At 38.0% G+C, this 60,674-nt stretch overlaps 4 protein-coding genes across 10 annotated transcripts; all 4 read left to right on the top strand.

Moving 5' to 3' along the window:
• The first annotated feature begins 11,595 nt into the window (after window positions 1-11,595).
• Window positions 11,596-15,697, top strand: LOC120301671 (olfactory receptor 14C36-like). Of its 3 annotated transcripts, none has more exons than XM_039329195.1 (3): window positions 11,596-11,715; window positions 12,270-12,308; window positions 12,537-15,697. In XM_039329195.1, exon 3 carries the CDS (start codon window positions 12,568-12,570, stop codon window positions 13,480-13,482), a length of 915 nt encoding a protein of 304 aa, XP_039185129.1. In that variant the 5' UTR covers window positions 11,596-11,715; window positions 12,270-12,308; window positions 12,537-12,567; the 3' UTR covers window positions 13,483-15,697. The 3 variants fall into 3 exon arrangements, with proteins under 3 accessions (XP_039185129.1, XP_039185128.1, XP_039185130.1); XM_039329194.1 differs by having other exon boundaries at window positions 11,606-11,708; XM_039329196.1 differs by having other exon boundaries at window positions 11,646-11,670.
• Window positions 15,698-23,998: 8,301 nt separating this feature from the next.
• LOC120301677 (olfactory receptor 14A16-like) lies at window positions 23,999-28,368 on the top strand. 3 transcript variants are annotated; one of them, XM_039329203.1, is made up of 3 exons: window positions 23,999-24,042; window positions 25,686-25,758; window positions 26,642-28,368. In XM_039329203.1, the coding sequence occupies exons 2-3, from the start codon at window positions 25,725-25,727 to the stop codon at window positions 27,577-27,579; spliced, it is 972 nt and encodes a 323-aa protein (XP_039185137.1). In that variant the 5' UTR covers window positions 23,999-24,042; window positions 25,686-25,724; the 3' UTR covers window positions 27,580-28,368. The 3 variants fall into 3 exon arrangements, with proteins under 3 accessions (XP_039185137.1, XP_039185136.1, XP_039185135.1); XM_039329202.1 differs by lacking the exon at window positions 23,999-24,042 and adding an exon at window positions 25,179-25,359; XM_039329201.1 differs by lacking the exon at window positions 23,999-24,042 and adding an exon at window positions 25,179-25,359 and having other exon boundaries at window positions 25,681-25,758.
• Window positions 28,369-40,614: 12,246 nt separating this feature from the next.
• Window positions 40,615-44,591, top strand: LOC120301679 (olfactory receptor 14I1-like). Of its 2 annotated transcripts, none has more exons than XM_039329206.1 (2): window positions 40,615-40,661; window positions 42,118-44,591. In XM_039329206.1, exon 2 carries the CDS (start codon window positions 42,150-42,152, stop codon window positions 43,062-43,064), a length of 915 nt encoding a protein of 304 aa, XP_039185140.1. In that variant the 5' UTR covers window positions 40,615-40,661; window positions 42,118-42,149; the 3' UTR covers window positions 43,065-44,591. The 2 variants fall into 2 exon arrangements, with proteins under 2 accessions (XP_039185140.1, XP_039185139.1); XM_039329205.1 differs by having other exon boundaries at window positions 40,649-40,776.
• Window positions 44,592-47,676: 3,085 nt separating this feature from the next.
• Window positions 47,677-50,989, top strand: LOC120301691 (olfactory receptor 14A16-like). 2 transcript variants are annotated; one of them, XM_039329228.1, is made up of 3 exons: window positions 47,677-48,034; window positions 48,679-48,723; window positions 48,845-50,989. In XM_039329228.1, the coding sequence occupies exons 2-3, from the start codon at window positions 48,699-48,701 to the stop codon at window positions 49,618-49,620; spliced, it is 801 nt and encodes a 266-aa protein (XP_039185162.1). In that variant the 5' UTR covers window positions 47,677-48,034; window positions 48,679-48,698; the 3' UTR covers window positions 49,621-50,989. The 2 variants fall into 2 exon arrangements, with proteins under 2 accessions (XP_039185162.1, XP_039185161.1); XM_039329227.1 differs by having other exon boundaries at window positions 48,679-50,989.
• The last annotated feature ends 9,685 nt before the right edge of the window (window positions 50,990-60,674 follow it).

Here is a 60,674-nt window from a genome sequence, read left to right as displayed (position 1 = left end):
CTGCCAGCTTGGTGTCGTCTGCAAATTTGATGACTTCCCCATTTATCCCTTCATCCAAATCATTGATGAAGATGTTGAAGAGCACTGGGCCCAGAACAGAGCCCTGGGGCACCCAAATACACACTTCCCTCCATATAGATGCAGTTCCATTGAAGACCACTCGCTGAGTACTGCTGGTCAGCCAGCTACGGATCCATCTGGTGGTGATTCTGTCTACCCCACATTTTTCTATCTTATCAAGTAGTAGGTTGTGATCTACTTTATCAAATGCCTTACTGAAGTCCAAGTAAATTATGTCTACAGCATTCCTCTGATCCACTAATTTTGTCACTCAGTCAAAGAATGCAATAAGATTTTTCGGGCATGATCTATTTTTGACAAACCCATGTTGGCTTTTAGTAATGACTTTGTTTGCCTCTAGGTGTTCGTTGATTCGTTGTTTGATTATCTTTTCCAGAATTTTCCCAGGTATTGAGGTCAGGCTGATAGGTTTGTAATTTCCTGGATCCATTTTTTTCCTTTTTTGAGGATGGGAACTACATCAGCTCTTTTCCAGTCCTCTGGTAGTTCCCCTGTGTTCCAGGAGCTTTGAAAAATATAGTTCAGTGGTTCCGATATCTGCCATTTCCTTGAGAACCTTGGGGTGTAATCCATCTGGTCCTGGTGATTTGAACTCATCTAGGCTGGACAGGTGCTCACTTACCATTTTCTTGCCTATCTTAACTTGTGTTTCTATTTTGATTTTTATGGCACTATTTTTGATAGGTTGGTCTGTTTTTTCCCTTTGTGTAAAGACAGATGCAAAAACCGAATTAAATAGTTCTGCTTTCTCCCTGTTGCTTGTCACCTTCTTGCCACTTCCACCCACTAATGGACCAATCATTTCCTTCATTTTTTTCTTGTTTTTTACATGTTGAAAGAAGCTTTTTTTGTTATTTTTGACTTTAGTCGCAATCTTAGTTCATTTTGAGCCTTGGCTTTCCTCAGTTCATCTTTGCAGGCTCAGGCTATTTGCTGATATTCTGACTTAGTTATGTTCCCCTCTTTCCACTTTCTATATTTGTCCTTTTTATCTTTCAATTCTCCAGAGCTTCGGTTCTATGGCTGCGCGAGCTTCAGGGCTTGGTTCCACCTGACCTGCTTCGCGTCCATCAGAACTTGGGCAAGCTAGTTGCCACTTCTCAGTACTTGGCTGACGCCTCATTAAATTCTGCCAGGTACTCTGCACGTGCCATTGCAGCGGATGTTTCAGCCCGCAGACTCCTGTGGCTTAAAAACTGGCGGGCAGACCTCAAAATCAAGTGGCATCTCGCCACTAAGCCTTATGCGGGGGGTCATCTCTTTGGTGCGGCCCTAGAACCATACCTGATTGAAGGTAAGGATAAGCGCAAGTCTCTAGTTAATGCTAATAAGAAGGGAGACAAGCACACAGGGGCCCGTTCGACCCAGGTCTTCCATCGCAGACAGTCCTTTCGGTCCAATCCTAGCTGGGACTGGCCTCAGTCCAATTACTCCTTCTATCAGAGGTCGGAGCAACATCAAGATCGTCCCGCGCCTAGAACCCGACCACAATTCCAGGGCAAGCGGCCATTTCAAGGCCAGGGAGCTTGCCCCCTCAGAAGAGGCAAGTGATCCCACAAGCATACATCCCATAGGAGGCTGGCTGTCCCTTTACTGTAATGCATGGGCAGCCACAACTACAGATTCTTGAGTTCTCAGCACTATATCACAAGGTTTAATGTTAGAGTTTCAGGCACATACTCTGGACCGTTTCTGGAGTTACCCCGCCCCCATTAATAGGAGTAGAGCGGCCCTCAGGTCGAAGCCATTTCCCACCTGTTACAAATACGGGCCATAGAACCAGTCCTGCAAGACCAGGCAGGGCAGGGGTTCTACTCAACACTGTTTGTTGTTCCTAAGCCTTCAGGGGGCTGGAGGGCAATCCTTGATTTAAAGAAATTAAATCATTACTTGATGTACAGGAAGTTCAAAATGCAATCATTACAGTCAATTTTGGCCAGCATCCAGCGGGGAGACTTCCTAACATCAATAGACTTAACTGAAGCCTATCTCCATATTCCTATTCTCCCTGGGCATCGCAAATTCCTCAAATTTTGCTACAATCACCAGCACTACCAGTATAGAACCTTACCATTCGGCCTATCTGCAGCTCCTAGAGTTTTTACAAAGGTACCGGCAGTGCTGGCAGCTCACCTCAGACAGATCCCAGTCCGTGTCCAATGTTATTTAGATGACATTTTAATACAGTCCTCCTCCTTCCAGAGGGCCCAGTCTGACCTCGCCCTCGCTATTAGGACCTTTCAGGAGCACGGGTTTTCTGTAAAATTCCAGAAAAGCCATACTATACCTTCAACCTGGCTCCTTCATTTAGGGGCAGTAATAGATACCACCAACTGCACGGTCTATTTGTCCCAGGACTGACAGGATAGCATCAGGGCCCTTGTGCAGAGAATTCGCCAGGACAAGGTAGTCACCTTAGCCTTATTATCCCAGCTGTTAGGGAAAATGGTATCCTGTGTGCACATTGTACCGTGGGCCCGTCTTCATGCCCGGGAACTGCAGTGGGTCCTTCTTCCCTTTTAGAAACTACGCATCAGCGCTTCCAGGCAGAAAGTTCGAGTTCCGCAGTCGGCGTTGAACTTCCTTCGATGGTGGGCTTCTCTGGCACTAGCACGGGGCAGAGAGTTCAAGGAACCAGCCAGAACTGTCCTCACCACAGACGCCAGCCCATTCGGCTGGGGAGCACACCTCCAGTCGCAATGGGCTCAGGGTCGGTGGTCCCAACAGGACTTATTAAACAATATCAACTGGTTGGAACTCAGGGCCATTCATCTGGCACATTTCAAAAATGTGATAGCGGGTCAGCACATATTAGTGCTTATGGACAACATAGCTGCCAAGGCCCATGTAAACAGACGGGGGGGACAAGGTCCAGACCCCTTATGCAGGAGGCCAGATGATTGGGGTCTTGGGCAGAGCTGAACCTTGCTTCCATCAAGGCAGAGCACATATCCGGGGCCACAAATCACCAGGCAGACTCGCTAAACAGAGCCACGGTGGATCATGGCAAATGGCATCTGGACCTGGGAGCGATCAGGGAGATCGTGGACAGGTTTGGTGCCCCAACCTTAGAACTTTTTGCCTCCCTAACCAACTCACAACTACCAAGGTTCCTTTCCAGGTTCCCGTCTCCATCAGCAGAGGGGACAGATGCCCTCCGCAGTCCCTGGCCCTTTCTGCTCCTTCTAGCCACGAGCGGGTGGAAGTTCTCCTGGTACGATGACAGTGGTTCGCAGACCTGGTGGAGCTATCCGTCTCATCCCCATGGAGGATTCCGGCAGGTTGTATCTCCTTCACTCAAGGGGATATCCAGCACCTGGACCCGCAGTGGCTCATCTAACAGTTTGGCACTTGAGAGGCAGGCCTTGAGTCATGACTCATATTTGTTGAGGGTGATAGCTATGATTCAACCATCCAGGCACGCCTCAACGAATAGAATATATGATGCCACTTGGTGCGCAGGACATAAGGTGGAACTCTCGGGTGTCTCGGTTCCTATTGTGCTGGAATTCCTGATGGATGGGTTAGATAAAGGGCTATCCCCGAGCACAATCCGTAGACAGGTTGCTGCTCTCGCTACTGTCCTCATGTGCGAAAATGCCACCCCTCTGACTCACCATCCCTTGGTTCGTTCCTTCTTGAAGGGAGCTAACAACGCCAAGCCACCACCAGTTCACCGATACCCCTCGTGGGACATACAACAGGTCTTACAAGCTCTGATTGCACCCCCCTTTGAACCTATGGAGACATGCTCACTTGATTTGTTATCAATGAAGGTGGCATTCCTTGTGGCAATCATGTCGGCCAAGCGTATTTCGGAGCTGGCCGCTCTTTCTGTCAGGGAGGACCTATGCATTTTCTTCCCAGACAGGGTAGTCCTCAGGCTTGACCCTTCCTTTGTTCCCAAGGTGAACTCTCTGTACCATAGGTCCCAGGAAGTGGTTTTACCAGATTCTGTCCTGACTCATCCCAGGACACTAAGAGCCAGTGGAGCATACTGGACGTCCGCAGGGCATTGCAGTGTTATATCAAGTGGACTTCGGTTTTCTGAAGATCCGAGGCCTTGTTCATCTCCTTCCACCTTTGGCTAAAGGTCAGAAAGTCTCTTCATCAACTATAGGGAGGTGGATCAGGTCTTGTATTGCCCTGGCATACAAGAACCAGTCATTACCGGTCCCTAGAAATATTACAGCCCATTCCACCAGGGGTGCTGCTACTTTCACAGCTTGGGCGACAAAGGCTTCTATAGGGGAAATTTGCAGGGCAGCCACGTGGTCTTCCCCTTTGTCCTTTATCCGTCATTACAAAATTGACTAATATGCATCTTTGGATGCCTCCTTTGGCTGCAGAGTTTTGAAGAAAATATTGCCATCTAGAATGTCACAGGCCCAAACTGACTCCCTCCCTTAGGGACACAGGGCTTTGGTAAGTCCCACTAGTGGAGTCTCCATCCAATCATGCTGGAGAAGGGGCGTTGTCTTACCTGAACACCTTTTCTCAGCATGATGATGGAGACTCCACCCCCTCCCAGATAAGGTCAATTGGTCCTGATTCCAATAATGGAAACGCAATTGCGTGGGCTATTGTCTGTACATCGACTTAGTCTCAAACTGGAACATGGGGACACAGTAGAGGGGTGACTTTAACTCTGACTTAGTCTTATTGGAGCAGCAAGATTAAGACAACCCACTAGTGGAGTCTCCATCATTATGCTGAGAAAAGGCGTTCAGGTAAGACAACGCCCCTTTTCTTTTTAAAAAATATATTTTATTAGATTTTATATGGGTAGGGAAAAGATGGGGTCGGGGCGGGTACAGGGAAATCGGGATAAAGGGGACAGGGTGTGGATAGCTACAGTAAATATGTGATTCAGCGAACAAGCTGTCGTCCAGGTCTTCATATTGAGTATTATTGTTTATATAATACTAGACATTTATAAGAATAAATCGGTATAGTTACAACTGATTTTTGGTAAAACAATAATATTCCTTTAAATAATTAACATAGTTGATAGGGTGTTGTTTTCTAATCTGCAAACTTCCTGTTCACAATTTTGTGTGGTAAAAATGAAGGAGCCCAGAGGCCTTCAAGACTTCCAGTTTCATCTTAAAAATTAAAAGTGAAATAATATCTCAAGTAATGAAACTGTTTATAACATGTTTCAGGCAGGTTTTCTCATTTTGCTTCACTTCTCACAGTTTAGATTGCTGATATAACTGTAGCCTCAATTCTCCAGCATGATTGGATGGAGAACCCACGGATGGGTTGTCTTAATCTATCTGCTCCAATTAGACTAAGTCTGAAATTTAGTAACGCCCCCCTCTGTGCCAATTGCACCCCAGTTTTAGACTTAGTCTCTTTGCTCTAAGACGCGTTTTTTCTTCGCTCCTGGAGCAGAAGACTGTGTATTTCTATTTTATTCCTTTTAGCTTAGTGCTAACCATTTTTATTAATAGATTTGATAAGATTAAAAAATTTTTTCCAGTGATCATCATCCCAACCTGTAGCCTAGCAGGCTGACAGGCTGACAAACCTCCCCTTGGGGGAAAAACTTTCCCTTTCTCCCTTTGAGAGCTTTTCACCTTCAGAATCAAGCTTGAAAATTGGATTCCCAGAAGCAAGAGAAATCTCCTACCAGGGGCCATTCCTCTGCATCAGAGGCTCCGTTTTTCTAACCACTGCCCCGACGAGCTCCCTGCTGCCAGCTGATCATCGGAAGACGCAAATTTCGCCCGCTGATGGCCTGCGACTCTGGAGGCAGAGGTAAGCTTGCCATTTGACTGGTGGGCTCCGCAAGCGACGACGAGGCTCGTCAGGCCTGGAGGGAGCCTTTTCTAGGTCCCTCGGCCTCAGCAGACCACCCCAGCAGCAGGAGAAAGTTTTTGGCACCGATCCAATTTTCGGAGCCTGGAGGTCTTACTAGTCCTCGGCCTGCCTCAGCATCTCTCAGCTGACCTAATTATCATCCATCCACTGCGTTAGGAGCCCAGGCGATTCCTCAGAACGAGGGCTCATCGCAGCTTAGGCCTCAGGCCTCCAGGCCTTCTTCTAACGGTCGTTTTTTTGGTGCGAATTTGGCGGCCGCCATTTTGAATTGACTCACGGCGACCATTTTGTGACTGGCTGAAGCCTAGACTGCCTGTAGCTGACTACTGAGGGCAGGTTATTACCACCTGAGGCAGAGGCCTCTAAAATTGACTAACATCATCTCCACAGAAAGATTGGATTGGGGAGGGCCAGCTCGCTCTGGAAGGACGCAGTGCCCACCAACCCCCATTGCCCACCCCCCTCACTGGACCGGATCATCCCTGCGGGCTCCCTTAGTAAGTTTACAACGCCGAGGGGGGGCATTTTTCCTAAGGTTGAGCCCAAGCAGATTCAGCATGGCAGAGAAAGAGCCGGCCAAGAGGAAACATCCAACAGAGGCAGGTGGAAAGAATACCACCAAGGGAGCCAGGTCAAGCAGGGAAACCAATAAGCCACAGATGAGGGAGGAGGAGTCCCAAAGACTGAGAGCGGCCTCCCCAGGTCAGACAGACACAACGGGAAGGTCTATTTTTGAACCCCTTTCCTCACATTGTGCCTCAACCCCAGGGGCCTGGTCTCACCCCAGGGGAATTTCCCAATCAGAATCAGCCACAAGAGTTGCTTCAGGGATGGCCACAACTGGCCAGGACACACTTAACTTGGGGCCCCAGGCCACATTCACCCCCACTGCAGCAGGGCTTCACCCTCCTGAGAACCAGGATTTGAACCTGGACTATTTTCAGTCCATGATAGCCCAGGCTGTGGCTCAATTTATGGCCTCCAATACCCCACAGCCACCCCCCCAATCCATGTACCATTCCCAATCTCCAGAGACTATGGATGATCCCTCATCAGATCTGGAATCAACAGGGGCTGAACCATCTGGCCTGATTATGTCAGAGGATGAGGGCATCACTCCATCTGACCCCACCCCTCCTGTCAGTCTCTTTGACCATTCATTCTTTAATTCCCTGCTACTCAAGGCCTGCACCACTGCAAACCTCCCTCAAGAGCAGAAGACCCCACCTACAACACCCAAGGGTCCCCACGCCATATACACTGAGCCCTCAGTCTCGCAGAACCATATTCCCTGCCCTCCCCTTTTTCTGAATATAGTTCAAAAACAATGGGAGAACTTAGGATCCCTCTCAGGTCCTAGTGCAGTAGAGAGAACATTATTCAATGTTGCCCCCTCTCTGGCCTCCCTACTGGAGACTCTGGAGATTGATGAGCCCTTGAACTCATTGTTTCCCAATGCTAACATCCCTGGGGGTATAAATGAGGCACTTAGGGCAGAAGATAAAAAGATTGAGTCAGCACTACGCAGGTCCCACCTGGCATCAGCCTGGGCAACAAAGGCGGCAACATCCATGGCCTTCTTTGCCAGGCCTTCGGTCCTATGGTTATGGGAGCTCCAGGATATGATCCCCCCCGGACCAGCTCAGAGCTCACCAGAATCTGGGTAAGCTAGTGGCCACGTCTCAGTACCTAGCCGACGCTTCCCTGCACACGGCCAGATACACAGCCCGGACCATCACGGCAGACATCTCAGCACGAAGGCTCCTTTGGCTCAGGAACTGGTGAGCAGACACCAAGGCCAAGTGGCGTCTGGCCTTTAAACCTTACACAGGTGGACATCTCTTTGGTAAGGCACTAGAGCCATACCTAACCGAAGGTAAGGACAAATGTAAAACTTTGGTTAACACAACAAAGAAAGGAGACAGGCATTCGGGGAACAGCATGTCACAGAGTAATTACAGAAGGCAGCCCTTTCGGCCAGCTCCATCCTGGGACTGGGCCCAGGCTTCTCGCTTCTCCTTTCTGAGACAGGAATGACAGCAAGATCGTTCAGCATACAGAGGCAGATCACATTTCCAGACCAAGCAGCCCTTTCGAGGCGCAGGGGGCTGTTCCTTTAAACGAGGCAAGTGATCTCGCAGTCTCACCTCCCATAGGAAGTCGGCTGGCCCTTTATTCCAGCACTTGGGCAGCCACCACTACAGATGCATGGGTGTTAGACACCATCACCCAAGGTCTGAGACTAGAATTTTGTTCCCAACCACCTGACAAATTCCGCTCTTGCCCTATTCCTACGAGCAGGACCAGAGCTGATCTTATGTCAGAAGCCATAGCTCATTTATTACAAATACAAGCAATTGAACCAGTACCACAAGACCAAGAAGGACGAGGGTTTTACTCAAACCTCTTCATCATTCCCAAGACTTCGGGGGGCTGGAGGGCAATTTTAGACTTAAAAAGTCTAAACCTTTACTTGAGATATAAGAAATTTAAGATGCAATCACTTCAATCAATCTTGGCTAGCATCAGCCAAGGTGACTTTCTTACCTCGATAGACCTGACTGAGGCATATTTGCACATTCCTATTTTTCCTGACCACCGCAAATTCCTCAGATTCAGTTATGCCCGATGCCACTACCAGTACAGAGCCCTACCATTTGACCTCTCATTTGCACCGAGAGTATTTACAAAGGTACTGGCAGTGCTCGCAGCCCACCTCAGACAAATTCCCATCAGAGTTCAATGCTATTTAGATGACATACTAATTCAGTCATCATCATTCCAAAATCCTCAGTCAGACCTCGCCCTAGCCATCAAGGTTTTTCAGGAGCACGGTTTTTCTGTTAATTTCCAGAAAAGTCATACCGTACCAACAACTCAGCTCCTCCATTTGGGCGCTGTTATAGACACAGACAATTGTACGGTCTACCTATCTCATGACCGACGGAACTCTATTCAGACCCTTGTACGTCGAATCCACAAGGACAGAGTAGTCACATTGGTATCCTTATCACAACTACTGGGGAAGATGGTGTCCTGCGTGCAAATTGTGCCATGGGCACACCTCCATGCCAGAGAATTACAGTGGCTTCTCCTTCCATTTCAGAGACTTCACACCAGCACATCCCACCAGAAGGTCCGAGTTCCACGGTCGGTGTTGAACTCCCTTCGATGGTGGGACTCTCCGGCACTGTCATGGGGAACAGAATTCAAAGAACCAGACAGGATCACCATCACCACAGACGCAAGCCTGTTTGGGTGGGAGGCACACCTCCACACACACTGGGCCCAAGGTCAGTGGTCCAGGCAGGATCTAAAGAACAATATAAACTGGCTGGAACTCAGAGCCATACACATGACCCTAAAGAGATTCAGCAGCTTAGTACAGGGCCAGCATGTCCTGATTTTAACCGACAACATCACAGCCAAGGCCCATGTCAACAGACAGGGGGGAACAAGGTCCAAGCCTCTCATGCAGGAGGCCAAATTGCTGGGCTCTTGGGCAGAACTGAATCTTGCCTCCATCAGGGCGGAGCACATTTCCGGAGTGGCCAACCAGCAGGCGGACTCACTGAGCAGAGCCACCATGGACCATACCGAATGGCAGCTGGACCCGAAGGTCTTCAGAGAGATTGTGGACAGGTTTGGTTCCCCAACCTTAGACCTTTTTGCCTCCCCAGCCAACTCACAGTTTCCCAGATTCCTTTCCAGGTTTCCGTCTCCATCAGCGGAAGGAACAGATGGACTCCGCAGTCCCTGGCCCAGGGAACTGCTCTATGCCTTTCCTCCCCTACCGCTTCTACCTGCCACGATCAGGAAGATTCTTCGCGAACGAGCAGAGGTACTCCTGGTTGCGCCGCATTGGCCGAGACGACCATGGTTCGCCGACCTGATGGAGCTCTCCGCATCCCCTCCATGGAGGATTCCAGCCAACCGGATCTCCCTCATTCAGGGGGAGCTACACCATCCGGACCCTCAATGGTTCCAGTTAACTGTCTGGCACTTGAGAGGCAGGCATTAGGCCGAGACTCATATTCGTCAAGGGTCATAGCCATGATCCAGCAATCCAGGCGACCCTCGACGAATAGAATATACGATGCCACGTGGAAAAGTTTCTGTAATTGGTGTTTAGCTCACAAAATTGACCTATTGGCGGTTTTAGTGCCAGTCATCTTGGAGTTTCTGATGGATGGTCTGGACAAAGGGCTTTCCACAAGCACCATCTGTAGGCAGGTAGCAGCACTTGCCACAATTATTTCCTGCGGCAATGAATCCTTAACGCAGCACCCTATGATATGCTCCTTCCTAAAAGGAGCTAACAACGCCAGACCACCAACTGTACATAGATACCCCTCCTGGGACCTTCATCAGGTTTTACAGGCTCTTGTTTTGCCCCCCTTTGAACCTATTGACACTTGTTTGTTCAAACAGTTATCAATGAAGGTGGCATTTCTAGTTGCTGTAACATCAGCCAGAAGGATCTCTGAGCTGGCTGCTCTTTCAGTGAGGAAGGACCTGTGTATCTTCCATAAGGACAGGGTAACCCTCAGGTTAGACCCCTCCTTCGTGCCCAAGGTTAATTCCTTGTATCATAGATCTCAGGAGATAGTTTTGCCGGCCTTCTGACCTAACCCATCTAATGACATAGAGGTTCAGTGGAACAAATTGGATGTGTGCAGGGCCTTATATTATTATATACAGAGAACCTCATCCTTCCGCAAAACAGAGGCTCTGTTTGTGTCCTTTCACCCTTCGTCACTAGGACAAAAGGTTTCTTCATCCACAATAAGCAGGTGGATTAGAGCTTGTATTTCTCTGGCATACCAGACTCAGTCACTGCAAGCTCCTAGGCATATCACAGCCCATTCCACCCGGGGCGCAGCTACTACAGCTGCCTGGTCTACCCAGGCCTCCATAGAGGAAGTTTGTAGAGCAGCAAAATGGGCATCACCCTCTTCTTTTGTCCGTCACTACAAGATGGATATATTTGCCTCTTCTACGGCTTCATTTTGCCGCAAGGTTCTAGAGCATGCATTAACGTTGGATGGGACCCAGGCCCAATCTAATTCCCCACCCTAGGGACACTGGGCTTTGGTATGTCCCATCCGTGGGTTCTCCATCCAATCATGCTGGAGAAAGGGGCGTTGTCTTACCTGAACGCCTTTTCTCAGCATGATGATGGAGAATCCACTCCCTCCCATTAGGTCAGTTGGCCTGGTTCTCATATTGTTCAGACGCGTCGGACTAAAGTCTGAGTATCGCCTTAGCCTAAAACTGGGGTGCAATTGGCACAGAGGGGGCGGTACTAAATTTCAGACTTAGTCTAATTGGAGCAGATAGATTAAGACAACCCATCTGTGGATTCTCCATCATCATGCTGAGAAAAGGCGTTCAGGTAAGACAACGCCCCTTTCTGTTGTCATTCTGATATATTGTTATACAATATGATAACTAGTACTGGAGCATTCAGAAGTAGCTATAGAGTTGTTAATTGGCAATTATGTTAATAAGCACACAGAAATCAGTTTTACTGTAAAATTGGATTGCTAATTATGTTAAAAAGTACTCAAAATAAATTTTATTTTGGTTTTGTAATTATATTAATCACATGGAAGTCATCTTTATTTTAATGTACAAAATTCTTGAGGGAAACAGGACAGATATTAATAAACATTCAGACAAGGATTTTTTTTCAACTGTAGATAGCTGTTTCATTTCATGAGGAGAGGGATTTAACACTTTACTCAGACAATATATTTAAATGTAATATGAATCAGAATCCAGTTTGGAGAGATGTCTATGTAAATAGTAAATAATCCCTTCTTGTACAATGTGTGTGTGTGTGTATTTGTGTGTCTGTGTTTGTATATATATATGTGTGTGGGGGATGTGTGACAAAAAGAAGGAAAAGTTTTTCTCATTTGCCCCAGCAGCTATTTGGCAATAACAATAACAACAACAACAACAACAATAATATTTTAAACTAATATATACAAACATTATTTCTAAACAGGTACTTAAAGGTAACAGTTTCCCTGTTCAGTTGTGTCCAACTCTAGGGCATGGTGCTCATCTCACTTTTTAGCCCACATACACACACACAAACACACACACACACACACACACACACATACATTGTATAAGGGGGATTATCTACCCTCAAGATTTCCAAGTAAAAGATATTGTTATATTTATTTGTTAGATTTACTTTGCCTTTCTTCCAGAAGAGGAATCACTATACATAGGACATTCTCAATTTTTCAACATTTCCACAATTCTGTAGGAGTTGTAAGATGGGTCCACTATTTGCAGTAATAATCTAAGGATGAAAATGTATCTGAAAAGTTTTTTTCTACTCCTAGGCAGTCCATCAGTATATGAAGTAACAGAACTGGAAAGAGGTAAGAAGGATAAATGTGATGTTAATTCTTTAGTATAGATGGATAGAAAGTGACAAGAATGTGCTTTAATACTGTATATACCCATCCTATATCTATTTCTCCCATGGTTTGATCCTCTGTTCATTCTGCCCATGCTTTATCTTCTTTTAGTTTTCTATTCTTACCCTATATCAAAATGCCACTTCCAACTTTTATCTAACTACATCTTCCTCCTCTGCTTCCTTACAGTTATACCATGCAGTTTTGTCTTAAATGAAATATGGATAATCAAACCACAGTGCTGTATTTTCTGCTCCTGAAGTTCTCAGCAACTTGGCAACTACAGCTGCTATGTTTCTTCTTGTTCTTTGTGTTGTATCTGGCAATTACAATAGCAAATCTACTCATCATCTTTGCAATAGCCTTTGAACAGGAACTGCATAGACCTATGTACTTTTTTCTGATGAATTTAGCACTACAGGATATAGGCTCTGTTTCTGTTATTGTTCCCAAATCTATGGTGAATTCCCTTATAGATACCAGATACATTTCTTACTTTGGTTGTGTTGCTCAAGTCTTTCTCTTTGTCTCTTTTCTGGGTTCTAATGCATCCCTCCTGACAGTCATGGCCTATGATAGGTATGTTGCCATTTGCCATCCACTGCACTATGAGATGGTGATGAATTGGAAAGCCTGCACTGAAATAATGATTCTGGTTTGGGTTGCCAGTCTTCTCTATGGAACTTTACATGCCACTGGAACTTTTTCAGTCTTTTTTTGTTCTAATGTCGTCAATCAATTCTTCTGTGAAATTCCAAAATTGTTAAAACTATCCTGCTCTGGTTTCAATCTAGTTGAAGTTGGAGTTATTGTGGCCAGTGTCATTGCAGGACTAGGCTGTTGTACTTTTATAATTGTATCTTATGCCATGATCTTCAAGACTGTGCAAAGAATTCCTTCTGAACAAGGAAGGCAAAAAGCCTTATCCACTTGTATTCCCCACCTTATAATAGTGTTTATGTTTTTCTTAAATGGATGTTTTGCGTATTTGATACCTCTATCTAACACTCCATCTTATTTAGATTTTTGTTTGACTGTTCTGTATTCACTACTTCCACCCCTGTTCAATCCAATCATTTATAGCATGAGAAATAAGAACATCCAATTTGTTCTTTCAAAACTGTGGAAAGTCTGAAAGTTTCTTTTATTGTTGTCTCTATTCTATTCACCACAATTTTGCATTTTCCTGTCTTTTCTTTTACTTCTCTGAATAAAAGCATAAGTTATACAGGGAGACATAGGTGGGATGAAGGCAAATCCAATCCCAAACCAAAAGTATGATAGACACTAAACATTTCTCAGTGAATATCCTGCATCTCTAATCACCCTCAATGCACTTTACAGATGCTATAAATGGATGTCTGATAGCCTATTTTTTCAGAAATGGATTGCCATTGCCTTCTTCCTAGAGTTTAGAGAGAGTGATTGGTCAGCTAGCTAGCTTTGTGCCTAAAGTGATAGAAGAGCTCACAAACTCCTAGTTTCTATCCTGATGTCTTAATCATTGCACCAAATAGGTTCTCACATACTTTAGCTCAAGAGTAACAATTTCTTTAGAAGTACTTTGGAAGACCAAACACCTGGCAGGTTGGGTGAGCTGGTACTATCTAACATAATGTTTTGATAATCACAATAAATAAAAAAATCAAAAAGTATAATGAGGATGAGTCATGTAGAATAGAATCTTATATTAGCTCTCAGAAACTTGATAAAAACTGGAAGAGATAACAAAAGCTCCCTTGCCCAACACCTTGAGAAGGAAAGATAGATGGGCATACCCAGAATTATACATTATTGAAATGTGACTGAGACATATTGAGTTTCACACAACACTGATAACATATACCAAAAGACATATCCAGATTTTGTGTTATCCCTGTCACCATCTTCCCACTCCTTTTGTAAAAATATGCAAGACAGAAGATTCATTTATGCATGCCACTGCCTGACAACTCTTGATCTTTAGTAAAGTGAGGATCAAGTTGTAATGTGATTATCAAAAACTAATGCAATAGAAAAGAGTTTTAAATGGTGTGGCCTATTTTTCTCACTACTTTCCTGTAGAAAATGGGCTTCCCCTCTAATGCTTGCACATATTATGGCTAGTTAAAGCTTTAGCTTTTCCAAAATCCCACAGGTTGCAATACCTCTTCTGCAGTGGTGGGATTTAGCCAGTTCGTACCATTTCGGCAGAACTGGTAGCTAATTTTTTGTTGCCCAGGCCCAGAATGGACTTCCAGAAGTGGCATCCACACAGAGAACTGGTTGTTCACATATTTGAATCCCACCACTGCTCTTCTGTCCTTAAATGATAATTTGTTCACATACTTTGGTATTTTGTGCCTTTGAGTCAGCCTTAACTCCTGGTGGCTTACTGGAAAAGTCTCTGCTCTTTTCTTGGCAAGGTTTTTTCAAAGGGATTTGCCATTGCCCCCTTCAAGGGCTGAGTGAATGAGTGACTGGTCTAAAGTCACACAGGTTGTTTCATTCCTAAGGTGCATTGGAATGCACGTCAGCCATATGCACTACACCAAACAAGTTCTCATATGCTTTACCTTAAGGATAGCATTTCTTTCCTTTAGAAGTGCTTTGGCAAGACTAGGCATTACCCAGGGCAAGATGGTAAGCTGATACTATGTCACACAAGATTTTAATGAGTATAAGAAATTTAAATGGCAAGAAGTTTAATTAGGATGGGGCATAATTGTAATAGGAGATCATCTAAGTTTTTAAAACTCTTACAACTAGATAGAAATTGATCTAACATCTGGAGAAGGAGGATAGATAATTATGCAACAGTTTATCTTATTGAAATGTGCTTGAGAATTATTGAGTTTCATTCAAACTACTGATAAAATATGCCAAAAGCCATATCCAGGTTTTTCTCTTGCCTATGCCTCTATCCTTCCAATACTTTTTAAAATGCATACAAGATGGAAAATTTCTCAAATGTTTTGAGGCTCAGTATAAGTGTGCTTAGTAAAGCTGCCAAAGCTTATTGGAATCACTTTAGCAACATCAGTATTTTCAATTTTGCCCTCTATTAAAATTTACTTTTTTTCTTGCCTTATCTTTGGATATTTCTTGTCTATATTATACTTTGAAATTGAAGATGTTGTTTTCATCTGTTTTCTCAATAAACTCTTTCAACTTTTAGCTTATTGTGTATTGCATATTGCTTTCTAAAAATCCTGCACTGAAATTGTGATTTTAATTCGGGGATACTAGACTTCCCTATGGAAAGATGCTTACCAGAAGCACCTTCTAATCCTCTTCTGTTCTCACACTGTTAACCAGATTTTTTTGTGAAATTCCACAGTTGTAAAATCATTGCAAGTGTTCTTTGCTTGAATAAAAGATACTGAAATATTAAAAATGCAGAAATTATTTCTTGGTCTTTTACCTAATGGGTTATAATGGGTTTCTCTGGGGAAGTGGCAGTGGTGAGATTCAAATATGTGAACAACCAGTTGTCTGTATGGATGCTGCTTCTGGAAGTCCATTCTGGGCCTGGACAACAAAAACTAGCTACCGGTTCTGCCAAACTGGTGCGAACTGGTTGAATCCCACCACTGAGAAATGGCATAGGCCTTGGGGGGTATATTATATTCTGCAATAATCTTGTGGATAGATCATGTATTGCATAAAATAAAGTCTATTCCTAAATAAAAATGAAAATATCTATACTTAGTCTCTAAAATATGTATTTATATAACTTTCCTTCTAAACCTTATTTTGCTTTTCTTCTACTTCTGTGTCTTTTTAAAGGAACGCTATGGATTTACCGTATTACGTATTATATAATAGGAATTCTATAGATCTCTGTGAGTTTACATTCTATCTTTTTCTTTGGGTCCTGTTTTAGGTATGTATTTGAAATCTTCTCAGGCAGCCCAATACAGAGGGTAGGGCTTGGTATACAACAATGAAATATCATTTGGTTTGTTTGCACTCCCATCACAAAAGCCATTGGTTTCAATGGTTTCATTATGTACCTTATTCTATTAGTGGGTTTCTTGAACTTGTTTTCTGCCTTTTACCTTTCTTTTGCAGAAAAGCTTAAATTATCTACCCCTGTATTAATAGTGTGGCCTTAAGTAGCCCATTTGGAGCTCTTTCCCCAGTTGTGGCAGGTAGAATTTTTTAAAAGCTAGAAGTGAAAGAGAATCTCAAGTGATGCAACATGTTTCAGAGAGGTCTTCTCGCTTCATTTATGTTTCACCTCTCTCAATTTGCACTGCTGGTATGACTCCAGCCCCAATTCTATTAACACAATTCTGAGATATTATTATATGTTATTAATTGGTACTGCAATATTTAGAGAAAATGATACATTTGATAATTGCCAATTTATGTTAATAAAGTCAGTTTTACTTTGGTTTCATAACTTTGTTAATAAGCACATAGGAGTACCGGTAAGTTTTGTTTTGTTTTGCTAATTATGTTATTAAGCCCAAAGAAGCCAGTTTTATTTTGGTGTGGAAGACACTTTAGGGAAACAAAATAAATATTAGTAACATTCAGAATAGGAAAATTTTTCACTTTAGATAGATGTTTCACTACATGAAAATTGGTGGGACAACATTTACTTAATGTTAAGACATTTAATACTCTTAAATCATAGAAGTCGTAATTTATAAAGTCTAATGATTCTAGATTGAAAGTTTAACAGAAAAAAATATTTCTGTCTTTTCTGGAGCAAAGTGGTATTTATGTAAATATGTCTTATATGTCTCAGGGCTGGCTTTATAATTTTTCTACTGGAAGAGAATTTAAGCAAATAATTGCATAAGATAGTTTTCTGATTAACTAGAATAAGAAGTGAGTCTATTTTGAGGAGGAGAACAAAATGATTTTTTTAAAGATAATATTTCAGAAATTGGATCCTACACATTAGTTAAAGATTTTTTAAAAGAGAATATACTTTGGAGAGATTTCAATATAGACAGAAAACAATGAATTAATTACATGTTTAACATGTTGGTAGCTTTTCCACATAATTATAAAAATAAAGACAGTTATAATTTTCAGAAATTTGAACAAAACTTTCATGCATGAACTGATTACTAATAGGTAAATTATATCAGCAAAATCATTTCATAATTTGTTTGGTTATGAGTAAAAGAAATGGATGTTAAGTTTTCTAAAACTCTTTTTATTTCTTATTTTTAAACATTTAAGTAGTATACTTGAAAATGTATTTACATACGCTGGTTTTTCTTGATGCCCAGAAGGCATTTGATAATTTGAATTGGAATTTTATTATAACACAATTGTACTATATGGATTTTGGGATAAAAGATGGTTGAGAAAATATATACTAAACAAACAGCTAGGGTAATTATAAATGAGGAAATGACAGAAACAATTGATATAACCAAAGGAGTAAGACAAGGATGCCCACTTTCTCCTCTTCTATTTATTTTATCATTAGAAATACTTCTGACAAAAATCAGAGAGGACCAAGAAATAAAGGGTTTAAAAATTAAAAAGGAAGAATATAAGGTCCAGGCCTTTGCTGATGACTTAGTATTTATTTTGGAAGATCCATTAGAAACCGGCTTTAAATTGATTCAAAAAATAGAAGGATTTGGCGAGGTAGCCGGACTTAAGATTAATAGGAATAAATCCAAATTAATAAAAAAAAATCTTACAAAGGCACAAGAAAGGGAATTGGAAGATAAAACAAAGATAAGTATAACCAAGAAAATAAAATACTTAGGGATCTGGCTTACAGCAAAATGCTCCTCGATTAAGGAGGACAATTATGATAAAATACTACACCAGATAAAAAAAGATTTAGAAAATTGGGAAAATTTGCAAATTTCATTTTTAGGGAGGACCACTACGGTCAAAATGAATGTATTGCCAAAAATATTATTTCTGTTCCAGGTTATTCCAACAAAATTAGGGAAAACATTCTTTCAAGAATTAAATAAATTGATCACTAAATTTATATGGCAAAGGAAAAAACCCAGGATTAAATTAAAACTTTTGCAAGACACGAAAGATAAAGGGGGATTGGCGTTACCAGAGTGGAAAATATACCATCAAGCATCAAGTTTAACTTGGCTAAAAGATTGGATGGATTTGAAAAATACTAGAGTCTTAACAATAGAAGGACATGATTTGCAAGCAGGGTGGCATGCATTCCTATGGGACAAAAAACATAAAATACACAGATATTTTCAAAGACACATAGTTAGGAATGCATTGCTACAGACTTGGGAAAAAATAAAACAAAAACATTATACAAGAATTCCAACGTGGTTATCCCCAACAGAAGCTCTGAAATACCCAAACCTATTGGATATAAATAAGATAATTAGATACAAGGAATTAGTAAATGAACAGGGAAATTTGAAAACAAAACAAGAATTGGAACAAGACATTGGCAGAGAGATTGATTGGTGGACATTTACACAAATTCAATCTAAATATACAGAGGACAAAAAATTATATGAAATCCAAAAAGAGCTGCAAGAATTGGATAAAATTATACTTGGAACAGAAATAAAATTAATTAGCAATTTATACAAATACATATTGAGATATAAAATGGAAGACGAGGTTGTCAAAGACACAATGATTAGATGGGCAAAAAATTTCGGATATAATATAGAATTGGAGAAATAGGAAAAAATATGGGAAATAAATATAAAATTGACTATGTCGGCGGCATTCAAGGAAAACCAGTTGAAAATGTTTTACAGATGGCATCTTCCACCTGCAAAGCTTGCCAAGATGTTCCAGAATAATTTGCCAAGATGTTGGAAATGTAAAAAGGTACATGGAACATATTATCATCTATGGTGGACATGCCCAGTTGCAAAAAAATACTGGTCTACAATAAGAAAATGGATCCAAGAAATAATAGACCAGCCTGTAGACTGGAAACCAGAGATTTTTTTGTTCGGTATTTTAAATAGAAAATATAGTAAAGAAATATGGTACTTAATTTTACATATAATAACGCCGGCAAGAATAGCATATTCACAGTGCTGGAAAAATGAGAATATACCATCAGAGGAAGAAGTAATAAGAAAAATCCTGGACTGTGCTGAGATGGACAAATTAACAAAAGAGATAAAAGAAAAGAAAGACACAGAGTATTATATAGTATGGAACAAGGTGTATGTCTGGTTGGAGACTAGAAATAATAGAGGAGAATAAATATGGAAAGGTCAAAAATGAAAATATGTGTACAATAATGTATAATAATAATATGAATTATTCTTAGTAAGAAATAGAACATGAAGGAAGAAAAATGTAAATAAGAAATAATGGGGCTATAAGGACAAATATTTAAAGAAGAATAAGGGGGAAATGTAAATATTAGATTACCGTTACGTAATTGCTGTAAAAAAAAAGGAGGAGCATATATTGTGTGTGTATGTGTGTTATGTTTTGCTTTGTTTTGTTTTGTCTTGTTGGTTAAAAATAAAAATTAAAAAAAAAGAAAAAAAAGAAAATGTATTTACATAACTTTGCAGTGTTGAAAAAAATGTTCATAGTTTTAATATGTTGTGTCTCATTTTCTGTCCAAATACTATATGCAATATTGGTTTCTATTTGATAGAAAACTGCTTTTTTTAAAGTAAGATTTCACTTTCCTTCTGATTGATTGACAAGGGGATTTGTTAATTTATAATGTTAAAAATGGAATAATTGTGTATAATACCACAAAGTAAATAACAAAATAAGAGGTATGTTGTAAATAAAGTTCTAGTTTTCTTCATTTAATAATGTATCATTGAATACCTGTTTAGGAATCTAGTATTTATGTATTAGTTAGTCTTTTAATGCTATTTTTAGCCTAACAGTTGCTGGGGAAATTGAGAAAAAATAATATACATAAGATATTCTCCAATTTTTAAAAAATATCACAATAGTGTAGGTGTGTTGAGACATTATAATGGGTCTAATTATTCCCAGTAATCTTTTATTGATGAAAATGAATGTGAACAGAATTTTTCCACTCCTAAGCAATGCTTTTGATCAGTATTTGGACTGAAAAGAGAAAAGAAAGAAGAATGTAAGGTTGGTCTTTTAGAGATTTTTTTTTGTAGATGGTTGTTACTTATCCACAAACCTCCTATTCATATCTTGTGTGGCAAAAAGGATTGAGCCTGTTGTGTCCTGAGCCTGCAAAGGCAGGCTCGGGACATTGCAACGGTCCCGGGCAGTTGCAAGCTGCCCGGGACCAGACTGGCTGGCGCTGGCGCTCGCGCACATGCGCGAGGTGCACAGCGCATCTAAATGTTGCCTTTTGGCCTGGGGATTGTTTTTAAGAGAGGCTGAGAGGCTTGCGTGCCTCAGAGTTGTAACGGGGCTACAGAAGAGGCTCCTGAAACTACAAGATGCTTCATGACTTATTGCCATTAGCTGAGGACTCAACAGAGCCCATATTTCTTTAAGAGTCTTTCTAATTCCAGTTCCATCCGGAGATGTCCATCTGAGCCTTTGGTTTGCTGAAAGACGTCAGTATTTTATCAAAAATAAAGATAAAGTAAATATTAGATTTCCGTAGATCTGCAAATATTTATGAACATTTTCACCATTCCTTCACTAGATTGTTTAAGTCTTGAAAGAGCTAACAGAAAAAACTATCCCACTAAATTATGATGTTGGTTTCCTAATTTTGTTAATAGACATACAGAAGTAAGTTTTCTTTTGCTTTGTTAATTATCTTAATAGAACCAGAGAAGTCAGTTTTATTTTGGTGTCGAAGATTCTTGAAGAAAACAAAACGTATTAGTAATATTTGGAATAGAAAAGTCTTTGCATATGGATGTTTCACTACAGAAAAATTAGTGGAACAGTATTTACTTAGTGCTAAAATATTTAATACTATCAAAAGGATAGAAGACGTAATATATAAAGGCAAATTATAGGTTTTTATAAAATAAACTGGGCAACCATTGGACTGAACAGACATTTGGACTAGAAGACCTCTGAGATCCCATGCAGTTCTATAATTCTATATATTCTAATAAAAGATAAATTATTCATTTATTTGGACAATAGTAGATGGTATATTGGATTATGTACTAGGAAACAAGTCTCCTAATGCCCCCAAAATGATTGTGCTTGTCCTATGATTGACCACTTTTGTCTATATCTATAGCTGAAGAGAGTCTTCTAAGATCTAGACAAAAAGTTTGGAAAGAGCAAAAATGTAAGAAGCCTAAATTTTATCTGATTTTATCTCTCACCTTTCTTTTTACAGATATTAAAATGAAACATGAATAATCACAGGCCTTACTTTCTACTTGTTGGATTTTTAAAATCTTGACAACTCTATTTTTGCACTTCTTCCTGTTTGTCTTATACCCAGCTGTTGGAACAGTGAATCATCTCATTGTTTCTGTAGTAACTTTGGATGATTGTTTGAACAACTCTGTGCATTTCTTTCTCATGAATTTGGGTGTACAGTCCTGTTCCTGTCATAGTCCCCAAAGCTATGGCAAATTTTCATATAGGCTTGTGACATATTTCTTATTTTGTCTGTGCTGCTGAAGTTTTTTACAATTTATCTCTTTCATAGCTCCTGCCAGGGTAGTAATGTGCCCAGGAAGCTGGTTCTTTTGGATCCAGGGACAATAAGCACACCCATGAATAAAGAGATTAATTCAAGGAACAATTTAAAGCTCTAACATTTTATATACACACATACACAGTACATATACACACAGGTTTCTGTGAACTTACATAATATCTTTTTCTATGAATCCAATTTTACATATGCAATGTCCTCTGGCAGTAAAATGTAAAGGGATGTGGCTTGGGATGTGATTTGGAATACAATAATGAACGATCATCTGGCTTGTCACAGATGCCATTGGTATACATATATACATATACTATATATACACATACACACACGCACATACACAAACACACCAAGCATATCCAAAGTCTTTTAAAACTGTCAGAATCTTTTTAATAATGACAGCATTAATGCCCCAATTAATTGAAAATCCTGCATTGAAATTGTGATTCTAGTTCCAGGTCACTAGGCTTCTCAATGGAGAGTGCTTATTAGCAGCCCCTTCTGTTCTGTTGCTTGTTCTAACATTGTTAACCATTTTTTTTGTGTGTGAAATTCTACAGATGTGTTCTTATTTTATTATTGTTGAAAATGTTCTTTTCTTGAGTAAAATATACTACAATATGAAAAATGTTAAAATCTGTTTCTTGGTGTTTTGCCATATGGATTTTAATGGGTTCTTCTAAGGAAGGGTTATAGGACACAGGAAAAAATATTATGTTTTCCAATAATCCTGTTGCATGGATTGTGTACTACACAAAATAAAGATTATTTCCAAGAAAAAATGAGGATATCTACACTTCTCTAAAATATACATTTGTGTAACTTTCTAAATCTTATTTGCTGCTTATCTTCTGTGTTTGTTTTTATCAATTGCTATTGATATATAGTATTACTTATTATATAATAGGTATTCCATAGGTTTTGGTGGGCTTACATTATATCTTTTTCTGGGAATCCTGTTTGAGATATGTATCTGCAATCTCCTCAGGCAGTAAAATACACAGGGGTATGGCTTGGAATATAACAATGAACTATCATCTGACTCGTTCGCATTCCCACCAGAAATGCCATGGATTTCTATGATTTTAGTGTATACCTTATTCTACTGGCCTTCCACTAGGTTTCTCTTTCTTCAACTTCTATTCTGCTTTTCACTTTTGCTTTTACAGAAAGGCTTAAATCTTCCACCCCTGTGTTATAACTGATGTCAAGGTTCTGACTAATGAAACACTTCAAAGAACTTCCAGGCATTGTTTATCCTAAAAAGTCTTTTCATTCATGTGACAAAATGTTGGCACGGCATGAAGAAGGGATGCTGAGATCTGAAATCTCCACCCCCGAGCAGTTGTTTTTGCTAGCATTTTCCTTCCCTAATTTTGCTGTCATGATTTACGTTCTCCAATTAGTTTGAAGGGCAAAGATTCTCTTTCATTTGCAACTCATACTTTCTTCCTTCTCCCCTCCCAGCATCTTCTGAGTTAACTCTAAAAACACCACACAGTTCTGCATATTTTGTCAGAGCAAGAACATCCAATGTTAGCAGCTTTGACATCTAATCCAGTTTGACCTCTTACCCCAGTTGTGGCAGGTAGAAGAGAGCAAGGCTTTTTAATCAAATGGGTACCATCTGTGGTACATTGGCACCTGGCAGGTGGTATGCAACCACCATAGAAAAGTGGTAGCGAGGGAGGGGAGTGAGCTGAACTGGTGGCAGCATTGCACAAGCCTGAGCAAGAGATGGCTGGAGCTGCAGGGCTGTGAGGGCACAGTGGAAGTGCCAGGATCAGTGCTTCTTTGGGGCTGTCAGGGCTCAGTGGAAGCACCAGGATCAGTGCCAGGCTCCAACTGGAGCTCGGCACTGATCCTGGAGCTTCTGTTGAGCCCAGAAGAAGTGCTGATCAGCTGGAATGTTGCAGCATCTCCAGGGTCTTGTGATTTACATTCATTTACATTCTTGGCAACTGATTCATATTTATGATGGTCACAGTGTCCCAGGGTCATGTGATGTGACCAAAACCTGCTGCAACCACCCAGCAGACGGGACAAATAAAAACCAAACACCCCCACCCACCCCCGCTGCCAATCCTCAACAGAAATGTTCACAACAATGAAAACCTCAGACAGGAGGAAGAGCACCACCGGGTGGGCAGGCAGTTGTCTTTCTCGGCTGTGGCTTGGGGGTACTTTTTTCAGTGCCATTGTAACTTTGAACTAAACGAACTGTTATAAGTTGAGGACTACCTGTACTTCATCCCTTTTTTCCTTTGGGGGGGGGGTCATCAAGTTTTTGACACCTTGCTAGGCAACTGGTGGTACTTGTATATTGCCATATCCTAAAAGTGGTAAATGGGTGAAAAGGTTGAAAAGCCCTGGAATAGAGGATGGAATTTCTTAAAAGCTAGTTTTAAAAGAGAATATTAAGTGGTGAAATATGGTTCAGGAAGGTGGTTCTCACTTGATTTATGTTTCATCTCTCACAGTTTGCACTGCTGGTATGATTACACTCCCAATTTTCTTTAGAATATTGTGAGACATTATTATTCTATGTGATAACTGGTCCTGTAGCTATAAAGTTATTAATGGCCAATTATGTTAACAAGCAAGAGAAGTCAGTTTATGTTGTATTGAAAGAAAAATCTTCATCAGGGTCCAGTCCAAGCTGGGAATAAACAAAATGGAGACTGCTTTAGAAAGAAGATTGCAGTTTATTGAAGAGGAGAGCTAGATGGAAAGACTAATCACATGTAGTAGGGAGTGGGTTTTTATACCTTCTTGGGCTTTTGTTTGGAGTTGTTCCTGTGACATAAACTTTGACCTGAGTCTGAGTGTGCCTTTCTAGTATTCTGATGGTGGTGGGCTAATCCTATTATGTCCCAAAGGTCATATCCTGCTTCCATGGAGCTGTGGCTGATGACTATTGGATTTTTTTTTTGTGTGTGAGGGGTTGCTGATTCTAGGGATCTTTGTCTTTCTAATCCCAGCTTCCTGACTCCAATCTTTCTGACAAGATTATCACATCTGCATGTCTGCAGACCTGGTTTCTGTTTGGGGCAGAGAGACTTGGGAGAGGGTTTCTGCCTTTAAAATCCTTTGGAGAAATATATCTTGCCTTTTTAATATTTCCCAAAATATTTATTTTTCTGGATTCTTCCCACAGTTGGTCTCCTAAATATGTTAATAAGCTGACAGACGTAAGTTTTGTTTTGTTTTGCTAATTATATTAATGAACCCACATTAAGCAGTGTTATTTTAGTGTAGAAGATTCCTGAGAGAAACAAAACAGATATTAGTCAATTCAGAATAGGAAGCTCTTGAAGGACAGACAGCTATTCCACTTCATGAAAATTAGTGGGACAGTATTTACTTCGTAAAATATTTAACATTCTTAAAAGCATATAACAGAAGACAAGATCCATGGAGAAAAATAGTCAGTTATAAATTGAAAATTCAACAGAAAAGGTATTTCCCTTTTTTCTGTAGCAGATTTAATGTTTATTCAAATAATGTGTTATATCTCAAAGTTGTTTTGCTAGAAGAGAATTTTGGCAAATAATTGCGTAATATAATCTTCTGATTTAATGAAATAAAGTTAGGCTATTTTGGGGAAGAGGACAAAGGGGAATCTTTTTTAGATAATTTTTTAGAAATTTGATTTCAGACAATAGATTTAAATTTATTTTGAAAGAATATATTTTGGAGATATATATTTTGTAAATAGTAAACAATGAATTAATTACATATCTAACATGTTGGTGCATTTTTTACATGATAATTATAAAGAATAGAAGACAGTTAGAAGTTGCAGAAATTTGGACCAAGCCTTCATGCATGATCTGATTTCTCTGGGTACAAATAATGGTAAGGATTTATAAATCTCTTTTTATTTCTCAATTGTATATGTTTAAGTAATATACCTGGAAATGTGCTTACATAGCATCCCATATTGTTGAAAAAAAAAAACAACAACGCTGGGAAGAGTCAGAATTCATACTTGTAATAGGTTGTGCCTCATTTTCTGTCCAAAAGGTATGGTTTTTACTGGATAGGAGACTGCATTTTCAAATTAAGGTATCACTTTCCTTTTTATTGTTTGACAAGGGGATTTATTAATTTATTCTGCTAAAGTTTTATTTCTTTTGATTAAATATATTTTACAGTGAGATAATTGGGTATAATACCATGAAATGAATATAAAAATAGCAGTTAGGTTATAAGTAAAATCCTATCTTTATTTAACAACATATCATTAAATACATATTTGAGAATCTAGTATTTATGTATTAATATACAGGCTTTTATACTATTTTTTTTAGCCTAACAGCTGATGGGGAAATGGAGAAAAAATCTCTCTCTCTTTCTCTCTCTCTCTTTCTCTCTCTCTCTCTGTGTGTGTGTGTGTGTGTGTGTGTGTGTGTGTTGTGTCTGTCTTGCTAACACACACACACACACACACACACACACGCACACACACACACACACACACACAATTTTGGCTCTCGATATTTCCCTGTAAAAAAAAAATAGCAAATTACAGTATGTGGTTGGTTCTTTAGTACAGACAGATAAAAATTGACAAGTGTGCTCTAATATCCCCATACTTCATCTATGTTTACCATGTTGTGATCATCTATTCATTCTTTTCATGCTTTATGTTTCTTTATGTTTTCTATTCTTATTACATATCAAAATACTACTTCCAAAAATTTATTTAATTTTATCTCCCTCCTCTGTTTCCTTGCAGTTATCCCAGCTTTGACAAAAATGAACATGGAGAATCAAACTACGCCTTATTTTCTGCTCCTGGAATTATCAAAAAATCGGCATCTGCAGCTTTTGTTTTTCTTCTTCTTCTTTGTGTTATATATGGCAACTGTAACAACAAATCTTCTCATCATCTCTGCAATAGCTTTTCATCATCGACTGCACAGCCCCATGTACTTCTTTCTAATGAATTTGGCTCTACAGGATTTGGGCATTGTTTCAGTAATTATCCCCAAATCCATGATAAATTCTCTCATGGACACCAGACACATCTCTTATTTTGGTTGTGTTGCTCAAGTATTTCTCTTTCTATCCTTTGAAGCCTCTGATGTATCCCTCCTGACAATCATGGCATATGATAGGTATGTAGCCATTTGCCACCCACTGCACTATGAGATGGTGATGAATTGGAAAGCCTGCATTGAAATAATCATTCTAGTGTGGGTTTCAGGTCTTATCTGTGGAATCCTACATACAATTGGCACTTTTTCAGTACTTTTTTGTTCTAATGTTGTCAACCAATTTTTTTGTGAAATTCCACAATTGATAAAACTATCCTGTTCTGGCTTCAATCTAGTTGAGGTTGGAATAGTTGTGGTCAACATCATTGCTGCACTAGGCTGTTTTACTTTTATTTTCATATCTTATGCAGTGATCTTCAAGACAGTATTGAGAATCCCTTCTGAGCAAGGAAGACAAAAAGCTTTATCCACCTGTATTCCCCACTTTATAGTAGTGTCTGTGTTAGTATTAAGTGTATGTTTTGCCTATCTAAGACCTCCCTCTAACATTTCATCTGACATAGATTTTTGGTCAACTATTCTCTATTCTCTTTTTCCACCCCTATTCAATCCAATCATCTATAGCATGAGAAATCAGAATATAAAATGTGTTCTTTCTCAGTTGTGGAGGTTCTGAAAAAAAATCTTTTAATGTTTCTATTCTGTCCACCACAGTTTTGCATTTTCCTGGCCTTTCTTTTACTTTTTTGAATAAAAAAAAAAACATCAAATCAGTTTTCAGATCCTTTAACTCAGACTATGTATTTCTTTCCCTTAGAAGTGCTTTGGCAAGACAAGATACCTGGCATGGCAAAAAAGATATGTGAGCTGATACTGTCTCACATAACCTTTTGATAACTACAACGGAAAAAGCAAGAAATTAAATTAGGATAATGCATAATTTTAATAGAACACCAAATAAGCTTTCAAACATATTAGATCTTGATACAAATTGAAAGAGATAAGGTGTGTTTCCTGATCTAATATCTAGAGAAGGGAAGTGAGATAAATCTACACTAAGGATGATATCTCATTGAAATGTGCTGGAGAAATTATGAGTTTCATCCAAATTACTGATAACGTATGGGAAAAAAATCATCTTACTGTTTTGTGATATCTCCACAACCACCCCCACAATACTTTTAAAAGTATACAAATGGAAGATTCACCATGTAATTTGGGGCTCAGTATAATTGTACTTGGGAAAGTGCTATGTACTTCTTGAAGCTCCTAGGCACTTCCTTTGATGAGGGTATGGGGGTTTCAGTTAAAAGGATAGGAAATTTTGTTCTATATTTATAATCCTCTATTGAATTTTGCAGTCTTGTTTTATTGATCTGTGGATATTTCTTGTCTATATTATTCTTTGTTGTTAAAGTGATTATTTTTCTCTGTTTTATGCAATAAACTTTTCAACGTTTTCTAATCCATGAACCTCTTGTTCGTATCTCATGAGGCAAAAAGGAATGAGCCCTTACTTCTTTAAGAGTCTTTCTAATTGCTGAAAAAGCCTTTGACCAAGTGAACTGGCAGTTTATGTTATGTTTAATTAAGGAGATGAATTTTGGACAAAATATATTACAAGTATTATCTAATATATATCAAAAACAGACTGCTCAACTTATTGTAAATGGGGGTTTGTCAGAGGCTTTTGTAATAGAAAAAGGTACAAGACAGGGATGCCCGTTATCCCCGTTATTGTTTGTTTTAACATTGGAAATATTGTTGATTAAAATTCGGGAGTCTCAAGAAATAAAAGGAATAGAAATTAATAAAAAAGAATATAAATTAAGAGCCTTTGCAGATGACTTGGTTGTTACTTTGTCTCAACCTATTTGTTCGGTGGTAAAATTATTACAATTGATCCAACAATATGGACGTGTTTCTGGTTTTAAAATTAATAATAATAAGACCAAAATATTAGCTAAAATATGACTAATGGTGATAAACAGGTTTTAGTTAAGTTAACAGACTTTGAAATTGTTGATAAGGTAAAATATTTGGGGGTTACATTATCTGCTTCCAATGCAAAACTGTATAAAAATAATTATGAAAAGTTGTGGACGGAGATACAGAAGGATTTAAAAAATTGGAACAATTTACAGTTATCCCTTATGGGTAGAATTGCAGTTATTAAAATGAATGTCCTGCCAAAGTTTATTTTTCTGTTTCAAATGTTACCTATTTTAAAGAGTGATCGTAATTTAGATGAATGGCAAAAAGGTATTAATAAATTTGTTTGGGCAGGGAAAAAACCAAGGGTGAAACTTAAAATAATGCAAGATTTTCGTGAGAGAGGTGGACTCAAGGTACCAAATATGAAATTGTATTATGATGCTGTAGTACTAACATTGATTAGCGATTGGGTGAATTTAACAAATATAGAAATACTTCATTTGGAAGGTTGGGATTTACTTTTTGGATGGCATGCCTATTTAATATTTAATAAAAAAGTGGATTGGGTTTTTAAGTCTCATATTATAAGAATCTCTTTGCTTAGAGTGTGGAGGAAGTATTATAAATTTGATTTTAAAATACCATTATGGGCTATACCTCGGCATGCCATAGAAGGTATAAGGAAAGGGGTTAATATGGATATGGTTTCTTATGCACAGTTACTTAGATGGGATGGCCAAGACTGGCAGTTAAAATCTTTGGAAGAACTAATACATGAAAATCTAACTTATTCATGGTTCCAATATAGACAAATAGTGGACAGATGGAAGATGGATTGTAAAATGGGCTGGCTTAGAGAAGATGAAACTCTTTTAAAACAAGTAAGAGATCAAAGGCCAACCCATATTAAGAGAGTTTATGGGGTTTTAGTGGAATTGGATTCAGAATCTGAATTAGTTAAAGATTGTATGATTAAATGGGCACAGAATATTGGTGAATCGATTTCAATGGATACTTGGGAACTTATTTGGACAAGAAATGTTAAATTCACACAAGCGCAAAATTTAAGAGAGAATTTTTATAAGATGTTTTATAGATGGCACCTTGATCCAAAGAAAATGTCCATTATGTACTCTAATTTACAGCCGAAATGCTGGAGATGTGGACACTTGGATGCTACTTATTATCATATCTGGTGGACGTGTAAGCATATAAAAGCTTTTTGGATTAAGATATGGTGGAATATTCAGAGAATTTTTAGAAGGAGGGTAAAATTTACTCCGCAATTATTTTTATTAGGTATTGTTACTGATTGTGATGCTAGGGAGGTTATATTGATGCTAAATTTGATTACAGCCGCTAGGCTGTTAATAGGACAATATTGGAAGAAGGAATCCTTGCCTATTTTACAAGAGTGGTTTTATAAAGTTTCGTATTTGGCAGAAATGGCAAAGATTTCGGCTTTTTTAAAGGAGCAATCTCAAGAGAAATTTTTTGCGGTATGGGAAAAATGGATAAATTTTATACAACATAATTTAGATATGGAAAAATATTATTTAGCCTTTTTATAACTTGTAATGATTGTTTTTTTTTCTTTCTTTCTTTCTTCTTTTGTATTATTATTTATATACTTTTCTATATATGTTTTATTTTTCGCCTACCTCTTTCTTTTTTCTTTCTCTCTCTCTTTTCTTTTTCCCTTTTTTCTTCTTCCTTTTTTTTACGTATATTATTATTATATATATTATTATTATGATTCTTATTATTATTATTAATTATCTTATAAATTGTATACGTTATTTTTTAAAATTTGTTAAATAATCCTATACTCAGTTCTGGGAAGTCGGGGGGGGGAGGGCGGGGTGGTTTGGGAGGGGGGGGTGGATGTTTATTTGTAAAATTTTAGAAAAAAATTCAATAAAAAAAAAAAAGAGTCTTTCTAATTCCAGTTCCATCTGGAGATGTCCATATGAGCCTTTGGTTTGATGAAAGATGTCAACATTCTATGAAGGATAAAGATAAAGCAGGTATTAGATTTATGCAAATCTGTTAATGAACATTTTTTCTCATGCCTTTACTGGATTGTTTAATTCTTGAAAGACTTAAGCAAACAGATTGTCTGTGATATTTTATTAGCACAGACACTGTCATATATCACACTAAATGATGAGTAGTGGTTTTATTGTTGAATAATCCACAATCTGACTGCAATGTCAAAGCAAACTAAGCCATAATCACAATTATAAAAGATATTAACTAGATCAACAATATCATACTAATACTGAAATCATGAAACAATATGATTTAGGAAGTTGTGTATGTAAGTAATAACTTCCAAATTCACTATTTCTCTCTACAGAAGAGGGGCACTAGGCTATTCTATGCATTATATTTATAGGATTCCTGGTTTTGTGTAGCTTTGTTAATTAGGATGTTGATGGCAGACTATTAAGTTATTAGTTGTTGTTTCCTTCTGTCACCTTGCCCTTGTTTCCTCAGCCAGCCATCAAGACCCTAGTTAACAACTTAAAGGTACCCACTACCAGGAACCATATAAATACAATGCCTACAACAGCCAATGCATGTATTCTAGAGAGAGAGTTCCCTTATGTTTGAAAGCTTGGAAGAATAAACTGGTCCTGGTGATTGACTCAGATTGGATAATGCAACATCATCCTGGGATACATATATTTACCTTCATGAAAAAGCATACATACCAAGCAAGATCTCTTATAACTGGGGTCCCCAACCTGTGGGCCATAGCCCACTGGGGGGCCATGACAGGTTTGAAGAAATGACTGGAGTGCATCCTCACTCGTGAGCAGGGGGTAAAAGTGTGTGCACTCCATTTAAGTAAGTGGCAGGAGCACGTGCACACTGCTCATGCAAATAGAACTGCACATGTGCAGTCACGCTTGCCTGTTGCTCATGGAAAACCATCCCCTCTCCTGCCCCCGCTGGTTCGCAAAGCCAGAAACATTGGGGAACTCTTTCTTATAAGCTATCAGGAGTTCCTTAATGACAACAGCAGAAATAAACTAAGTGTGGCCAATTTTTGTATTACCCCATAGAACCCAGCTGGCAGGATGTCTTCAGGTTTTTCTTTCTAGGGTCATGAGACTACAAGACCTACCTTAACCAGGTGGCACATGAATCTGGGATGAGAATTGAAAGTTGGAGAAATTCACAGATGAGAAAAGCTACACAATTATTGCATGATTTACCCCCTACACACAGACACATAGACACCACACACACACACACACACACACACACACACACACACACACACAGAGAGAGAGAGAGAGAGAGAGAGAGAGAAAGAGAGCTTTATTCAGCATGCAAGAGTAAAAAGCTACCAAAAAGCTAGCTCAGATTAGGCTAGAAAGTTTTATACTTTTTTTAAATATGAAGGATAAATCAAAACATGTCACTAAACGCCTCAAAATACAACGGTCTTCTGCATTGCCACTACACTTCCTGACAATCATAGCATATGATTGGTATGTTGTCATTTGAAACCCAGTATAATTTGAAATATTAATCAGTTGGAAATCCAGTACTGAAATCATGATACCAGTTTGGATCACCAGTCCTTGCCATAGAATGTTGTTTACTAGCAACACTTTCTGAATCTCTTTTTGTTCCAATGATTTTAACAGGTTTGTTGGTTTGTTTATGTGAAAATCCAGTTACTAAAAATATCCTGCTTTAGACTCAGCTGGTTGAAACTGGAGTTGTTTCAGCTGGTATTTCAGGATTAGACTGCTTTATATCATATCTTAGGTGATAAATCTCAAAACACTGAGAAGAATCCTTTCTATGTAAGGAAGGCCAAACGTCTTCTCCTTTGTGTTCCCTAACTTACAGTAATTTACATATTTCTGTAAATTGGTTTGTTTGCATATTTGAGTCCTCTCTCTAGTATCTCAACTTATTCAGATTTAGCATTATCTATCCTAAATTCCAGTATTCCATCACTCTTCAATCCAATATAATATGAGAAATATCAGTTATACCCTATCTAAAATGTGGAGTTTTAAAACATTTTTTTCAGTGAGGCTTTTTCTTTATTCTTTCAAAAATGGGCTTTGTTATCTCTTTGCTCCATTCATCTCAAGAATAGTAAATAGCTGCAAAGAGCATCACAGCTAAGATGCAGGTTTAGCACCTCAGTCCACTCTTTTATAAGCCATGCTTCCTGTAGATCAGTGGTTCTCAACCTTTTTAATGCTGCGACCCCCAACCGGTCATAAGTCGAGGACTACTCAACTGGTTGTAAGTCGAAGACTACTCAACTGGTGCAGCACCTTTTGCAGAATGGGACTTTTGGCGGGCTCAGCAGGGCAGAGACAGCCTGGACAATTCCTATTGGCTTTTGAAAGCCAATAGAATTAGACTCTATTCAAGAGAGTCTATTCTATTGGCTTTCAAAAGCCAATAGAATAAAAGGGAGTAGCACAGCTAAGGAAAAGGGGGAAAAAATGGCGGACTGCGTTGTTTGGCAACCCCCGTGAAATGGTCGTTTGACTCCAAATGGGGTCCCGACCCACAGATTGAGAACCACTGTTGTAGATGCTAGAGATTTAACATCATTTGGAGTTTTCCAAAATAATGATTCATCTTTTCATATTCACAAAATAAGAGTTAATTCAATTACTGAATTAACATTTTAAACAAAAAGCCTGGAATTGTCCACTGAGAGATTTCTATGGAAGTTGTTTGCTTTTGCCAAAAGAAAGGCAGTCTCCATTTTAAAATAAACCAACATTAAAGTTCAATCTGTGTACACTGTCTGCACATGAATCTATTCTCTGAGGCTTTCACAGAGTTTTTAGAGTCTTTGAAGAAAGGAGAATTTCATCTGGAAAATCATTATAGCGGCTTTCAAATATCTTATTTTGTCAGGCCTTTTAAATTATGATTTATACTATACATCACCACTTGTGAGGGAGGGGAAATATGCTGGAGAAAATGACATTATGGGTTTGATAATGACACATTGTGATGGAATGCTAATATTACTACAACATGCTGTAACATAGACTTTTATTCTGAATTTGAGTTCTCAGGTTCAATCCAAAATATTAACGAAGAAATTTGGTTTACCAGAACCAATAAGAACTGAGGAGCTGAATCTGTAACATATTAAGGTGAATTACTTGTAAATATTGAAAGAATGGTCATAAGACTCTGTCAATTAAGAGCCAGACTTTTTGTCTCCATGCTAATTACTTGTGGGAACAATACTTGAATCCTATTAGCCCCCACCTAGTAGCTAAGTGTATATAAAGGGGTGGAGCAGCAGTTATCCAAGCCAGTGTTTAATCTTTTAATAAAGAGTTGCTTGTTTCACCTCCTGCCTCGTCGATGTCTCATTGAACACCAAACATAACAGTGGGAACGAAGGTGGGATGTGTTGCCAAACTCAAAGAGCTGAGTCACTAAGGGGGTAAGCCAAGTGACAACACCTTGATTGGGGCTGCATTCTCCCCCCATTCCTGCCAGTATGGAAACACTGGAGGAAGAGCACTCCCAGGAAGAGTCCCTGGAAGCTTAAAAGAAGCAAGGCCAAAAACAACGGAAACAACTCACCATGGCCAAACATGGAAAACTCTCAGAATTCAATGTTGCAAATCCAGAGAGGTGGAGCTCGTACATTGCGAGAGTCGAGAATTACTTGAGAGTCAACCAATTTTGTGAGGATGGCTTGAAGGCCACAACACTGCTGTGCATTTGTGGCCAGGCGATGTTCGAGATCACTGAAAACGTAATAGCTGCAGTGCCGCTTGAATCTGTTGCTTATTCTGAACTTAAGAAAATGCTCAAAGAACACTTTGAGTTGAAGCTATTGGTCATTGTCTGGAAGCATGCCTTCAAAAGAAGAGACCAATGACTGGGCGAATTGGCTGCCAAATTCGTTGCTGCCCTTCATCAAGTGGCTCGACCCTGCGTGTTCAAAGATCTTGAAGAGAGGCTGTGAGACCACTTAGTGTGTGGGTTAAGAAGCAGAGATCTACAACAGAAATTGTTCGCTAAAGAGACTATTTCATTTCAAGATGCCCTAAGAGAGATCATGGCTGAAGAAGCCGCCGGAGGGATTGTCAAGGCCTTGTGGCTCTCCAGGAACCTTCCCTGTGCAGAAGCCGTCCACCAGGAAGGGGCTGAGAGGGTTGAAGACTCTGAATCAGATCAAGAGATTGATTGGTTACAGTAGTCACCAGAAAGAAGGCCACAATGCCCAGCTGACAAGGTAGTTCCCTTCTCTCGATGTGCTGGGTGTGGAGGCTGACACAAAGGCGTGGACTACCGGTTCTGCACAGCAACATGCCAAGCATGTGGCAAACAAGGCCACATCGCCGCAGTCTGTCAGGGTCATCAGAGAGACATTCCACCAGAAGAATTTCCCCGGAAGGGTACCGGGACCCCAGGGCAACACAGGGTGGGCTATTGAATCACTAGGAGGACTTAGAACAGGTGCCCATTGCCCTCTTAAGGAAAAACTGTGGCTAAAAGTCAAGCTGCAGGGAGTTCCATGCAACATGGAACTAGATATGGGTCCATGTTTTCCATAATTTCCCAGGGGACGTTGAAACACATTTCCAGTCACAGCAGCAAAAGGGTTAAGCTCAAGCCGTTGAACCTGGTCTTAATGGATTTCCAAAACTCTTGAATAACAGTCAAGGGAGAAACTACACTGAGGGTGCAATTCAAGGGATTTGAGGGCCCCTTGGAAGTAATAGTAGTTGAGGGCAGCCGCACAAACCTCATTGGGCTTAATTGGTTTGATACATTGGGAATCAATGTAACTGGGATAAACAGCACATAAGCAGTGGAATTAGTGGCAGTTTGCTGGGAGTTTGCTGATGTTTTTAGCCCTCACTTAGGGAAATATAAAGGTCCTCCCGTATCTCTTCAGCTTGATCCTGCCATAACTCCAATAAGAATCAAGCCGCATAGAGTGCCCTTGACCCTCAAGCAGAAGATTGATGCAGAGCTGGACAAGCTGGTGTAGCAAGGCATCCTACAGCCAGTTGATAGCAGTCAATGGGAAACCCCCATAGTTACGCCACTTAAGGCCAATGGAGAGCTGTGAATATGTGCAGACTACAAGTGCACTATCAATACAGCACTCCAACAATACGCATATCCGGTGCCACATTTTGGCATCACTACAGGGAGGTCGCATCTTTGCCAAGTTAGATTTGGCTCAAGCCTATGAACAACTGCCGGTGGGTGATGCCACAGCAGAAGCTCAAACCATAGTTACTCACAGGGGAGCTTTCAAGGTTAAGGCAACACTGACCCCTACAATTTGGGGTCAGTGTTGCCCAGGCCTTTCCAGGGACAACTCTTCCTCATTGTGGTAGACCAGTGGTTCTCAACCTTCCTAATGCCGCGACCCTTTAATACAGTTCCTCATGTTGTGGTGACCCCCAACCATAAAATTATTTTCATTGCTACTTCATAACTGTAATTTTGCTACTTTTATGAATCGTAATGTAAATATCTGATATGCAGGATGTATTTTCATTGTTACAAATTGAACATAATTAAAGCATTATATGTAATTATATATTGTGAAATATTTATTTCTAATTACAAATAAATGAAATTTTGTCTTGAAGCATGGTGTAGCATGAGTAACAGTCTTAATATAACAACAGTAAACTACATTGCTACATTTTGCAACAGTATGCATAAAAAGCCAACGTCAGTGCGAAGGTTGAGATTGCTTCTTTCTCACCAGATCAGAAATTCTCGGGGCAGTCTTTGCAAGAGCACAACGAAGATCATTTTCCACAACAAGTTTACTTCTGTATTTAGACTTGATAACCAACAAGCTAGAAAACCTTGTTTCACAAAGATATGTTGTTGGAAATGGAATGCTCCTTGCTTTGGAAAATAAATTGACCCTTTCTTCTGTGGCAGCCCATCGAATACTAGAATACTGCTATCATTTCTCTAGACTAGCCAAACCCAAATTCTGCAATTAAGTCTCAACAACTTTTTTGAAGTGTGATGACCAAAATTGGATGCAGTATTTCAGGTGTGGTCCCGACTCAGAAAATTCAGACACCAGTCTTGCCAGCCCTCTCTTGCAGACCTGGTGGGGAATAGGTGGGGTGGCTACCACTTTCCACCTTGTGCTGAACAAAGGATCCTGGGATGTATTTTAAGGAAAGGACGGGTCAAAAGAACAGAAAAAGAGGAGGGGGAGTTTGATGCTGTTACCTTAGTATCCACAGTGGGCCCCTCCCAATAGCCGTTTCGCTCTTTGGAATGACTCAAAGCGGGTTCGGCCGGCTTCACATACGAAAGCTGATTCTTTTTGCTCATGATCAAGGATTGAAGAGACAGCAGCTCCAATCACTTATCCATTTTGCTTCCGCACATGTCATGTGGGAGGAGCTGCTCTCAGTGACTTCCTTTCCCTGCTTGTCATCGGTTGCATCCATCTTGGCTTCAGGGCAGGAGCTTCGGCTGCCCGGGTGCCTAATTTAAAGAGGGAGCCACTTCAGTGCTAAATGGAGACAGAACTGAAGGGGTGGAAAGAAGAGGATGGTGTCCGAGAGCACCAAGGTCAGGTGGGTAAGAGAGGATGACTAGTGGGAAGCTAAAATGGGTCTACATTGCTTTCTACACAGTAGCTGCTCTCTACACATGTGTAACTGGTCCACATAAGTACACCCACCTGGAGACAGATAGAGGAGCAGTGTCTCAGTTCCTAAGACCATCGGAAATATGTGTTTTCTGATGGTCTTAGGCGACCCCTGTGAAAGGGTCATTCGACCCCCAAAGGGGTCATAACCCACAGGTTGAGAACCGCTGTAGTAGACAGTCACTCCAAGTAGTTAGAGGTCACATCTGTTCCACTATGACTACTGACAGGACCATCCAAGAGCTGCGCAGGATCTTTGCCACACATGGGTTATCTGATGTAATTGTCTCTGACAATGGGGCTCAATTTACTGCATCAGAATTTCAGTCCTTTTTAAGGGCAAATATGATCAGACATGCCACATCAGCCCCTTTTCACCTGGCTTCAAATGGCCAAGCGGAGTACATGGTCCGAACAACAAAGGAATCCTTAAAGCAGATAGTCACAGGTAACCGGCAACACAGACTGGCAGATTTCCTACTCTGCCAAAGTACAACCCCATGCACTTTCACAGGCAGAAGCCCAGCAGAATTAAGATGGGGCAGGTGTTTGATCACAAAGCTGGATCGCTTACATCTAGATAGAGTTGCCTCACAAGCAATACAGCCAAAGGCACCATGGCACTTGCAAGTTGGTGACCTGGTCTGGACGAGGGGCATTGTGGGTGGTAGCAGTGGTTTGTAGGGCGACTGGGCCACTTTCATACAAAGTGGTCCTGGAAGACGGTCGAGTGCTACACAGGCACATCGACCAACTGCAGCGGAGGTTGGCAAACAAGCCAGTAACTCATGACTCTAGTGACAGTCAAACTCAGGAGCAGCACAATTGCAGTAGTGCATCAGATTCTGACAGTGAGAGCGAAGCTCTCAGACTAAGGGACAAGACTCAAGCATCTGGTGAGTCAGTCCCAACCACTGATACACAACCAATGGACAATGCCCAGGACCTGTGGACTCTGTTCCACCTATGGACACTGGCTCAGGCCTACCAGGACAGTCCAGCCACAGAGACTTGAGTGTACCAGTGATGGATGGTCCTATAGCCCCAGTCTTCCAAGCTTGGCAGTTGAGCTGATAGACTGGGGGCCTCCAGCAGTTCTGAGGTGTTTGGAACAGGAAAAAAGGCCACCAATGTATTTGAGGGAATATGTTTAACAAATGTCCTTATGAACTATCTAGGGAAAAGGGGTGTAATGTATTAAGGTGAATTACTTGTGAATATTGAAAAAAATGGTCATAAGACTCTGTCAGTTAAAAGCCAGACTTTCTGTCTCCATGCTAATTACTTGTGGGAACAATACTTGAATCCTATTGGCCACCGCCTAGTGGCTGAGGTTATATAAAGGGGTGGAGTGGCAGTTATCCAAGCCAAGCCATCTTGAGATCATCAAGAGTTTAGGAGACAAAATCTAGCCAACCTATTAAAGGAGGCTTCAAATGCCACGAAAGGCTGTCTTCCACATTGCTTTTACATATAAATGTGAGACTTTAGGGCAGTGATGGCAAACCTTTTAGAGAGCAAGTGCCCAAATTGAAACCCAAAACCCACTTATGTATCATCGGGTGCCGGGTGGCCCATTGGGTGGGTGTGGCTGCGGTGGTAACAGCAGACTGGGTGGGACTAAAAAGTTCAATCAATCAATTCCAGCTTTGCAAGATCATTTTTTTCCCGCAAGAAGTTGAAATTGATTGATTGATTAAACTTTTCTTTGTACATGGCCTAAAGTGAAAAGATTTTATAAAGCATAGCTGAAGGACTAGGACTGGGGCGATGATGCACATGCCCACAGAGAGGGCTCTGTGTACCACCTGTGGCATGCATGACATAGGTTCACCACCACGGCTTTAGGGCATGTATAACATAATTGGCATTTGAATTACAATTCTGCTATAATGCTTTGTCAATGTGACTAACCTTGCCTCTACCTATGGACACTGCTGCCTTTTTCCCCATCTGTTTAGTAGTGCGTATGTTTCCTATACCTCCTTATAGATGCTCTGCCTTCCCAAATGGGATGTTCAGATTTTTCTTCATTTTCCAAATATTTTTGTCTTCATTCCAATCAAAGCTGCGAAACCACCAGAACAAGGGTTGGTCATTCTATAGTCTGCCTCTAGGAATCTTATCATTATTGTGCTTTACTAGATTTTTTTTAAAGTTTTACGCTTAAATTTGTCATCATTGCAAATATTCTTCACTTGAATGAAAGATGCTGAAATATTAAAACAATTGAAATCTATTCCTTTATGTTTTGCCACATGGGCTGTGGATGGGTTCTTCTGGGGAAGTGTTACAGCTGCAGGAATTTCCTGCAGGTAATTTACTATACCTAGCTGCAGGGAACAATTTATTACAAGAAACAGATTATTTTACAATACAATTGTAGACATGCACACTTATTCTCTAAAACATATATCCATATGACTCTGTTTCTAAATCTTATTGGCTATATTTCTTCTGGGTGTTTCCTTATTGATTTCTATGGATTTACTTTATTACTTATTCTTAGTATTTTATAGGTCTCAATGGGCTTACAATCATTGAGCCTTGCTTGTATTTGCAGTTTTCTCAGGCATCCAAATGTACCCTACAAAGGGGTGTGGATTGGTATACTATAATAAACTATCATTTTGTTCATTTGCACTCCCACTACAAATATGATTTCTATGGTTTTATTGTGCACTTTATTCTATTAGCATTCAATTAGGTTTCTACGGGTTTGGTGATACTTCTTTTTTGCCTTTCCCCTTTTTAATTTGCAGAAAGGCTTACATTTTCCACCCCTGCACTAATGTTGTGTTCTTACCTAGTTCAGTTCAAACTCTTTCCTCAGCCCTAGCATGCAGAATAAAGAGTGGAATTATTTAAAAGTCAGAGGTGAAATAGTATCCCAAGTGATGCAACTCGCTTCAGGGAGATCTTCTCATTTGGTGCAAGTTTCACCTCTCACAGTTTGCATTGCTGATATGATTGCAGTCCCAATTCTCTTAACAACATTTTAAGACATTATTATGTAATTTGTTGTTATTAGGCTATAGTATTGTTAATAGTCAGTTATGTTAATAAACACTCAGAAATGCATTTTACTTTGGTGTTATTTTACAAGACTCTTGAGGGAAACAAAACAAATATTAATATACATTCAGAATAGGAACAGTGAAGTAAGTGCAGATAGTTATTTCAGTACATGAAAATTATGGGGAAAGTGTTTAATATTTAATTTATTTAATACTCTTGAAAGCATATAATAGAAAACTCAATCTATGGAAATAAATAGTAAGTCATTTACAAATTGAAAACTTAATAGAAAAGGCATTTCCCTCTTTTCTGGAATAAATTGGTGTTTATTGAATTATATCTGATTTGTTATAACTCAGGCTTGGCTTTATAACTTTTCCACTGTGAAGAGAATTGAATCAAATGATTGCATAAGGTAGTGTTCTGATATAATGGAATACGAAGCTAGATTCTTTTGGAAGAGACTGGTTTTTTAAATATTATTTTTACAAAATATGACCTTAGTATATTTAAAAATAAATATCAATCAGAATCTAATTTCAAGAAATTTCAGTGTAGATATTAATGGTAATTTTTCAGTTACAATTTGCAAAAATTTAGATCAAACCTCTATGCATGTAAATGAATTTTGAAATAAAATTGATTGAATGGTTGAAGAGATCACTAATAAGTAAATTAGCATGAACAAAGTAATTTTGCAATCTCTCTGGAATAAATGAAGGAAATAGATGGTAACATTTCTAAATTTTTTGTTGTTGTTGCTGTTTCATTTATGCATTTAAGTATTGTTGAATATATGGATCCATATTGTAAAAATGCTGAAAAAATGTCAGAGATCATAGGCTGTGTCGCATTTCTTGCCTAAATACTCCTGGAAGTAGGATAATCATGTATAAAATCACCAAGAGAATATCAAAACACCATTTACATTTTAAGTGAATTCTCTTACTTCTTCTAAATCATACATTAAATACATATGTAGAAATCTCATATTTATATATTATTTTAAGGGATTTTTATGCTATGTTTTTAGCTTAAGCGCTGCTAGGGCAGCTGAGGAAAAAACCATTTCTAGTTGTATGTCACATAAACAAATACACACAGCCATACACACACACATTTGCAAATTTATAATTTTTGCTCTCAGGATTTCTGAGTAAAGGATACAGCAATTTATTTTTGTATTGTTTCGCTAGATTTACATTGTCTTTCGTCTAGAAACATAGGGCACCATGCAAAGCACATCCTCCAATTTTCCAACACTACCACAATTCTTTACAAGTGGCGAGAGATTTTGACTGTTCCAAATATTTCATGGTTGAAAGTGGACTTGAGCAGGGTTTTCTGAATCCTAGACAATTATGTTGATCAGCATATGAATTAATAGAACTGGAAAGAGGAAAGAAGGAAAAATGTGAAGTTTATGGATTTTCTTTTTTTTTTTCTTTAGTCTTTCCCACAGTTTTCCCCCCACCATGGTTTGATTCTATGTTTATTTATCCATGCTTTACTTTTCATTTTGTTTTTTGTTCTCAACATATTTCAAACTCTCACTTCCCAAAATTTTATCTAACTGCTTCTTCCTATGCTTCCTTGCAGTTATGGCATGCAGCATTTGTGATAATTGAAAGATGGATAATCAAACTACAATGCCTTACTTTTTGCTCCTGGAATTCTCAACTGCTCGGCAACTACAATTGCTATATTCCTTCTTCTTCTTTGTGTTATACCTGGCAATTACAACAGCAAATCTTCTCATCATTGCTGCTATAACTTTTGATCAGCAACTGCACAGACCCATGTATTTCTTTCTGATGAATTTAGCTCTGCAAGATGTAGGGTCTGTTTCTGTCATTGTCCCCAAATCCATGATAAATTCCCTCATGGACACCAGACACATCTCTTACTTTGGCTGCATCATTCAGGTTTTTCTCTTTGTGTCCTTTCTGGGTTCTAGTTTATCTCTTCTGACAGTCATGGCATATGATCGGTATGTTGCCATTTGCCATCCATTGCACTATGAGATGATGATGAATTGGAAAGTCTGCACTGAAATGATGATTCTGGTTTGGTTTGCAGGTCTTCTCTATGGAACATTGCATACCACTGGCACTTTTTCCATTCCTTTCTGTTCTAATGTTGTCAACCAATTCTTCTGTGAAATTCCTCACTTGCTAAAATTATCCTGCACTGGCTTCAATCTTCTTGAAATTGGAGTTCTTGTGACTAGTGCTGCAGCAGCACTAGGCTGTTGTACTTTTATTATTGTATCTTATGCAGTGATATTCAAGGCAGTGCTAAGAATCCCTTCTGAACAAGGAAGGCAGAAAGCCTTATCTACATGTATTCCCCATCTTACAGTGGTGTTTATGTTTTTTTTAACCGGATGCTTTGCCAATCTGGGACCTACATCTGACACTCCATCTTACTTAAATTTTGGATTGACTCTTATGTATTCCATTCTTCCACCTCTGTTCAATCCAATCATGTATAGCATGAGAAATAAGAATATCAGGTTTGTTCTTTCTAAAGTTTGGAGATTATGAAAAATATTTTAATGATTTTTTTTATATTCTATTCACCACATTGTACATTCTCCTGTCTTTTTTTTCCACTTCTCTTTAGAACGGAATAAGTTAGAAAGGGAGACATAGCTGAAATAGGGATAAATCCAACCTCACAAACCAGAAGAATAGTAGAATTTCCCTCATTAGTGCTAATACATTTCACAGATGCTAAATGTGGATGTTGGACAGCTGTGGCTTGCCAGAAACTGAGAATACATGATCTTTAGTGAAGTGATAATCAGGGTATAAAATGGTTTCCCCTGGTTTCCTCTTTAATAGTGGCCCATAATATGACATGTTAAATCTTTATTCTTTCCAACAATATACAGGTCTCTATAATCCTTTTTCCTTAAATGGTCATTTGCTCACAGATTTTGATACTGTTAAGACAGTCTTAACTGGAAAAGTCCTGCATTTTTGTTGGTTAGGTTTTTCAGAAGTGATTTGCTATTTTCTCTTTCCTAGGAGGAGAGAAAGAGAGAGAGAGAGAGAGAGAGAGAGAGAGAGAGAGAGAGAGAGAGAGAGAGAGAGAGAGAGAGAGAGAGAGAGAGAGAGAGAGAGAGAGAGATTGTCCCATAGTCACCCAGCTGACTTTATTAATAAGGTGGACTCGAATTTCCAATTTCCTGATTTCTAGCCTGAGGCCTTAACCATTATTACAAATTGCTTTACAAACTTGCTTTAGATCCTGGTATTATTTCTATCCTTTAGAATTCTTTGGCCAAACCAGATACTGGTACTATCTCACAAAAGCTTTTAATAACTAAAGAAATGAAAAAACCAAGAATGTAAATAGGATGATGCATCATTGTAACAGAATGTTATATCAGGCTTCAGGAATCTCACAACTTGAGATGGGTAAGGTGTGCGTCATCAGTGGAAGTCTTGTGATGGGGAGGTTACATCAGGTGAGGGACATTGGGAGGTGAAGTGCTGGTAGAGAGGGCTTGCATAGCTTGGTTGTGGGTCGATGCTATCTCTGGTTAGCTGTGTGGTTGATTGGATTCTGTGGGGTGTGGAGGCTGGTTGTAGGTCAATGTATCTGTTGATGGAATTGCTTGTGGAGTGCCAGGCTTTAATGAACTCACAAGTGTGGCATGTGGTAGTGTGGCCAATGATATTTTGTTGCTCCAATTGAACTGGTGCTGGGATCATGGTGTTTAACAGTCAGCTGGTATTTGTGGTTCCTGGTTTTTAACTGATGTGATGTTTGTCCCATGTAGAACTGGTTGCAATTATTACAGTTGATTTTATAGATTATATTGTTTCTTTCATCCTTCTGTATCTTGTCTTTGGTTCTTGATAATTCCTGGTGGAGTGTGACTGTGGGTTTGTGGGTTTGTGGGCTATTGCTATTCCTAGGGGTTGGATAATTCTATTTGTCATTTCTGAAACCCCTTTTGTGTATGCTCTTTTGTCCTAAATAGAGTTTCTCTATACTCTTTTTTCTAAGTAGATTTCCAGTGAGAGTTAAACAATTTAACAATAAAGCACATGGTGATTGTACTCTTTGTTTGCTCTGTGGTTCTATATATATATAAAAAGAATTTCTAACACTTTTCTTCCTATTCCCTTTCTACTTTACTGAAAAGTTTGACTTTTCCACCTTATGTTAATGATCTCGGCTTAACTAACCCAGTTAGTTATACCCAGTTAGTTAACCAATCAGAAGAAATAGATGAACTTTTTGCCAACCAGATAATGAATGTGTATAGGAAGCATATCACGATAGTAATGGGAGACTTTAGCTACCCAGATATCAACTGGGAGACAAACTCTGCAGCAATCAAGTAGATTCCTAACCAACCAAGGTGACAACTTTATTATCCAAAAAGTAGAGGAGAGAACTAGAAGAAAAACTATACTGGACCTAATTCTTACTAATAGAGAAGAAGTGATAGAGGAAGTTGAAGTTGCCGGAATCTTGGATGAAACTGAGCCTCTCATACTAGAATTAAGTATAATGCAAATACAAGCAATAGAACATAATCCAACCAGTGTCTTAAACTTTAAAAGAGCTGATTTTAATAAACTCAGAGACAGCCTAGGAAAGATTCCATGGATGAAAATCCTAAAGAAGAAAACAACTTGGGAAGCATGGGAAACTCTGCAAAAATATAATCATAATGTCACAATATCACTGAAAAAGAAAAATAAGAAATTCAAGAAGAAACCAGAATAGTTGTACAAAGATCTCTCTGATAAATTGAAAGACAAAAATGACAAGTACAAAAAATAACCAAGGCAGAATATCAGCAGATAGTCAGAATCTACAAAGATGAAATCAGGAAAGCAAAGGTTCAGAATGAATAAAGACTTGCAACAAAAATCATAGATAATAAAAAAAAGTTTCTTTCAACATATCAATAACAACAAAAAAATCAAGGAAAAGTTGGTCCACTAAAAAGAGAAGATGGCAAGGAAGTAACAGGCAGTAGAGAGAAAGCAGAGCTGCTTAATTCATTCTTTCCATCAGTCTTCACCCAAAAAGAAACTATAGCCCAACCTACCAAAAACATAACTATAAAAACCAGATTAGAAATAAAAATTAAAATAAGCAAGAAAATGGTAAGAGAACACCTATTTAATTTTGATGAATATAAATCACTGGGACCTGACAAATTACAAACCAGAGTTGTGAAGTTGCTGATAGATATTATCTCAGAACTATTCTACCATATTTCAAAGATCCTGGAGCACCATGGAAATACCTGAGGATTGGAAAAGGGCTGATGTGGTTCCTATCTTCAAGAAAGGGAAAAAAAAGCAGACCCAGGAAACTACAGACCAATCAGCCTAACATCAGTCCCTAGGAAGATCCTGGAAAAGATAATAAAAATACAGATTTGCAAACATCTAGAAACAAATAAAGTTATAACTAGTAGTGAGAACAGGTTTGTTAAAAAGATATCATGCCAAACCAATCTTATTTCATTCTTTGATAAAGTGACTAAATTAGTACACCAGTGAAATGCTGTGGTCATAGTATACTTAGATTTCAGTAAGGCATTTGACAAAGTATACCACAACTTGCTTCTTGATAAGCTAGAAAAATGTGGAATAGACAACATTGCCACCAGATCGATTTATAGCTGGCTGGCAACTTGTACTCAATGAATAGTCTTTAATGATACTACATCTACAAGGAGGGAAGTAAGCAGTGGAGTACCATAAAATTCTGTCTTAGGCCCAGTACTCTTCAAAATCTTCATCAATAACTTAGATGAGGGAATAGAAGGGGAACTCATCAAATTTGCAGATGACACTAAACTGGCAGGAATAGCCAACATCCCAGAAGACAAACTCAGGATCCAAAAAGATCTTGACAAACTTGAACAATATGCCCTATCCAACAAAATGAATTTTAATGTAGAGAAAAGCAAATATTTACATTCAGGCAGGGAAAACCAAAGGCATAAGTACATACTGTATTAGGTGAGATCTGGCTCAAAAACAGTAACCGTGAGAGGGACCTTGGAGTCCTAGTGGATGATCTCAGGGAATATAAGCCAGCAGTGTGCAGCAGCAGCCAAAAACGTTAATACAATCCTGGGTTGTATAAACAGAGGCATAGAATCAAAATCACATGAAGTATTAGTATCACTTTTATAAAACCTTAGTAAGACCACACCTGGAATACTGCAACCTATTTTGATCACCACACTACAAAAAAGATGTTGAGACTTTGGAAAAAAGTTCAGAGAAGAGCAACTAAAATGATCAAAGGACTGGAGATCAAAATATATGAAGAACACTTGCAGGATTTGGGTTTGAGTAGTCTAGAGAAAAGAAGAGCTAGCATGATATGATAGCAGTATTCCAATATTTGAGGGACTGCCATAAAGAAGAGAGGGTCAAATTATTCTCCAGAGCACCAGAGGGCAGGACAAGAAACAATGGTTGGAAACTAATCAAAGAGAGAAACAACCTGGAATTAAGGAGAAACTTTCTAACAGCGAGAACAATTAACCACTGGAACAATTTGCCTTCAGCAACTGTGGGTGCTTCATCACTGGAGGTTTTTAAGAAGAGACTGGACAGCCACTTGTCTGAAATGTTATAGGGTCTCCTACTTGAGCAGGGGGCTCTACTCCTATTCTATTCTATTCTATTCTATTCTATTCTATTCTATTCTATTCTATTCTATTCTATTCTATTCTATTCTATTCTTCTCAGCTTTTCCCCTAGCTGTGGTGGGTAGAATGAGGGTGGGATTTCTTAAAAGATAGAGGTAAAATAGAATCCCAAGTGATGAAACATGGATCAGGGAGGTCTCCTCATCTGATTCATATTTTATTTATTCAAGTTTAGAATCCTGGTATGACTACAGCACCAGTGCTGCTAATATGATTTTGAGATATTATTATTCTATGTGATAATTGGTACTGGAGAATGTTAAGGTAGCTATGGATTTATTAATGACCAATTATGTTAATTAGCACACTGAAGTCAGTTTTATTTTGGTGTACAAATCTCTTGGGAGATACATAATAGATATTAGTAAACATTCAGAATAGAAACTTCTTAAACTGTAGATAGCTTCTCACTATATGAAAATTAGGTCAATAATAGGAAAATGAACATTGTCAAAATCATTTCAAGTCACTGAATAAAAGAAATAAATTGTAACATTTCTAAATATCTTTTTTAAAAAAGTATTAAGGATTATTTTTGAAAATGTGTGTTCAATTTTTTTTTTAAAAATACCAAGTTGTCACAGTTCATAGCTATAATAAGTTGTTTCTCATTTTTTGTCCTGGAGGGAATGTAGTTTTTACTTAATCAGATACTGCTTCTTCAAACTGAGCTATCACTTTCCTTCTGATTATTGGAGGAGGGGAGTTATTATTTTGTTCTGCTAATGTCTAATTTCTTTTGATTAAAAATATTTTACAGTGAGATTATCATGTATAATATCACCTGGTGAATATTACGGCAAGATTTATGTTGTAAGTAAACTTCTATCTTTCTTCTATTTAATTGTATACCATTAAATACATGTTAAGGAATATAGTGTTTATGTATTAGTTTTAATGCTTATTGTGCTATTTTCCTTGCTAGGGTAAATGAAGAAAGTATTTCTTTCTTTCTGTCACATAAACATATATACATACACACACAGAAAGAGAGATAATTTACAAGGGGGAAATTTCTGCCATCAAGATTTCCATGTAAAAGATATAGAAATTTATTGTTATATTTATTTGCTAGAGTTATATTGCTTTTCCTCTACAAGAATAAGGCCCCACACAGAACATATCCACCGATTCTCCAACACTACCACAACACTGTATGTCTGGCAAGAGATTGTGCCTGGTACAAATACTCCCTGTAGTCTTCCATGGTTGAAAGTGGATTTGTAAAGGTTTTTCCTAATCCTAGGTAGTCCTTTTAAATTAACAGAACTGGAACGAGGACAGAAAAAAAAATGTAAGGATAGTAGTTGGTTCTTGACTACAGATAAGTGGAAACTGATAGAATGTACTCTCATATTCTCATCCTAAATCTAGGTATTCCATGCTCTGATCCTGTTTATATTCTCCATGCTTTTATGTTTTATCTAATTGTGTCTCCCTCCTCTGTTTACTTGCAGTTATGTTGGCTTTATCATAAATGAAACATGGAGAATCAAACTATAGTATGTTACTTTCTGCTCCTGGAATTTTCAAAAAATCAGCATCTGCAGCTTTTGCATTTCTTCTTCTTCTGTGTGTTATATCTGGCAACTGTAACAACAAATCTTCTTATCATTTTTGCAGTTGCTTTTGACCATCGACTGCACAGCCCCATGTACTTCTTTCTCATGAATTTGGCTCTGCAAGACCTGGGCATTGTTTCTGTCATTGTCCCCAAATCCATGATCAATTCTCTCATGAACAACAGATGCATCTCTTATGTTGGCTGTGTTGCTCAAGTCTTCCTCTTTGTTTCTTTTGCAGCTTCTGATTTCTTCCTTCTCACAGTCATGGCATATGATCGGTATGTTGCCATTTGCCATCCATTACATTATCACATAATGATGAATTGGAAAGCCAGCACTGAAATAATGATATTTGTATGGGTTTCAGGTTTTCTCTGTGGAATCTTGCACACAACTGGTACTTTTTCAGTTCTGTTTTGTACTAATGTGATCAACCAATTCTTTTGTGAAGTTCCACAATTGCTAAAACTATCCTGCTATGGCTTCAATCAATTTGAAATTGGAGTTCTCGTGGCCATTATCTTAGTTGGACTAGGTTGTTTTATTTTTATTATTGTATCTTATGCTATGATTTTCAAGGCAGTGTTAATAATTCCTTCTGAACAAGGAAGGCAGAAAGCTTTATCCACTTGTATTCCACATCTTATTGTAGTGTCTATGTTGTTATTAAGTGGATGCTTTGCCTATATCAGAACTCCTTCTAACACCCCTTCTTACTTAGATTTTGGGTTGACTGTATTGTATTCGCTTCTTCCACCTCTGTTCAATCCAATCATCTATAGTATGAGAAATAAGAATATAAAATTTGTCCTTTCTAAACTCTGGAGTTTCTGATTTTTTTTAAAAATGTTGTTTCTATTCCTTTCACCACAGTTTTGCATTTTCCTAATTTTTCCTTTACTTCTCTAAATAGAGGAACGAGCTAGAAAAGGAGACATAGTTGGGATGTATTCAAGTCCAGTATTCCAATCCAAAACAATTTTAGAACTTGAGAATTTGTTCAGCAAACTTTCTGCATTCCTAATTACTATTAATGCATTTTACAGATGCTATATGTCAGGCATGTCAAACTCGTGATGTCATGTGACGTCGTATGATGTATTGAGCTTTTTCTCCATTGCGGGCAATGGGGTGGATGTAGTTTTGGGATGACATGTCTGGTCCGTGGGCCGGCAGTTTGATACCCCTGCTATATGTGGATTTAGGACAGCTCTAGCATGCCACAGATTTGGGTTCAGATTAAGTGAGCATGAGAGTGTAATCTTATTGTGGAAGATATTGGCAAGTAAGTTTAAATGAGGTGGCCTATTTTTTCCTGTTCTTTGTTGTCATAAATGAAACATTGAGAATCAAACCACAGTGCCTTATTTTCTGCATTTGGAATTCTCGAAAAATTGGCATATGCAGTTTTTGCATTTCTTCTCCTCCTTTCTTGTGTTATATGTGGCAACTGTAGCAACAAATCTTCTCACCATCTCTGCAGTAGCTTTTGACTATCAACTGTACAGTCCCATGTACTTCTTTCTCATGTGACCTCGCAGACTTGGGCACTGTTTTCAGTCATTGTCCATGATAAATTCTCTCATGGACAACAGATGCATCTCTTACATTGGTTGTATTGCTCTATTCTTTCTTTCTCTCCTTTGAAGGTTTTGATTTATCCTTCCTGACAGTCATGCATATGATCCTGTTGTGAGTTTCAGGTTTTCTCTGTGGAATTTTACATACAACTTGCAGTTTTTCAGTCTTGTTTTGTTCTAATGTTATCAACCAATTATTCTGTGAAATTCCACGATTGCTAAAGCCATCTTGCTATGACTTCAATCCACTTGAGGCTGGAGTTGTGGTGGCCTCTATCTTGGCTGGACTAGATTATTTTACTTTTATTATTGTATCTTATGCCATGATTTTAAAGGCAGTATTAAGAATCCCTTCTGAACAATATTTGACCTTTTTGACATTTGCAATTCTATTTTTTCTGATAATTGCTTTTTTGGTTTATCTGTAATTTTTTTAACTATCACTTTAGTTTTTTTCTCTATTTATCTTTAATCCTCCTATCTCTCCAAATTGTTCTATTTTTTCCAACAGTGTAGGAATCGTCTCTAAAGGTTCCTCTAAAATGAATACCAAATCATCTGCAAATTCTTGCAGTTTGTAGGTTTCACCTTTTATTTTCAATCCTTTAATTTCTGGATCTTGTCTAATGTTTCTATTTAAAACTTCCAAAGTTAAGATAAATAGCAATGGGGATAATGGACATCCTTGTCTTGTGCCTTTTCATATATCAAAATTCTCTGTGTAATCCCCATTTACAATTACTTTTGCTGTTTGTTTCTAATATATTGTCTGAATCATATTTATAAAGTTTTGACCAAGGTCCATTGTTTTTAGTTGTTGAATCATAAACTGCCTTTATAATATTCCAAGGTATCTAGTATTACTGTCAAATTATTTTTTATTTGTCTCTTTGGCAAAAATCCATTTTGATCTGGGTGTATAAATTCAGTCAAAAATCTTTTCAGCCTCTCAGCTATAATTGAAGTGAAGATTTTATGTCCACATTCAGTAGTGATATCGATCTATAGCTTTTGATCCGGGTCAAAACTGAGACCTCTTTTGGTATCAAAGTAACAATATTTCTGTCCATGTATTTGGGAGTTTTGCCTCCAATAGAAGTTCATTACATATATTTTTCAATGGCGAACTTAATATATCTTGTAAACATTTATAAAACACTGCCGAGAGTCCATCTGGTCCTGGTGTTTTTTCATTTTTTTGTCTTTTTATTGCCTCTGTCAATTCCATCATTATTATTTTTTCATTTAACATAGTCTTAAAGTTTTCTGGAATTTTTGGTAAATTATTTTCTTCCATATATTGAGTCATTTTCTCCCATGGAATTTCTTACTTGTCATATAGCTTCTCATAGTATTTTATTTCTTCATTTTTAAATTGTAAACAGCCTTTTTTAATCTACTACATTGTTTATCAATTTTTCTCCTTCTGTTTTTTAAATTTATAAGCTAACCCTCTTTCTGATTTGTTTGCATTTTCAAAAAAGTTTTGCTTTGCTCTTTTAATTTGTTGTGCCAATTGTTCTGCTTCTATTAAATTTAATTTATGTTTTATTATTTCTATTTGTCTTTTCAATATTTTCTTTTGTAGGTTTATTTGGAGTTCAAGTTCTAATTTTTTAAATTCTTCTCTTAACAACTGACATTGTTGTCTCTTTTCTTTATCTTTTTTCTCTGTGTATGTTATTGCTACGCCTCAAAAATATGCTTTGACTGAATCCCATGCATTTGGTAATGTTGTATCTTCTTTTTTATTTTCTTTGAAGAAAAATTCCATTTCTTTTGTTGCTAAATCTATAAATTCTTTCTCTTTTAATATAGATTGATTCAAAGTCCATCTTAATTTTTTCTGCATTCCTTTCCCCACCATTTTAAGGGGTTATGATCTGCCCAAGTACCTAATTCTATTTCAATTCCCTGCATATTTACCCTTAATTCAGGGGTCATCCAATTCATATCAGTTCTGGACCAAGATTTATGACTATTAGAATAAAATGTGTATTGTGATTTTCCTGGGTTCCTTTCTCTCCAGATATCTTGTATACCAATTTCCTCTAACATATTGAAAAAAGTCTTAGGTAATCTTTTTCTTCCTTGTTTCCCTGATTTACTGCTTTTATAGTCTAAAGTCCCATCTACTATTGCACTGAAACCCCCAATTACGCATATATTTTGATATTCCATTTCTACTATTTTTCTGTGAAGATTTTGATAAAATTCTTCTTGTTTATTATTTGGTGCATATATTGCTATCAAAAATATCTGTTTTTGATTTAAAAATATTTCTACCATTAATATTCTCCCTTCTTCATCTGCATAAATCATTTTGGAATCTATTGTCTCTTTGACATATATAACTACTCCTCATTTTTTTTGTTGAGCTGATGTATAATAAAGTTTTCCAAGTTTTGGATTTTCCAAAAATGTATGATGTTTTTTATGTGTGTCTCTTGCGAACAAATTATATCAATGTTTAATTTCTGTAGTTGTTTGAAAATTCTTTTCCTTTTTTTATTAAAAGTTTTACAAATTTACTACAATATAAACCCCTCCCCCCCTTCCCCTCCCCCCTCCCCCACTTCCCAGAACTGATTTCAGGATAACAAATAAACAAACATAATCTAACTAACATAAACCAACTATACTATCAATCAAATAACATACTTTAACTCCTTTTCAAAACAAATATTAACAAATTAAAACAATAATAATAATATAATTTAAACTATTAATGATTATCTAAAATCTACACATATGCAAGATAATACTTTTCAGTTTTATAATTCTTTTGAATGTAATCAATCCATCTTCTCCAAACCATAATATATTTTTCTTGTGATTGATCCTTTAAGTAGGCAGAGATTTTCGCCATTTCTGCTAAATTAGACACCTTAAGTATCCATTCTTCCAAGGTAGGCAGTGAGTTTTTCTTCCAGTATTGCCCCACCAATAATCTTGCAGCTGTTATAAGATTCAACATCAAACTAATTTCTTTAACATCAAAATCTACAATAATACCCAACAAAAATAATTGTGGAGTAAACTTTATCTTTCTCTTAAAAACCTTTTGAATATTCCACCAAATCTTAATCCAAAAAGCTTTAATATCTCTACAAGTCCACCAAATGTGAAAATAGGTTGCATCTAAATTTTCACATCTCCAACATTTGGGCTGTAAATTCGGATACATGTGGGGCAACTTTTGGGGATCCAAATGCCATCTATAAAACATTTTATAAAAATTTTCTCTTAAATTGTGCGTTTGAGTAAATTTTACATTTCTAACCCAAATTGTCTCCCATGTATCCAATAAAATTGGTTCTTGAATATTTTGAGCCCATTTAACCGTACAATTTTTAACTAACTCCATTTCAGAATCCAATTCTATTAAATCATCATAAATTCTCTTTATATGAGCTCAACTTTGATCTTTAATCTGTTTTACCAAATTCACATCCTCTAAAGTAATACCAACCTTTTGATCTAAACTCCACCTCACTAACAATTGATTATAATAAAACCAAGAATATACAATGTTTTCTTGCTTCAACTCAGTTAAAGGATTTAATTGACAATGCTGCCCAACCGAACTAAATAGTTCCTTATAAGAAATCTTTTTCAAATTTACTTCCCTAGATACTCCCTCTATCATGTGTCCAGGAATCCCCCAAATTGGAATTTTATAATATAACCTATAATAATATTTCTTCCAGACACGCAACAAGGCACTTCTCAAAATGTGGGTTTTAAAAACCTGATCAACTTTTTTATCATAAATCAAATACGCATGCCATCCATATAATAAATCCCATCCCTCAAGAGAAAGAATATTTTTATTTGTTAAGTTGAACCAATCACTAATCAGCGTTAAAGCCACCGCATCATAATACAATTTTAAATTAGGCGCCTTGAGTCCTCCTCTTTCCTGTGTGTCTTGTATAATTTTGAATTTAACTCTTGGCTTTTTCCCTGCCCAAATGAATTTGTTAATCCCCTTCTGCCATTCCCCCAATTCAATCCATTTATATTCACTGAAAAAAATCCATTTTCCTTCTCCATTTTGGTTTACTTATATGTAGGTCTTGTTGATCTCATAATTCTCTTCTCTTGTACTATTCTCTCATCTTCTTGAGTCATCTTTTCTTTTTCCTCTTCTACCTGTGTAATTGTTCTATTGTTTGTTCTGAGTGTTTCTGGCTTTTTCCATCCTCTTGTTGATATTGTGTTCTTTCTCCCAGAAATGCTCTATATCTTTCATCAAAATCCTCTGCCTTCCCCACTGAGTCCAAACAATATCTTGTGTTATTCCAATTGATTAAAATCCCTTCTGGCATCAGCCATCTAAAATTTACTCCTTTTGCAATCAGCTTTGTAGTCAAGAAATGATATTGTCTTCGAGTATCCTTTATTCTCTTGGGAATCTGTTTCAGCACTACTATTTCTTTATATTGTAATTGCTCATCTTTAACTTTTCTTAATATCTCATCCCTCATTGTTTTCTTCATAAATATTACATGGACTTCTTTGGGCAATTTGTGTTTCCTTGCATAACTTGAATTCATTCTAAATATTTCATCCACTTCTTGCTATATCTCCGGTCTTTCCATTTCTAGGGCCTCTGCTAATAGATTAATAATCACTTCTGCTATATGTTCCTCTTTATCTTCAGGTATGTTCTGGAATCTCAAATAGTGTACTGCCATTTTCAAAGCAGTGACCACTACTTCTAGGTTTTGGTTTGCTTGTTCTAATCTTTATTCTCTGCCATTAGTGCTTCAATTTTTTCTTCAGTATCTTTTGATTGATCTTCCACCTTCTGAATTCTTTGTTCATTTTTAAGGATCATTTGTTGGTGAACCTCAAATTGTGTCTTTATGTTAAGTATTTGTTTGTTTAGCTTATCAAGGTTGCTTTTTGTTTCTTGATGATTCTTCCACATCATTTCTTGCATTAATTGTAAGGTCACATGCATCTCTTTTTGTAGGTTGTTTGCCTTCTCTCATTGTAACATTGATTCAATAGATCCCTGACTCGCTGGAGTGGATGTTCCCGAAGAGGGTGCACAAACAGGTTTTTTTGTAATTTTAATGAGATTTGGTGTACTCATTATTCAATCAGGCAAATTTTGTAAATCCACAGGGATAAGAGAGAGAAAAAAGCCAACTGCTCTAGGCTATAATCAAACTTTTAAAAAGAGCCAACTATTTTAGGCTGTAATCCAAGTTTAAAAGGGAGCCAACTGCTCTAGGCTATAATCCAAATTTAAAAAGAAGCCAACTGCTTTAGGCTATAATCCAGGTTTAGAAAGGAGCCAACTGCTTTAGGCTATTCCAAGTTTTTTTTTTAAATCCAACTACTTTAAACTGTAATCCAGCAAAATAAAAAACACCAACTGCATAAGTCTAATCCAAATATTTCTGTCATTTCAAAAATATTAAAGAAAAAAGAAAACAGAAAAGAAAAGAAAAAATTGTCTCTAAATAGTTTCTATAATAGTTATGTCTAAAGTTGAAAGATGTAGTTAAAAATATTTGTTTTTTCTTTTGTAGAAACACAGGATGTTCTTTGTTTAGCACAGTTGTTGTTTCAAGGTCATCACTCTTCTGATTTTTTTTCTGTATTGTTGTAGTATCTTCCTTCACCACTAGATGTCCTCATTAGTTATAGTGTCTCTATCCAGTAGTAAAACTTTTATTTAAAATGCTCTTTCACAACAAAGTAAAAAAATCTTCCCAAATCAAAAAAATTCGCCAATAACAATTATCAATGTTTTCTTTTCAATCAGTCTCAAATCTTTTCTGCATATTTTTTATATTCCTTAATTTCATTCCCCCATTCCAGATTTCTCATTGCTTTTAACTCTCTTCTTCCCAAGTCTTCCTGGGGTTTTTTATTTTTAAAAGTTATCCAATTCAGGGCATTATATTTTAAAAGTCCATAGGGAAGAGAAATAATCTCACCCAGATCAAACACGTTGTTGACAGTCAGCTGCTTGGTGGTGCTGCCATGGCTCTTCACTTCTTCCCCAGCTGTCTGTAGCTTGGGCTGTCTGCGTACATGCCGGCAGCCTTTCTCATGCCTGTTTAAAGAGTTTCCTTGGTCTGTTTGGGCCAACTGCTATTGGCTCCAAATTCCCAAGTTTTCCCTTCCTCCTCATTGCCTCTCCAGGTAACTTTCTGACCTCTTTGGGTCTCCAGATGAAACAAAATCGGACTAGGAAACCAGATGAAACTCCAGTTTCTTTCATCCGTGTCACCATGACGCCCGGGGTGAACTCTGAAACAGAAAATTTTAGTGCATGTATAACTGAAGCAGCATTTGTGACACATTACTGCTGTGCAGATTTTGTCAATGTGATCACCATTGCCAAAAAACACTATTGTCTTTGTTTCTATCTGCTTAGTGGAAAGTATTGATCTTGTACTTCTTAATACATGTTCTACTCTGCCAATGGGATCATTCGTTACTCCATTTTTCAATTATGGCTTTTATTCTTTCAACAAAGCCCAAGCTACTGAATAGCCAAAGAGAGCTAAGACATCCTACCAACTTTTCTCTAGAGATAGTCTTATAATTGTATCTGATTGTGTATGTTTCTTAAAGGTTTTGTGGTTACTTTGTAATTGTTGCAAATGTTCTTTACTTTAGTAAAATATACTGAAATATGAAAAATGCTGAAATCTGTTTCTTGGTGTTTTTCCTAATGGGTTGTGAATGGGTTCTTCTGGGGAAGTGGTACAAACCACAAGGAGAGAAATAAATTCTGCAGTTATCAATTATCAACAATTTACTGCACAAAAATATTTCTAAATAAAATTGAGCTTATGTACATTAATTTTCTAATACCAGTATTTGTATAACTCTCTTTCTAAATCTTATTCACTGTGTTTCCTGTTTATGTTTGGTAATAGTTTAGTCTATCACTAATTTCTATGGATTTACTGCAGTAATTATACCATTATAGATATCTTATCAGAATCTACGGGATTACTTTCTATGAGACTTGTTTTAAGTACATATCTGCAGTCTTATCAGGCAGCCAAATGTACCCTAGAAATAAAACAGGGCAATAATTATATTGCTTTTTTGTACACCTAGCACAAATATCACTAATGCTTTAATTTGCCATCTCTGCCTTAATGATGATTTACTTAGCCTAATTCAAGCTCTTTCCCCAGCTATGGAATGCAGAATAGGGGATCAGGGTTTTTTTTAAAGCTGGAAGTGAAAGAGAATCAGAAGTGATGAAACATGGTTCAGGGAGGTTTTCTCACTGGATCTATGTTTCACCTTACAGTTTACATCTACATGAGCCCTTGGTTTGATGAAAGAAGTCAGCATTTTATCCAGGGAAGAGATTATATGTATGTATGTATGTATGTATGTATCTAAAAATTATTGACCACATTCAAAATAGCATACTAACCCCCAAATCAAGAAACAATGTAACTTAGCAAGTTGTGTAAATAAGAAAGTAATAATTTATAGAGTTGCCCAAGTCAGTATTATTTTTCTATATTTAATTTTAAAAAAAAGTTTCAGAAGAAGAGTACTTGGCAATGTTACTTCTGTACTAGATTTCTATGCATTCACATTGATGCTCATGAGCAAAAAATTTCCAGAAATAAAAAAATATGGATTATTCCTGGACTTCCGGTTTTGTGCCATAGCAAAACAGCCAAGGGATTGTGGAGCGTTGCACCCCATGGCTGGTTTTGTCCTGCCAGGGGACCCTAAATGGGTCCTAAGTCATCCTGGAGAAGCAACGAAGAAAGAGGAGCCCCCTGTGGATCACAGAAAGATGGTGGTTGATGCATTTGATCTGGGGAAAGCCCTCTAACCCAACAGGAGAAAGACTAGCTGCACATCAGTGACTAGCCATAGCTACCAGCAGCTGAAGTCCAAAAGTAATAACCAGATTATTTCTTCCTTCTTGTCATCATCACTATCCTCATTAGTTATGGGCCCTTCCCTGTTACACCTTGCTGTGATCTGCCTCTTTCTCATCATTTGCTCTAGCGCTGTGTTAATTGGGGAGGGGTTGTGATCTTCCATTCGCCTGTTTGTGCCAGAGCGGGTCTGTAGTTGTTTCATCCTTCCAGTTTTCTTGCCTAATGTTTCTTGCCAGTGCAGCATCTGATAACCTGGCAACAGCTCAATATGCCGATTAATAGAATACAGCACTACACATAGAAAGCTGTGTAGCAGTGAGATGATTGCGCACAGCTAAACGCACACTCCACATGGGTGGGATGAGTAGAGAGAAATGGCTCCAGAATTCAAACAGCTATCAACAAGCCCAATGGAAATAGGAACGGGGCAATTGATTACGGGAGGGCAGGAGCTGAATAGACCCATAACATGCTTGTTAGCTAAATGGTTGGCTCTGCAGAAACTATAAGAACGCATTCCCTCAATCCTGGCTTGAACTCAGATGCTGGCGAAAGCTAAATTTTAATAAATTTTTAGTCTTGGTGATCTGTGTTTTCTGATTTTGAATATGAATACACCCGAGATTCATATTTTTAAGACTATTATATATATAGTCTGGTAGTACCCTGTAAATCTCACTTTGTGATTGTCCTATGACTGACCACATTTAGCTGTAGACATAGTTGAAAAAGGTCTTCTGAGTAGTAGACAAATATTTTTTCAACTACATGTTAGCAAAATGAGATTGTGAGAGTTGAAAAAATATGGTTGTGGATTGATATTTTCTTCAATATACATACAAATACCAAAAAGCAGGTATTTGTTACCATATTCTCTCTTTTCTTGTTCTTTTCTTTTTTCTCTTTTCCCCCTCTCTCTCCCTTTCGCTTTCTCCTTTTACTAAATATCACTAAATATCAATGTATCTTCCTAAATTGTATTTAATTTTATATTCCACTTCTGCTTTTTACAGGTATATCATTCATCTTTGTTATAAATGAAACATGGATTAAAGGCCAGTACTAAGATTTTTATTAGAATCTGGCACCAAGATTTCATGGACCTGCTTCTATGCTCATGTGATAACAAGAGATAACAAGACCTGATTTGACCAGGTGGCACATGACTTTGGGATGAAAGATGAAAGTCTCAGAAACTCACAGATATGTTTTGCAGCTACCCCCTACACACAAGCACACACACACACACACACACACACACACGACTTCACCTTTATTTAGCAATCAGTCAAAATATGTTACTAAACTGCTTTAAAAACAGTGGTCTTCAGCATTGCCACTACACCTCCTGACAGTTATGGCATATGATTAGCATGTTGCTATTTGAAGCCCAGTATAATATGAGATATTAATAAGTTGGAAATCCTGCACTGAAATTGTGGTTCAACTTGGCTCTTCTGTAAGGAGTGCTGCTTATCAGTAACCGAGATAAGAGACATCATTCAATTTAAAATTTAGTGGAGGCATTTAAATTAAAATAGATTCTATTTTTAATTTCACAAGAGAGAGAAGAAGAAATCACAGCTTCCCTTTTATAGATTACAAATAAAAAAGTACAAAAGAGCTTTTTGATTAGGAAAGGAAAAGTCTTCTGACCAACTACATCATAAGAATCAAAGCATACAATAATATGTGTGAATTGAAAAGAGCATTGTATTCATGGTATTAAAGTTCAATCTGTGCACATTGTTTGCACATTAACCTACTGTCTGAGCTTTCCATAGAGTTTTCAAAGTTTTTGAAGAAAGGAAGTTTCCATCTCAAAAATCACTCTAGTTTCATATATTACATCTTGCCAGGCTTTTTAAATCATGGTTTATAATGTAAGCCATCATTTATGAAGGAAGGGGAAATATATTGAGAAAAATGACATTGTGGATTTGATAATGACATCTTGGGATAGAAAAAATCTACTATAACCTTGTTGCAGGAACAGTTTCTTACAGGAAACAGATTATTTCCCAATAACACTGAGGATAGGTACACTTATTTTCTAAAACATCTATTTATAGAACTTTCTAAATATTATTTGTTGTATTTCTTTTTCTATGAGCTTTCTTATTGATTTCTAATGAATCTACTGTATTACTTACTCTATTATAGATATTTTATAGATCTTTGTGAACTTTTTAAGCTGTGAAATACACCCTAGAAAAAAGTGTGGCTTAGAATACAACCATGAACTATCATCTTGCTTGTTTGCCCTCCCACAACAAATGCCAATAGTTTCTATGCTTTTATTGTGTAACTTATTCTATTGTCATTCCATTAAATTTCTATTGGTTTATTGAACTTATTTTCAGCCTATTTCATTTTTTATTTTGTAGAAAGTCTTGAAAATTTTCATTCCTGCATTAAT

This window comes from Crotalus tigris, unplaced genomic scaffold (assembly GCF_016545835.1).
Source record: "Crotalus tigris isolate CLP2741 ecotype Arizona unplaced genomic scaffold, ASM1654583v1 scf7180000024390.453493, whole genome shotgun sequence".
Classification (NCBI taxonomy): domain Eukaryota; kingdom Metazoa; phylum Chordata; class Lepidosauria; order Squamata; family Viperidae; genus Crotalus; species Crotalus tigris.
The sequence above is the reverse complement of the archived record's forward strand: the minus strand, read 5'-3'. Positions and strand labels throughout refer to the sequence as shown.

Bases quoted from the DNA above. Each gene is read 5' to 3' on its own strand.
- LOC120301677 (XM_039329203.1), top strand. From the start codon at position 25,725: ATGCATGATCTGATTTCTCTGGGTACAAATAATG. The intron at 25,759-26,641 runs GTAAGGATTTAT...GTTTCCTTGCAG, and splicing joins TTCTCTGGGTACAAATAATG to TTATCCCAGCTTTGACAAAA.
- LOC120301671 (XM_039329195.1), top strand. From the start codon at position 12,568: ATGGATAATCAAACCACAGTGCTGTATTTTCTGCTCCTGAAGTTCTCA.
- LOC120301691 (XM_039329227.1), top strand. From the start codon at position 48,706: ATGGAGAATCAAACTATAGTATGTTACTTTCTGCTCCTGGAATTTTCA.
- LOC120301679 (XM_039329206.1), top strand. From the start codon at position 42,150: ATGGATAATCAAACTACAATGCCTTACTTTTTGCTCCTGGAATTCTCA.